The sequence below is a fragment of the Mytilus galloprovincialis genome, chromosome 8 (assembly GCF_965363235.1).
Source record: "Mytilus galloprovincialis chromosome 8, xbMytGall1.hap1.1, whole genome shotgun sequence".
Lineage (NCBI taxonomy): Eukaryota > Metazoa > Mollusca > Bivalvia > Mytilida > Mytilidae > Mytilus > Mytilus galloprovincialis.
This window is the reverse complement of record NC_134845.1, coordinates 38,184,248-38,253,294: the sequence shown is the minus strand read 5'-3', so window position 1 is coordinate 38,253,294 and position 69,047 is coordinate 38,184,248. Positions and strand designations below refer to the sequence as shown.

Below are 69,047 nucleotides of genomic sequence, written 5' to 3'. Positions count from 1 at the left end.
GCCTCAAAATAACAACAATTCAAACAGGAAAACTAAAAGCCTAGTTTATGTACTGTACAGTACAGTACAGTACAAAATAATGAACTAAAAGCAAATATGTAACACAGCAACATACAAAATCTACTGAATTACATGCTCCTGATTTGGGACAGGCAAATACTGAATGAAGTGGGGTTTAACATGTAAGCTGGTGTCCAACCCTCCCCTAATCATGTGAAAGTGGTGCATCAGAACAATACAAGAGCTGAACAAAACAATAAACCAACAACACATTAACATTAGCAAACTTGAACCTCTCAACTGCATGCTCCTGACTTGAGACAGGCACTTATAGAAAATTGCAGGGTTAAACACTCCCCTAACCTGAGACAGTGGTGTAACATGTATACAGTACAACAAACCATAAAAATTAATTGAAATGGGGTTAACTCTTTACTTACAAACTGTGTCAGATAGATACCAATAGAAATACTTATAAAAAGAGTCAATAATCATGATAATGATTAATTAATGTAAAAGGACTGTTACAAATGTAATGTATATTTGTGTAATTATATTGTGTATGCATAAACACACTTTCACTGAAATGGAAATACATTACCTTTTCAGTTTTTTTAATTAAAAAATCAATTTTGTACTATCTTTTATATTTTTGGGGGGTCTTAAGAGTGTGTACAAATGATGTTCAGTACATGTACATGATGTATGGGTAATAGAAGGTACATGTATGCAAATTTGTAGACTGTTTCATTTAATTGATAAACATGTATTTGATTAATAATCAGCAAGTGTAAAAGGGTACAAAATCACCAAAAGAAAATATAATGATAATAATCATAAACAAATGTTAGATGTTTTGGATAACTTATATCATGTATATAGATCATCAGTAAGATGTAAACTGATTCTTATATATCTTGACATGTGGTACATGTAGTTGAACTGAAATTATAATTTTGATGGTTATACAAATTATCACGAATCAATATGCTGTTAATTTTTTTTTCAATATTGATGTTTAGGAGGAGAAATTAATTCCTTAATATGTAAAAACCTGTACTAAAGCCTGCGTCACTGGAAACAGGTGATGGTAGGGACTCATTCTATGTTTTTCATTAATCATGTTAATGCCCTCTGGGGAAACTGTTCTTGACTTTCTTATAAATAATCTTTCCTGAGCAAGTTTGTTGGCCCATATTCATTTGTTAATTGACCATATTAACCAACCTTCATTGTGGTCTATGATAGTGGTGTTAAGGTTTTGAGATCAGCCTGGGTGTGCCTAGGTTACCACAAGTGACAACTTGCACCATGTGTACCATTCTGCAGTTGAAACAAATAATCATACACACACTTATACATGTATCTACATTCTGTATAAATTTAAACATGTTAATCTACATGTTTTTCTACATTAGACATGTTTGATATAAGATTATATGCATTGTGAGTTTGAACCCTGCTAGTGCGGGTGCACTTGACTCCAATCTTAATTGACTAAGATTGTCAGTTTTCCTATAGGAGGATGGTGGTTTTCTCCTGGCACTCCGGCTTCCTCCACCAATAAAAACTGATCGCCACGAAATAGCCTAAATGCAGTGCTTAAAAGTGGCGTTAAAACACCAAAAATAAAAAAAATAAATTTTTACAGAAAAACATCACCAATTCATTGTGCAATTACACATTCCTGTATGATGTCATTAACAGATAGAATGTGCGCCTGTATCGCTGCACCTATTAAATATTCAAGCATCATCAGGATCGTCTTTCTGCAGGATAGTCTAGAAAGAATTCTGTTCTGAAGGGACTTATTTATCACAATGTGCTTCACGACTAAAAGGAGGTTGACATTCAGAATTCTAATTAGATTTTTATTTCCTTAGTTTTTCATGCAGTATAGCCTTAGACTTTTTCACCTATTTACTCAACATAGGACCCTTGGTAGTAACAATGCCTACATTTTGGTCACATGGTGATGAAAGTCACAGGACAGATATAAGTAATGTCATGACCATATCTTTGAACTGGCATATTTGATTGCTCAGCTCAGATGATTGAAACCTCAATTTTAATGATTCATTGAAATTAAATATTTAAATCCTTTTTTCTTGTTTTGTACAGTTGAATGGCATCTTCAAAAGAGAACTTTGATAACTCAGTTTGTCCTGAGTCTTCAAATCAACCAATGAAAAGATGTCGTACTGAGTCAGGAGCTTCCTCTGACAACAACAGCGAACAAGTTAAGTACAAAGGGAACAAGAAAAAACGCAATTCAGAAGTGGAGAGTATGCACAGTGAAGCAGACTCAGAAAAAACTATTTTTTCATTGGGAACCCTGATAAAGAAAAACATTTCAGACTGGACGGCCATGGACCTATCACCTTTCAGAATGAACTTTGAAAAATGTGCAAATATAGAAAATGTGTTCTTCAATGGGCTTTCACATTTTGCAATGAAAAAGGAATGGTCTCCAAGAATTTTGAAATTAGGCTTCCGTAGCCCTGAAGACCAAGTCAAATGTGAATGTTTTCAATATGCAATTGATAATATCATTAACATTGACTGTAATAATATTGAAGAAATTGAATTCAGTGACCTTTCAAAAATAAGGCATATAATTGAGGACGCTCATTGGATTGCCGACTATGTAGGAACATCAGATGTTAGAGACAGGTAATAACATTAACAGGTAAAATAAAAAGTTATGTTTTATAAAGTGCACAGTGTAAATGATGTAGTGTGAGATAAAACAGTTAAGAATGGAAGAGATAGATTCCCTAAGTAAGGACGAAAAGTAAGCAGATTAAAATATTGAGATGAATTACTGTAAGCGGTTTATCATAAATGGCTTTAGTTATGGTCTGTGTTTAGGTCAAGTTTGAAGCCATTGACAAACTTGTACATTCAAATCATTCTATTCACAGTTAAAACATTGTTGTCAAAGATTTGCTTATAAATTTGTATATATATACATATTTTAAGAAGGTACATGTATATATATGCAGATGACTTTTTATATATATGACTGCAAAAATTAAAAAAATTTTGGTTGTATATCATGTATATATATTGGTATCACGTCGTCTGCATCGTCGTCAGCATCTTCTGAAGACGGATGATTTCAGGATAATAACTTTAGTATAAATAAATAGAAATCAAAAAAATTTTAACACAATGTTTGTAACCACAAAAGGGAGGTTGGGATTGATTTTGGGGGTTATGGTCCCAACAGTTTAGGGGCCAAAAACAAGTATTTATCTAGTTTCAGGACAATTTGTTGTGTATAAGTATTTTAATTGCTTTGATATTGTACCACAATGTTCATACCACAAAGTAGAAGGTTGGGATTTATTTAAAGGGTTATGGGGCAAACAGTCTAAAATTAAGGGCCAAAAAGGGGCCAAAAACAAGCATTTTTGTAGTTTCGGGACAATAACTTATGTATAACCATCATAACTGTATGGATCTCTCTGACATTGTACCATTAAGTTCCATATAACTAAGGGAGGGCTTTGATTTAGTTTGGGGTTAATATCCTGGAACATTTAAGAATAAGGGGCCAAAAAAGGGCCAAAAAGAAGCATTTTTCTAGATTACAGCTGCAGGCAATAACTTGGGTTTAAGTGAACAGATTTCTCTGAAATTGTGCTACAAGGTTTCTTACTACAAAGGAAAGACTGGAATTGAGTGTTGGGGTTCTTGCGCTAAGGTGGGAGGGGGGGGGGTTTCAATAAGTGAGGGGTAAAAAAAGGGGCCCAAATAAGCATTTTTGTAGTTTTCAGGCAATAACTTGTGTTTAAGTGTATAAATCTCACTAAAATTGTACCACAAGTTTCCATACTACAAAGGGATGGTTATGGGGGGTTATGGCTCAAATCATTAAGCAATTAGGGTTAAAAGGGAGACAACAAGGGTTTTTCTTGTTAAAGGACAATTTAAAAGCAGTGTAAGGGAGGTAATGCAATTACAATTTAAAGAATAATGTTATATATGTTTGATTACATATATGTAAGCCTTACACTGCTTGTTTTCAAAATATTTTCCATCTAACATGTCTAATGAAGACTAAAATTTTCCACTTTTCTGCTTCTTGCTGTTTTCTGTATTCTGTTAATTACATGTTTTTTTTCCTAGTCCATGCTTACATTTTGCTTTATATAAAAATACTGGTACTTGTTCATTGTTTCTATGTAAACATGTTTTGTTGATATTCAATGATATTATAATGTGTTTGACTAAGCTGTTACAAAAATGGTTAATAACTGTTTTATTTTATTTTGTTTTGTAGAATTTGCAGAGAGTTGTCTTCATGCCTTAAGATTTTCATATGGCAACTTTCATTTATGGTTGGAAGACAAAAAAATGACATATTGGAAGGAGTGTCAGATGGAATGTTTCAAGAACTTTTTGTGAATTTTGCAAGGATTTTTAACATGCATATTGTGTGAGTACTCAATATATATATATGTAAGCAATGATAAATACATGTTTAGCTACAAGAAAACAAACATATTTTTTTTCAAAACCTCAATAGTCAGAAAGTATGTCATACGACTAAAAGTGAACAATGGTGTAGTTTAAATTAGTTTTAAAACAAAACATTTGCCAACAGAAAATTCTGATAATATACATGTATTAAATGTAAACTTTGTCATGGCTGCATCAAATTCTGTCCAGATAACCAAATGGACTTTGTATATTATACAAGCACCAAACATTGTAGAAAATGGTATCCAGGTGACTGTACAACCTCCATTATACACTAGATTTTTCACCATGTACATGTCTCTAACTTTGTAGGAGCAGTTTAAGTGTTCCAAATTATCCATTGACAGTTTGTGGTAGAAGTTTAGTTGCCTGTCCAGATGCAATCTTATGCCATCCTACAGATAATGGTTTGGAGAAGATTTGTGCTGTTATAATGGTAAAATAAATGTGATGATTTTTTTTTGTGTAAAGATTGCTTTAAATGCAATCAAACCCTAAATGTAGCTATGGTATTGATTTGATATCTAAATCTTCCAAGAATTATCACTACTTTTGAGATACACAAAATATAGTGCATTAGTCATAAATTATACCATTCTAGACATCAAATCCCCTTACATTTCCAAAAATTTATCAATGGAATACATGCTCAGATATTCAAATTACAAATTGATGATATACTTGTGAAGAAAATTACATAAATTTTGCAAGGTGCAGCAATCTAATTGAATATTTGTTCTAAAAATATCAATGATGGCATTCAAGGCATCTTTAAAAACTGATGGTATCTTCCTTTGAAAAGAATTGTAGTTGAATGAACTACAAACAATGCTTTAAACAATGCAGTATTTAATTTTACTTTCCACAGATAAATTGTAGCAATCTTTACGCTTCAGTGCTTAAAAGCACTTTGACTCTATATTTTATTAAATGGTTTGACAGATGGCCATCTTCTTTTAATATACCAAATGAAAAAAAATTGGCATGGATGTAATTTAATAACACTTGCATAATTGATTGACCATATTTGAATTTGATAAGAAACAAAAACTATTAATTAATCATGTCCTGATAGAATAACATCATTTTAACTTCTATGAAAATATAATAAAGACAAGTTTGGAAATATTTTGTTTCCTTAACATTTATTGAAAAGTAATGGTTGCCTCTCATTTTCGTCTGAGGCATTAAGAAATTTTTGTTTGCACTTTAGGTGAAGCAATGCAATAAAGAGGAAGACCTTGAACAAGCTAGAAATTTAAGAGGTTTGCAGAGAACATCTTATTCCAGACAAATTGGATCTTCTTATGAAGGTCAACATGGTGGACAATTTCTGTGTACCTTACCATATTCAGTCTTTGGTAATAATGGAATGTATGGATTCATTGTACAAGGAACAGCTGTAAGTAGATATATTATTTATATTGTCAAAATATCCGTCATAAATATGGCTTTTTTTTGGATTGATTTGTATTGTTAAGAAAGCATATCATAAATAATAAAAAAATCTACTTCCAAATTTGTTAAAATAATGACAATCTTAGTATCAAAAATTCCAGTATTGATTGATCAGAATGGCAATCAAGTTTGATTTTCATTTAATAGCAGACTTTTGAAATCTTACGGTATGTCTTATATGTGAAATTAATTTTGATTTCGAGGGACCTATAAATATGTTTTGTCTTTTAATTTAAAATTTTGAATTCCCTAAGAGCAGGTTCTAGTTGTTCATATTTGGCAGAATATATGAGCTTACAATAAGAACATTTCCAGGAAAATTTTGATGTATCAAAACCAATATCTTCATGTCACAAACTCCTCCCAAGCATTTTCTCTTAAATGACCTCAGATCAACCTGAGCAGTTCAGTCATAAAGCGAAACGTAGAAACTTGCCTAGGATTGAGCAGTTATTTTTTTTTTAAGAACTTTTAAAATTGTCATATATAAATCGTGACTCATTCTTTTCTACTTCTGATTTGAATGAAGGTTTCTACTTATCAAAACCTTATCTGGGTTCAATTATCTTTAAGAATATGGATCCATTTTGCAAATGTTTTAGGCAAAAATCCAGCCTCATGATATGATAACTGACTTTGGCCATATTTCTTTCCGAAATTTCCTAAACAGGTTCTTTGAAATTTCGGAAAAATGAATCTGGATGAAAATTAATGTCTTTAATTTAATTTACTATTTTAAGATACAAGTTACTAAATAAGAAAATTGAAACGAGAGAAAAGTTTGACAGTATAAAATAAGTGAGTTTCTTGTGTTCTAAAGAATATAAATGAAACAAAAAAATTATGGTTTATTTTGCAGGTTACATTGACATCTTTTAAGCCAGAGGAGGGTTATTATGACAATTTGTGTAAAGGATGTTTACTCAATAAAGTAGCTACTGTAACACACAGTAGAACATATAATATTCTACGAAAAGATGATAGAAAAAAGCTTGTCCAAACATTTTTGGATATTGGAAAATTACTGAAATTTGTCACAGTTGAAGGATAATCTAAGGACCTAAATATCCAAGGATAGTCTACAAACCTCATGTCATCCAAGGAAAGCCAACAGACTTATTTTCATCCAAGGATAATTTACAGACCCAAGTATCTTTCAATGATAGTCAACATACCTAAATATCATCTTAGGAAAGTCTATAGACTTAAATATCATCTGATTGACTGTGTCAGACGCTCATGGGTAGCATGAAACAAAACTGTAGTTGTCATCATAAGTGTCTTCTGAAATTTTGTTATGAAATATGAATTCTATAAAACACTTTTTTTCCGTTGCATATTTTAATGAAGGAAATAAAATAAGACACAGAAATTGGAGAACTGGAACACAATTATTAAGACAATTGTTTTACTATATGAATTTCACTACTTGGAGATGAATTGAATAATGCACAAAATACTAGATTCTATAGTATACAATCTGTCTATCAAGGATTTATTATCACTGAAGTAAAATTTCATATTTGAGTCATCTTCCTTTTTTTATAATTGTAGATTTTAATCTTTGAGTTTAAAAAAATTTTATGAATAAGAAGTTAGAAAATAAAACATCATGCTGATAAAAAAAATAACAAAAGGACATTGTAACATATGTATGACTAATGCATAGACCTTTTACAAGTTCTACTAATGTTGCCATGGTGGCCCCAACACATTTTTCAAAATCATGGATCCGTAATTGTTAACACCAAAATATCCATACATTTCTCAAAGGTCTTGACAAGTTGTATATGCATTTTTGCCAAAGATTTCCAATCACTTAAAGGAAAGAAACAACCACAGAGATAATCATAAGACACCTACTGACAATGAACACTTAGTAAAACAACATAGAAGTAAAATAAGGGTTTGACTTAACTTTGACAATTCTTTACACTTAATTAATGAAATTAATTGTAATTCTAATATGACGTGCTTCTTTCGCTTTGTGAATAAACCCATGATTTATATTCAATAATTTTTTTTTGCTTCTTTACAAACAAAAAAGGGAAGTTAATGGAAGAGCCTACACAATGGCTCTACACTTATACACATCTGACATATAAATTACTATAATTGTCCTAATTAGAATCGAAATAATTGATGCAAGCTATACTTTATTGTAGTTTTAACATGGGTAGTCATTATATTCGTGTTACTTTAGCCCTCACTATTGCTCGGGCAAAAATAATCACGAATATAATGCCTACCCATGTTAAAACTACAATAAAGTATACTTTGCATCAATTATTTCTTAAAGAATTGTCAAAGTGAAGTCAATCACTTCATTAAAAAAGTAGACGTAATTTCTTCTGTTAAATCTTAATTGCACGGATATCAACAAAAAACATTTTCCAGAATCTTGACATGACAAAAAAAGCATTGTCATCAAATTAAGGAAAACAACGCATACACACACAATTTGTCATGTCAGGGCCTTTTATAACTGACTTTATTGTTTAAGAGTTTTGCTCATTGTTGAATGCCGTACAAGACCAACGGTTGCTTATATCCTCGTTATTTGGACTTTGGTGATTAGATCCCATACAACATCTTGTTTTATATTAACATTCTTATGGACTCGAAATAGTTATATTAACATGCAGCATCGTTTAGCAAAAATTTTGTTTATTTCCAACCATCGCCTTTTTATGCCCCACCTACGATAGTAGAGGGGCGTTATGTTTTCTGGTCTGTGCGCCCGTCCGTCCTTCCGTCCGTCCGTTCGTTCAGGTTAAAGTTTTTGGTCAAGGTAGATTTTGATGAAGTTGAAGTCCAATCGACTTCAAACTTAGTACACATGTTCCCTATGATATGATCTTTCTAATTTAATTGCCAAATTAGACTTTTACCCCAATTTAACGGTCCACTGAACATGAAAAATGATAGTGCAAGTTTCAGGTTAAAGTTTTTGGTCAAGGTAGTTTTTGATTTAGTTGAAATCCAATCAACTTGAAACTTTGTACACATGTTCCTTAGGTTATGAGCTTTCTAATTTAAATGCCAAATTATATTTTTTATCACAATTTCACGGTCCACTGAACATAAAAAATGATAATGGGAGTGGGGCATCCGTGTACTATGGACACATTCTTGTTTGTTTCAGGTTAATGAAAAGTAATGTAGTTCAGTTAAGCGATGCTAAACAGAAGTAATTAATAACATATTAAAAGGAGGTAAAGCTTCAGTAAAAATGCAACTACTACTATGATATGTTGAGGTTTCCTTTTGTCTGATTTGATCATGATTTACATTTCTATACATTTTATACAAAAAGTCATGTATTCTATTGCTAGGCCATCTCTTTAAAGTAAGCTGGCACATTGAGATTCGCTCTAAAAGTAAAACAATTTATTTTGAGTATTCAGTAGAACAAAGAATCTGTATTTTGAACCTGTCTTTTATACAATATTTGATCAATGACTGTCAATGCTTTGTACGCTTCCCAGTTTGTTTTATCCTGAAGTTTCTGTTGTAAGCTTTCTTCTGATGGTAAAGGTTGAAGCTACAAAAGAAAAAAATCAACGAGTCATCATTTGCCCTTTAATATACATCTGGAAAATAATGAGTGCGTCCGAAAGCGCTTTTCTGGATTCGCCTTTATCGAGAAACCTCCAACCAAATACCCCGAAAGTTGGGAGGCTAACATACTTGGACACTTCAGAAGGTTTATAACAGAAGGAACCTTAAAGGAATAGCTAAAGATACGCTTACTATCCTTAAATTAATCTAATATTATATAATCAATTCAACATCTGGATCAAAGTGATGTCATTTTGTCACATCTGTATAGTTAAGTTTTCATTTGTCAAAGTCATAACGATAGGAACTATGTGCATTTGAATACTGTCGATTAATTATCTATCGTGGAATACAAATTATTGTTGATTTCGTGGGTATTGGCAAATTTAATATTATCGGTACCAATTTTTCTGCACCAGATGCGCATTTCGACAATAAACGTCTCTTCAGTGATGTTGGAAGCCAAAATAAACCACATACGCAAATCGAAATATAATTTGTTGGATATATATACTATAAATTGCAAAAAAGACATATTTTCCACTTCAAATAACATTATCAACTACAAAAGTATGATTTCAATCACACTATCATACATACAGTTCGTCTTAATCGTTTGGCTCCTTCGTCATTAAGATGTTGTTGGAAATATTTCTTGTTAATCAGTATACATTCGGCACCATCTGATACTAATATAGTACTTGTTGTATTGCCTATCATCCCAAACGCCACCTGCTCCAATCCCTATAAAACCAAATGACATTTTTTCGTTAACATTTGTTACGACCATAAACTTGGACTAAATCATAACTTATAAAAGGAAAAGTAATATCTAAAATAATTTAAAATTGAGAATGGAAATGGGGAATGTGTCAAAGAGACAACAACCCGACCAAAAAAAAAACAACAGCAGAGGGTCACCAACAGGTCTTCAATGTAGCGAGAAATTCCCGCACCCGGAGGCGTTTGTTCTCTGCCCTTATCCGATTAACGATTAACATGTCAAATTGTTTCTATTATATTTGTAATACCACTAAGTGTATTGCATTCACGATTTAATTGAACGTTATAATATGCATACACCTTATCGCTGTTCCTACTTGAACTATTGGCTTCATAGATTAAACACGTTTCCATTGTGGCGTCTAATATTTTGTACAGTATTATGACATCAAAGTTTTACGGGAACCTGTGTGATGTCCAGTAATGGCGGACAAATAGCGATAAGGTGTATTAGCTAATACTATCAAGTCTTGCATCACTTTATGTCCATCAGTTGAAGCAGCCATCTGATCCTCCTTTCAAATATTTTCGACTTGAGTGAAAGTATTGATATCTCTAATACGCAATGCAATACATTATCCACACATTACAATTCTGATAAAGGATTATAAATGTTTTCAATTTTCTGTATAAAGAAAGGCAACTCTCGTTCCCTTGTTCATATTCGATTCCTGACTAAATCCATAGTTCCCGAAGGTATCAAACATGTCCAGTAGCTTGTACTTCAGAACAAACTTGTACTTGACGTTTTTGTTTATTTCTAATTAACAGATACAACTTACGAAAACGTCTTTTGGACCTAGGTTCTGTATTTGAACAAACAGTTTTTCTTCAACTATGTTCTCTTTGTCAACTTTCTTATCTAATTTTTCAAAAACTTTTGAATATCGCTGAAAGTGTAAAACAAAAGAATGTAATTGTACTATGTCTGCTTTGTTTTTAAATATTCTCTTCTGTATCTTTGTCCTTTTTCTGATATAAACAAATAACGAGACTAGTTTGGTCGCTTTGAGACTTCTATCCACAAAATAAAATATTAACAACTTATGTTTAAATGGGAACAACTAGTTCATGTTCGATCTTCAGCACCAACAAAGCACCCAGCGTTTAGTAAGTTATTTAACCAAGACTCCCAGGATGAAATTCAAATTCATAACAACAACAAAAACATCATTGTCCTGATTTTAGCTTATAGCTTTGAACAAAATGCAATAAATTTACACATCATTAAATGAAAATTATTCGAATATAGTGTCCTAAATACTGTCAAATATTGTCAGGGTCAACGTGAAGACGTACGCCTAATATTTCACTAAACCAAGGACAGGGGTGTGACATGCACCAATTGCTTTCATTTGCAAAAAGTGTCCGAAAAGAAAAGGTATATATTTCCTATGTATAAGAGTGGTTTTATAGGACGTTAAAATTCCATCTGATTTCCTTTTTGTTTTACTGTTATACCAAATATGAAAAGTGGAGGCAAAGTTTATAACCTTTAACACTTTAGAGTTACGATTTGAAAGATTATGACGAATTTTGAATTGAACAAATTACAATAAAGTGTCACCTTTCCACGTCGATCAAAATTGTTATGCAGTTTGTCATATAACATCTCTACTTCCTTTTTGTGTTCTTCCAGATTGAGATGAGCTGAAAAGGAGACGCAAAGGATACATGTTTTGTTTTAATTGAAAGGATACTTTTTGAACGAGTATATGCATACATTGAACATCTTTAACTTACTCTATATAGTATTTCCGGACCTACAGGTTATTTTCTTTTTCGCATTCTAATGAATTCTCAGTTGATCAATTTAGAAAACAGGCAAAGTGTTATGAAAAAATGTATTTGTCTGTACGTTTTAAGTTCTTCACGTTATTAGGTATTGGAGGCTTAAAAAACATCAGCTTTATACAGGTTTAATTATATAATTGCTATAAACTAATTCATCAAAAATAAGTTTTATTTCTGTATGGAAAATTGACCATGAGTCATCAGCAACAGAGAAACAGTATACCGTATCTAGTTTGAAATAAATGAGCCATTTTGATCTGAAAAGCTCTGAAAAATCTAGACAATGAAATATAAAGTCATTTTAAGCCTTTTCACTGCGGTAAATTCAGTACATACAGACTATTTGCTTGCAGATTACTGTGGCAAAGTTTACTTTAGATGCTTTTGGCTATAGTCTTAGGTATTTTTGTCATATAGCTCTTCAACGGTTTCGGTACTTATACTTACTCGGATTTCAAATGTTTGGCTTTGAGCGTTCCTGATATAGGTAAATCCAGAAAAGCATATAAATTATTAAACGTGTTGTTTTCAATTTTTTACTGAGCTTACAACATGAACATAATTGACAAACAACTTAAACTCTTAAAAAGACTGAACGGTTTGTAGTTACAGGCTTTTCATTTAAAAATGTAACTATTGAACTAGTATTTGAACTAAAACTCATTTACTTGACTTATATACTTACGACTGTCGCTGGTACTATGTAAAATATGTATAAGACTGTCTACAGTACATCGTCGTCGTTTCTTTTTCCGCGACGCCGAAGATAAGTGTGTGGTGTGTGATAACGAACTTTGTATTGACACAGAGGTATTACACGACGATATCGACCGTGGAGATATTAATGGGGGTAACTCTGAAAAGATGTAATATCAATATCAAAATATATTTCCATAATTTTTGTCAGATATACTTATCTTGTGCACTTTTAAAACTTAATATTTCTCATGCATCTTCTAAGTTGTTTGAATGTAAGTTCATTTATTATGTCATCAATTTTGTTCAAGAAACTGGATTAACTTATGCACCCCTAATAACATCTAACATGGTTTTCATTGTATGTAAATATTCGGTAATGTAATAAACTCGTAAAATTATTTAGAAAATTGAGATCTGTGGTGTTCTGTGATACTGATATTCCATAAAGGTGATATATAACTAAAATGCTAAGATGATCAGTAAGAGAAAATAAGGCTAATATAACATGTATAAATTGAAGCTGAGGGGTTTGAAACATCTTTACCATTAGAAAAAATTTTCTTGCTGTTAGCTACAAGTAACTGAGGGAAGTTTATTTATAGAATTGTAAATGCTATGCTATGCCTTGGTATCCATTCATGCTATACATTATTTATGAAACTCAATTATCAACAAACACATTCATCAATGTGTACATATACTGAAGCTCATATTTGTATTACATAATGTGATCGTTTATATCAATATTTTGTTAATATTCCTAGCATTTTATTAGTTTTATTCCAAGTTAATTATACTAGTCAACACAAGAAACAATACAAGGCAATACATTTCCCATATATAATTGAATTGGATATAATGTACCAAGGTAAATAATTGCCCAATTGGTCTAATATTTGCAGAGTGTTATTTTAATGTCAAAACCATTGATATAAAGCAAAAACGCGATTTTTTTGATTTTTCTCTCCCAAAAATTCAAAAATCGTTATTAGGACTTGAAACTTTAGAAATAATTCCTTCATGTTATGCTCTATGCTCATTTTAACATGGGTAGGCATTATATTTGTCGATATTTAACACTGAGCGTACTAAGCGAGGTGTAAAATGTGGTCAAATATAATGCCTACCCATGTTAAAAGGAGCATAGAGCATTACATGAAGGAATTATTTCGATTCTAATAGGACAAATACAGTATTTTTATAGGTCGAAGAGTACGAAATTACCGTAAAAATGTTTGGCTGTTCCCGTTTCCTCCTCGAGGAGTCTGTGCATTGCATTTCATATTTGATAAGTTTAAAAACTACGAGCAGGACAAATATATGTTGTTTCATAAAAATATATTATAAAAGTTTACGTTAGCTGCCTAAATGTATATATTTTAAAGGATAACGATGGAAATAACGTTAATTTAAACAATAAGTTTGTGCGCATGTGTCAAACATATGTTGTGCTCATTAGAACACGGCTTTGTTTACAACGCGAAATAAGGACGTCATATTAGAATTGAAACTTAAACATGGTCTGCTTATAACTTTGAATGCCTTTACAGATATTTGAATACTTCATTCTCATCTTCCAAATAAAGGGCCGACTTTTGTTATCATTTTCCGCAAACCAAATTTGACCCCGTGTTCAATATTACGATATTTTCTCACTTTCTAATTTGTACAGATTCTTTTAATCATGTGCATTTGCTTGCAAATGAATGTTTTTCATTGGATACTTTTATTTTTTCCCCTTATTTATCATATTTTATGATAAATTTGAATTCAAACTTTTGTATTGTTACTTTTATTGAATAGTATATTCTAAAAACTGTTCAAGTTAGCTACGAGGCAGATTTTAAATGAATATTTATGTGTTGTCATAATAATTGTGCATGTCCTGACTTGTTCGAATGTAAAAAATTATACCTTGTAATGCAGAGAAATTTATTTGAATGAAATAAGATGTATAACCGAAGAACTTACTTATAATATCGTGAGAATTTTTGATATCATGTTCAGATATAGGAATTGTAGGTCTGGTTGGATGTAGGCTCTTTAACACTCTGCAGTTGCCTGTTTTGATTATGTAAACCCATTCACTGTTATTGCTATCTTTACATAACAACACTCCTCGTCTAAAATAATAAAAATATAAAAGACAATATGTTAAGGAGGCAAAACAAGATTACATGTACATGGAAATATTCAAATAGATAAAAAAAAAATATAGCATTTTCTTTTCAATAGAAAAATTGTCTAGTTTTCTTATTAGCGATCATATCAATATGCAGTTGTCGGATACCGACTGTCATATTTGTTTGTCGTTTATTGTTTTGTCATTTATTTAATCGTTGGTTATCGTATTTGAGTGAGTCATAGCGGTGCCTTTTTCAACCGATTATATGTTTTCTTACATTTTTTATGAAGTGTGACCTTACAATGCTAATACTTACGTCATTCGAACTCCCATAGTCAGGTCTAGCTAGCGATAAATCCAGATGTAATCCACCATGTTTTACCATTTGTTTGACGTATTGAGCTTTTGATTTTGACATTTGATAAGACACTATTTTGAAATTTCCTTGAAGTAATTATTTTCCTTTTTTTACTACATCTCAATAATATTTAACTGCTACTGTACATGTAGTTGACTTTTCATTTTATCATAATTATGACTACGTAGAAGATTCCATTTCATTAGATCTTGAAGTGCATTTTTTCAACATTTTTGTTTATCAATGTGTTGGTATATATATATACGATTATTTTCAAAATTACACACTTCGCTGACTGGTATATTGATAGAAGATGAATATATAACAATAGATATGTATTAGAAGTCAATCTTACACTACAAAACATCCGTATCGACATAAATAACGATAGATCTTTCAAAACAACAATTATAACAACGAAAAAAGGAATATTATAAATAGCACGGAAAGACCCGTGTTAGTTTTAATTTTTTTCAACTGAGGATAACATGTTCTTGAGAATATAAAATGTTTGTACCTGAAAAATGTAAAGCAGCATATTTTTGGATCGTGATAAGGAAGACATTCTATTGGCCATCCATGCAGTATGTTAATGGATCTGAGGAAGCGTATATGTTCTGGTTCTTGATCTTTGGTAATTGGCATAAATATATCTATAAAGTCGTCTCTTCCAACAGCTAATAGTTCTACACTGTTTTTGCAGGTGACTGTTGCTGTTCGCTTTGATCCGTGCATTAAAGCTAACTCCTGTAATAATAAACAATTATCAATAATTGTCTATATGCAGTATCTAATTTGAAAATTATCTTTATTTGGGATCTCGTTTCATTGTACATTCCTCTCTCAGACTTTTAAATGTAACAACATTTTTTCTGGTTTATGCGGAACTCATTCTTGAAAGTATATCATTACAGATACCAGAATTACAGTTTTGTAAACAAGACGCGCGTATTGTCTACAAATCAAATCAATGACGCTTGAATTAACAAAAGTTTTTAAAAAGTCAAAATAAAGCACGAGGCTGACAAACATAGAGGACTCGACAGGTATTGTCAAAACAGCTAGATTAATCTATTGCTGAAATCTAGAACCCACTATTACACTCAGCAAATTCCTTTCTAGTACACAATATGAAAATAAGCAATAAGAAATAGTCCGTCAGTACTTGGTATCTTTCATTCTTATATCATCCATATAACAACTTCTTTGGAATAGTTAAGATGCGAATTAAATTTGATAGTAAAATTAATAGTTATAGAATGATCACATGAATGGTACTAATATTTACAATTCTTGAAAGTATCTGATTACCCCAAAACTGTTGCCTTTAGTCAGAACGGCTGCTGTCCGCACACTTTGTTCCGTATCCATAATAGTTACAATAGCTGAAACAATTGATAAGCTTGATTAATTGATTCGTTAAAAAAAACCAATTGATTAGCTTTAAAACATGTCCTTACTTTTATTGAACACCATATATACGACTGTGTGAGAAATCTTTGTTATATTTGTGACATTAACTTGATTATGCATATATTTTGATACGGAATATTTATTTGTAAAAAAAGAAACAGAATCATATTATTTTTACATTGTAATATTTTACACACATATATGATTAAAGACCCATTGGTGGCTTTCGGCTTTTTAATGCTTTTTGGTCAGGTTGTTGTCTCTTTGACACATTCACCCATTTCTATTTTCAATTTTATTTATGACTCACAAAAAGTGTTAGATTTAAAGTTATGTTCTGTTACTGCAATACTCGCTGATATTCAACAAGAAGCAAGCAAAATTAGATATCATTATAAAGGATTATCAATAATATGTATTGAAGAAGAAGTTACCTTCTTATTTTAGAAGAACGTAAATCGTTTTAGCAATTTGAACCTTTTCCCACACAATCATTTAACCCTCCGAACTTAAAAATCACAAAAGTTAAAAAGACGAAGTGACGACAAATTTAGAAAAGTAAATGCAGATATTTGTGTTAATAGAAAAACTAAATTCACTATCTTGATGTCTTTATGTTCTTAACAAAGAAATCTTTATTTTGATAAAATTTTGTTGACGTTTGTCAAGATCAACTCATCAAACAGAAAAGGATTTCAATAAACGGTATAAAAACTTTTATGGGATATTGTACTGAAAATACGGACAAAGTTCTTCGTTATCAAAAGCATTTATTTGATTAATATCAATAATTTCAAACAAATATAATCACATACTGCAACTACACTTTCTTGATATTAAACGTTTATCGATGTAGAATTTAATTAACATCATTTTGTTTTCATTTTTTTTTCGGCTTATCATTTTTATTACTAGTATCCCATAGGTATTTATCATATTTTTTTGTCTTTAACATTTATTGTCGATTATATTATAAACCTATAAAATCTGCTTACCCTTCCTAGGAACCTTAGATCAAACCCGTTTTTTGTTGGGTTCATGTTGTTGACATTTAGGTTTAAATTATTGTTTTGAAGTCGGTTAATTGTGTTTTAATGTTATGTTATGATATGTTCGGTCTTTTTGACTGTACGGATTGATTCTCTCTTGGGCATCTGGCGCCTTTACTTTAAGCACCTTGATATCCCCCTCTTTGGTATCATAGGTCAAATAATTACCTGTTCCTGAGATGATTAAGTAGAAGTTGTCTGCCATATGTCCTTGTCTAATAATTACACGCTTGTCTTCAAAGCTGTAAACAGTTATATGACAAAAATAACACTAAAATTATTTATTTTAAACGTGAAATTTCGGATGGTATCATTCAATATAGGAGACGCTTACGATTGGTGAATTCGGATATTCTGTTTTGGTCCTTATTGATTATAGAGCTCCTAACGTGGCATCCGTAGCTTTTCGATGTTTAGGCTTGTGAGATACTGATAAGGGAATCCAGCAAAGAGTCTCGGACGAACAAAAGCTATAAAGTGTTTTGGGGTGATTTTTTTTCTGCTGTTTTGTTTTAAAATTTGCCTTGTCGACGTACCCGATTTCCTCATTTATGCGCTAATATCATGCCATTTATTTTTTTATGATTTTATTTGTATCTTTTCGATCAATTTATGAGAATAGAACGTCTACTGTAACCTAAATTGTGCTATTCTTTTTCGGTAAATATAAAAACAATTCAAATTTTGGATATTAGTGAATAAAATATTAAATCTTTGGTCGAATCAGTCGCCATTTAACATTGATTTTTGTGTTTTATACGAGACTTTTAAATGACGTAAATAAAGGCAACAGTAGTATACCGCTGCTCAAAATTCATAAATAGATAGAGAAAAAAACAAATCTGGGTTACAAACTAAAACTGAGGGAAACGTATAAAATTAAAGAGAACTACAACACAACAGAGACACAACACCGAAACGTAACACACACAGAAACGAACTATAATGTAACAATGGCCATTTTCCTGACTTGGTACAGGGCATTTTATGAAAAAATGGTGGGTTGAACCTGGTTGTATGGCATGCCAAACCTCCCGCTTTAATGACAGTGTTTATTATAACATTAAAATGACAACATTACACGACAGGGTTACAATAGATAAACAGATCAATGGGAGAAAACATATGACAGAGAAACAAACGAATAATAGCCATCCAAAGGTAACAGGTTAAAAATATTTTTATACACCAGACGCGCGCTACGTCCACTAACGTTAAATCAAAACATTTTCTTTTTAAATATTCACTTTTAGTAAAGGATTTCAGACCTGTTGTTGTTTAACCTACTTCACCTTTAATTCGAATTTAAAACATTAAAACGAACAATCTAAATTCAATTTTTAATCAGAATCTGGACAAAATGACTTACTGTTCATACCATCCGACACGAACTAAAGATCTCTGCATGGTGATTGGAAATTCACTGAAGGCATTTACCGCCTGGTTCAACGCTAGAAGTGCAATTTTTAAGTGATCCTCTGTTCTTTCGTCAGGGTCCATTGACAACACTGTCTTTGCTTCGTTGCTGAGACATGCCTGCATAGAATCGTGATTTATACTAATAGTCGGAAATTTATTTATCTAATGTGAAACATACAATATTTATCTGTTCTCAGTTTCTTATTCAGCTTAAGAACTTTGAATATTAGTAAATGAATGTATTAGATAAGAAGTACTGAGGAAACTTCCTAAAATATGAATTATATTAACTTTATCATTGTTAAGGTGAGCATACTTTTTTTATTTGAATTCAAAGGCCACTTACTTCTCGTCTTGCTTTATAGTCTGCTGGATCGAAACTTAATCCATGCATCTCAAACTCACGACGAGTAGACATGAAGTCTTGTGCCCAGGAAAACAGTTTGCCTTCATTGCGAGAGTTTTGTCCATTGTTTATAACTGTAGCTTTTAGTAGAGTCTGTACATTTTTAACTGCCCTTCGGAACCTGACAAGAGGCTGAAATAAGTAAAAACATTATGATTAGTTAGGTTACATAGTATTCCCAAAACAGCGCATTTTGTTCAATTTCATAACTTTAGAGATTGGTGAAGTCGACGCACAGCTTCAAATTTTAAGGCAGAAATCAAATAATCATTTAAAGACCGAAAAGTCATCTCCTACTAATACATAGACAATCAAAACATTTGTTTTTTAAGTCACAGAATATTATACGAGTATACACGTTCGGATTGAAAAAATGGATTAGAATGTTTATTCCCTGATACCTAGGATCAAGTCCATTCCATTCAATAGATATTAGTTCTATTTCTTAAAAAATAAAAGTATTCAATGACGCTATCACACCAGATAGGGAAAAGGCGACAACAGTCCAAAAGGAAACTAAACATTGGTCAATGAAAATTTAATTAAAACATTAATTAAAAACAAGAATGTGTTCAAAGTACACGGATGCCACACCCGCAGCATTATCAGTTCCCATGTTCAATGGACCGTGAAATTGAGTAAAAAATCTAATTTGGCATTAAGATTAGAAATATCATACCATAGGGAACATGTGTACTAAGTTTCAAGTTGATTGGACTTCAACTTCATCAAAAACTATTTGACCACAAACTTTAACCTGACACTCCCACTTTCATTTTCTATCTTCAGTGGACCATACAATTGGGGTCAAAAGTGTAATTTGCTATAAAATTAGAAAGATCATATCATAAGCAACAAGTGTACTAAGTTTCAAGTTGATTGGACTTCAGCTTCATCAAAAACTACCTTGACCAAAAACTTTAACCTGAATCGAAACAGACGGACGAACGGACGCACGAACGGAAGAAAGAACGGACCGACGAACGAACGGACGTACAGACCAGAAAGCATAATGCCCATCTTCTATCGTAGGTGGTGCATAAAATGCTGACTACAATAAACGAGATACGCATGATGGGGCTGTAGCTTAAACAAATAAAACTTATTTGTTCCATAGATACTCGAACAACCAAATCATGATTTTTGTTAAACTGTATCTAAATCACACATTCTGCAGTAAATGTGCTACTATAGTCATCTTTTTAACCTAATTATGAAGTGTTTGGTTATCCTTTTTAATTCAAAGTTAAAGAAATTGTATTATACACTTATCATTTGGTAGAAAAACTCAGTTGCTTCAATGATATTGGGTTAAGTTAGCTCTATTTTTTATTGCGTACATACATCTATAAAGGTTTTTTTTCTGATCATATGCATCTTGATTGTTAAATGCTGCAATTGATAACATTGAAAAATATGAAAAGTCAATCACATTGGTAATTGTCCGCCTACCTGAATGACAATTATAGGAGCGGTTTCGGTTTCATCAATTAACGTCTCTGGGGTTGAAATCCTCCTATTAATTGGGTCATAGAAATATTTAGACGCTTTAAGCTTTGTCTTCCAATGTCTTCGTTTCCGAATAACAATTTCACCGTTGATAAGCAATGCTATAATTCCACTTTGTCTATATTGTTCAAACAAAGACATATGCGACGATTCATGATATTGTAGTTTTATGTCCGGTAAGAAAGACGACAAATTATGAAACACTATTGGTTTAGGAAATAACATTCCATCGCTTCTAAACCGTACCATTCGCACATTGTTGCAGATAGTATTGCCATTCTCCTTAAGTTTTGATGAACCCGAGTTTATAGGTTCTAGTGGCAATTGTTTTCGAATTGGCAGAAAAGATGTTCTCAAAGTACTTAGTTCTTCAAACTTCATTGCAATATCACGATATAAGACTATACAGAACTTCCGTCAGAAAAGATTTCACGTTTTTAAACAGTAGTTATTAAATCTTTTTTGGTGGAACATCATATCGCACCATTCAGTAACATCCATGATAATAACTTGTATATATACATGATATACATTTAAAGTCGAAGCGATTTCTCCTTATTCCGTATATTCTAAGGTTTATGGGAATAATCAGCTGGACTACTTAGCTGTAAATGAACAATGCCTACTTTGGCTGATCCGTCAATACTAAGACAGCACAAAGGACAACATCGTCCGTTATATAGAATAACAACTATCAATATTTATCAGGACGAAGTTATTTGAATTTGTTTACACTGTGAAATCAACAGAAACTGGAATTGAATTTAAATTTAAAGAAAAGGTTGTAATTAGATTTTATTATTATGAGTTTTCTTATTTGTTAAAAGGTTGTAGAAATTGATTTAACACCAGTTGAAATTCAGTAAATCGCTTGAATTTATATTGATCTAATATAAAAAATCTTTATTCAATTTGAACCTAAGTTGGAAAATATATAATTACCTTTATTGTTGTTTTGTGAAAAATTTGTATGAAAAATCACAGTTTTCAAAAGTTATAATCAGAGCACTGTGGAACAGAAATGTAAGTAATTCAATTGATTCATGGCCACAAAGATGACAATCTGTCTTCATACAGGTAAATTGTTTGTTCTTTTTAAACTTTAAACTCCAAAGCTATCGAGGTAATTCGAATTATGTACAAAGATTTTATTCGATATATTACGAAGGTGTTGATATTCAATAAACGATAAATATATTGTTTGTCAACGATCAAGTTCACATAAAGAAGGACATTAACGAAAGTAAATACTTGATGTTTACAACAATTCTTTACGATAATGAAATTGAATAGTTGAATAGTGGTAATTTAGAAATTAGAAGTGACTAATCTATTTTACCTGCCGCATAGATGCCACCTTTTTATTTATATATATAAAAAAATGACATCTAAAGATGAAAAAAATTGCAAATCTCACGCTTTAATCTACTGTTGAGATGCAACCTATATAATTATTTTATTTAACTTGTATTTACTTTGCTTCAATTAAGCTAAAATCGTGATATTTCTAAAAATCATACTACAAAACATCACATCCCCTAGAGTGTAAAGTTAAAATATTGGCTTAGTTCTATTCTCTATTGTAGATGCAAAATATAAAATTTCATTTCTGGTATCTATGAAGAGTTTATAGACATTTAGAGAGAGGCCCATAAGTACCCGAATAGTAGTTTTACCCCTAACCTGCATCATATAAATTAAGCTTTGAATGGTGTTGTTTACGCCACACTCTCGCCTTATACAAAAAGTTATAGTCAAAAATTTCTTTTCGTCCGATTGAAACAAGAAGTGATCATTTGCTGATAACCTTCCATACACCATTCCTGTAATTTTATCAAAATTTACCAAGTAGTTCAAAGAAGACTATGAAAAAGTTATTTTGCATAGTCTATAATGTACCAAGAATCCCGCTTCGATCGACATTAAATATTGGAGGTTGATCAATTTATCCACTAATCATTCCCCTCATGTTTTAAGACATTTCCTCTTGTAGTTTCAGATTAAAAGATTGATGAAGTTTGTCAAATAATCTGCCATGCTTTTTTTTATATCAGTCTCCAGTTAAATGAAGATGCATTTAAAAAGAAAGCCTTCCGTCAAAGTTTGGTGAATATAGAAATATAACTACTGTTATCATATATCTTTGTGAGCACGATATAAGATGATTCAAAGTGGGAGAAGACAGTATGACCAGGTGAGCTGGATAATGAATATAATTGCATTAATAAGTAATGAACATTTTTCCGTCTTATATAAAATGTTTAGAATATAGTATAACTATTTAACAAATGCTTTAAACCAAAAAAAAAAAAAAACAACGTAAATATGTAGTTTGGGGACTTTATAACATAAGATAAAAAAGTTGAAGTGGTTTCACTTGAAAAAAACATGCAAATAACCTTTAAACCAACACATATTTGTTTTAATTTACACCAATTATTTGATTTTATTCAACAGTCATATTCTTTAAAAAGTGGTTATGGAACCTGTTTGTCCACAACACAGAAATTGAACTATAATTGTGAAGATCGACCATGCTGTTCATTTGTGAAGAGGCTATATTTCACTTTCAATATTTTTGCTACGACCAGGTAAATTATCGCATAATTTTGGATTATCACCACTTGATCGAAGGCATAGCTGATGGGCTGCAAATTGACAAAAGAAACTGCACGATAGCCAGTGATCTTGTACTTGCATTTATATTACACTTACAATTATGCTACCGTATTGTTTATTCAAAAATAAATTATAAGTTAAATGTTAAAGCATCTAATTTCCAGTATTATATCACTTCTTTTTTCAATTAAATAAAACTCAAATAGCATAGCTCATATCGGTTACGATTGAAATTATTGCACAGTATTTACCTAACCATCAACATTCCTCTTATTGACAAAGTTTTAGCATTCATAGTGAATGATATTTTTAAATCAAACAAATAAAACGAGACTTAACTCTTATATACCATCTGATAACAATTACATCTGGACTATTTATTGGCTAGTATTCGTTCTATGGTACTATATCATTTAAGGTATTGTCAATTTTATGAACATGCACCGTCTTCATTTTTCCTTTCTTTTTATTTTGTTTCATATCTGTCGTTTTATTTTTATGTTTGAGAGTCTTATAATTGTATTGATTTCTTAATATTCATAATATGCAATAAAAGCCTGTTATATTTAGCTGCATACCTAGTAAGGTGCATTAGATTCCATACTTTGTTATTATTTATCACAACCGATTCTCTTTTTGCGTTCAAATTTTCAGCAAAAGTTGTTATCCACTCAAAGTCAAGTATACTTCCAGTCATATTCGGTAAACATCAGATGCAAGTTTTGAATTAACTATTTCTGAACATGTTTTGCAGACAATACATGGTGCGATTTAGTAAATAATCCCCTCGAAATTGCTTGATCATTATTTTAAAGTTTTATATGTTTTTACATTAATTTAATCTCAATAGCGAATGCTATTTTAGAGAAAGTGATCGATATTTGGTCCAAAAAAGCTTTATTAAAGGAAATTTATCTATATATGTAGTATCTAATCTAGTTTATATAACGGCGGACAAAAATGGTGGGCTACTCCGGTAATAACATGAAATCAGAGATGCAGATTGGAATGCAAATTATGATGCTTGAAAAAAGTATAGATCAGGTATTTTACCGAGGCAAGTGTAAGATTCTATCCAACAATTTCCAAGGCCTAAATAGACATGTCAATATTTTTTTATCGAGATAATCACATTGTAAGAAACTAAGGCTCCTTATACCTCAGACAATGTTGGTCTTAGATGAATTTCTCTTTTCTTTAACGGTCACATATAGAAAATCAGACATTTGTATGTTATTGGATTTCAAGTGCTTGGGGATGGTTGCGCGTTCATGATCGAGAAAAAAACAACAAGGAGCTTCAAACTCACAAAATTTTAAAAGTACTATTTCTTTGTATCGACATTGCTAACTTGTATACTGCAGGTTGGTTTTTTTAATCAGCGAAGAAAGACAAGTCTATGAGATTGATAAAAATTGATGATCAATTGCAACTTTAAAATACAATGATGACCCGACGTAACCAACTGTAAAAAAGTAGGAAAACTTTGGTTACAATATTCTCATTTTTAAATGGAATAAATGTATTTGTCCTTCAACCGCTAAGAGCTGAATGCTGTTAAACATATGGTAGCTGTCTGAGAGAACAACGATAAAGAGGAAAATGATCAACAGCTTATTAAACAAGAAAGATTCATCGTCATCGATCAGCAATCTGATGACGAAAACAATTTGCTGTGTTATGAATGAAACTCTTGAGGAAACCGTTATATTTTGTAGCGTCGAACGAATAAATGATTGATGACTTTAAAAAGTGAATTTAAATGCATCTTATAGCATTTCCTTGCCAATTTGATAATTGGTTTAATCACGACTTGTTTATAAAACAAACAAGTAGCAATTCAATAAGCGAAAAAATAGATAAAACATCAAAAGTTAATTTCTATCAGATTCACTGGACCGTGAATGATATCACATGTTATTAAAACGCCTAATTCTATACAAAGCAAATTATCTACTTTTTGTATAGGAAAACTGTTTTGTCAATATTATGCTGGGTTGGTGGTTGTGATAAGAGAATTCGAATTGCGATATTAAAGCAAATAAAATGCATGGGTAATTAAATCAGATATATAAATCAAACCGGTTTAACAAGATGCACCGACAGTTGAACATGAAATACTGCTTTTTGAGAAAATTCAATGTTGGTTTATGAAAACAAATTTATTCTTCGGCTTGATGGTGCATGCACATGCACAGTACCAAATCTTAATGCAGTTTACGTAGGATTGCGATAATAATAAGGTTATCTGACAAGAAAAATGTATTCTGCCTTCTGACATAATTAAAGTATAAAAATTTCCTTTATTTCTTTTGTGTGTGTACACTGTATGGTTTATTTGAATTGTGTAATCGTTATTTACTTATTTTAACTTTTTTCAAACTTAGTTCTATATTTCTATATGTCGTTTGTGTTGTACATAATGCTTGAAATATTTGTCACTGAACCTTAGACAAAAAACAATCAATCAACCAATCCACTTATAATACTCTAATCATTCAGTTGTGAAAAAGATGCATGTCTATGTAAACAAAGCAAGCAAAAAATTATACTTATTAGTAAATTAGATAAAGGCTAGCGTAGTCATATTTTAGGCTATAAGTTACATTCCGATACTTAAAAGTATTATATATCAAGCAAAACATTATATAAAAAGTCAACAGTAGTATACCACTGTTCAATAAGTAATGGATTTAACTGAAACAAACTTCCATGTCACAAATCAAAACTAAGGGAAACAAAAAAACTATAAGAGGAGAAAAAGGAACAACAGAAACATCGAACTGATACAAAAACAAACGCCAACATACGTGTACACAAGCATATAAAATGTCTGTATAAAACTGGATTGTGAATATAGTTTGTGCATGGCACTTAGGATCTGAGAATGAATTTTGTTATTTTTAATGTTCTTTGCGTATTGCTATTGGTCAACTAAGAAGAGAATACCTTGCTATCTGATTGCTTCCTTGCCAATTGTACAATAAGTAGACACAAAATCTCACAAAATCATTTCAGAATTTACACTTAAAAAAAAAGATTATTATCAAAAATAATATATACAAGATGTGACAAAATTATATTCTATGAGGAATTGCATAAGCCGAAAGGTACCTAAATATTCTGAACCAAACGGGATTCTTTACAGAACAGCCAAAATAAAATGTCTGCAATTTTGTAAGGATATCATACGTTCAGGTTTGACACAATTATTTGATTTACAAAAAGAAATTACACTAAGAACGATTCATATTTTATAAGTTTATACTAAATATCGCGATTAAAGTTTTCTTTTTACGCTTTAAAAAAGTAAAAATAACAAATGCGTACCTCCCAATGATGACCAGAAGTTTCCAATTCAGCATCCATTTTGTAATTATGAGAGGGAATAACAAAGGCATCGAATACAGCTTTCAATTGTATCACCTTCATTTTATAAATAATCAAGATATTCAGAAAAGTGTAAATTTATCAATTTATCATTAAATGTTTCCATTTGAATTGATGAGTAATGATATAACCCTCTAATCCTTTTCAAATCAATTGTTCGACGCGATGATACATTGAACAAAAGGCCGTATACGTGGTACAACCCTGTCACTCACGTCTATGGGTTATTGTGTATTGCAAGTTTGATAAATAAATGTCACACATCCTTATTAAAGATACATAACTAGACAACAATGTGACATTTGTTTGTTTAATGAGATCAAAGAGAGGTAAACCTCTTTGTGTGTCATTCTAAAATTTTCTAAAAAGAACATTTAATTTGAATATTAATATTTTGAATTTTTGATTAAAATGTTGATACTAGGATAATCCCTGGTCGTGCTATAACTTATAGAATTGCACTACAAGACAGGTTTATTTAATAAACAAAGGTAATCATGGATTAAAATGACATTGTTGTTCATGTCATTGATCAAATGATTTCGTGAACATTTACTTGCTTTCAATATCCAGTTAAAATAATCTAGTCTGTATGAAAAGTTTGCTTCGAAAGTTATAAAATATCAACATTAGGCCTTCAAAGTTAGCCACGTTTTTATACCACGTAGCGATAAGGCAAACCAATATAACTTGAATCAAGATCTCCATTGCAGACAAAAAAAGGCAGAATGTTAGTAGCTATATAGCACTTTTTTCTGAGTTCCTATTTCCATTATTTTAGGCCGAACTTAGCAGACACTATTGTATTTATATGCTTATCTATCGTGTCAATATAAAACATGGAGATGCAGTTATTTTATCAAGAGATCAAATTAATCGTTCACTTTCCCGCCATATATTTTGATTAACCCTTTATCATTGACACTAACAACAGCCCCAATCCCTTTTTGAGAGTAATCAAAAACAGTTACTAACATTTCTGACGCTTTTTTTGTAATAGGGACAATGGTCGGGTTGTTGTCTCTTTGGCACATTCCCCATTTCCATTCTCAATTTTACTGTTGAGTCAAAAGTTCCTTTAATAATTGTTATTTCATGCACAAGAATGTATATTTAAGAATGTTAAAACAAATTCTTTGCACACTCGTGTTTGTTCCTTTATTGTTTCATAGATTTTATGTGTATGGTCATAGGAAATCGTACCACGTTATTTCAAATTTTTAAATTTAAGTTACAAAACCAATGATATGATTTCATAGGCACAAAACTTGTTTCGTCAGGTATCTAGTGACCAAAAGTTTAGAATTGCAAAAATTACAACGTTTGACAACATAAAAACACAATAAGATCAGCCACTATTGTCTATGTGATACTTCGGGTCTTATAACTGTATAAGTTTTCATGTAATTTCAGCATCATTTCTTAAGGTATGACCCGATTTATTGTGATTATAATGACTATATGATGTTTCCCTATAATTGATCTCCTGTTGAATCTACAGATAGCTGATGTCAGTTCAGTTTTATTATTAGACTCTTTTTATGTTTTTACCTTACGTCAGTAGTGCCCTTTTTCTAGTTTTAACATGGGAAATTGATTACAAGATCTAAGGATATAGTATGCATGTAACATGCACGTTTACATATTTTTAAGTACATCGTTGCATGCCGATTAATGATAAAAAAAATCTCAAAATGTTATTTAAAGCAAAAAAATCCTTATCTTCATCAATAACTGAAATAAGGCTACGAATTTAGATTTTACTTGCATATTTTCTTGTAACGTTGTATAAATAACATCCGTACCCACATATATATAGATTCTTACATTGATGCGAGTGGACTATCGGATTTATCCAATCGAGATAGTTAAATAATCAATTTTAAAGTCCGAGCCTCGGCGAGGACCTACAAATTTATAATTTAACTATCGAGATCGGATAAATCCGATAATCCACGAGTAACTATGTAAGAATCTGTTTCTCTAATGATTAAAAAATACATTTTCTTTTTTTGTTAACCGAAAATCACCTTCGAGTGCCTTTCACATTGCACGAAGTTGTCAATTTCATTAACACCTGTTAGCATATTTTGATTCATCCAGCTAGCTGAGAAGGTCATGATCCTTAAAATCATCCAATGATCTTCTGAGATCACCGGTAACCACACGTTGATCAAATTTTTTTATACAATAGGTTCGAAAAGAAATAAATTTCAATAGAATTAGAGAAATTATTATATCATGTTTTTTATTCCTTCTTTTGGGAAGAAAAGATACAAAAGTAGGCATTGTTGTTTTTAAGAAGAGATCAGTGACCCTTCGTTTTGCATTGCATTTTTGGTTAACTTTTCAAGATTATAATGGACTAGATGTTCGAACTTATTCACTGTCCCCTAGACAAAAATGTGTACTAGTTCAGTGATAATAATCGCCATACTAAACTCCGAAATATATAAATGAACAAAATTTAAAAAAAATAAAAAAACATTCACGACTAACAAAGGCCAGAGGCTCCTGACTTGGAACAGGCGCCAACATGCGACGGGGTTAAACATGTTTTTTGAAATCTCAACCACCCTCTTATACCTCTAGCCAATGTAAAAAAACACAACAATACGCACAGTAAAACTCAGTTTAAAAAACAGCCCGAGTCTGATGTCAGAAAAGGTAATAAAAGAAACTAAACAAAATAACAATGATACATAAATTAACAAAGAACTACTAGAAGTTACTGATATGCCTAAATTAAACTGATTGCAAGATTATATCTTCATCATATGCATATCAAGCACAATCCCTCCCGTTAGGGGTTTAGTATCATACCATCATGCAATATATGATACTTGTAACAGGAGAAACAAACATAACATATATATATTTTCGAAAGTTTCAACACAGCACACCAACACACAACTCCACCCAACATATGTACATTTATCGTACCGCGGGTAAAATATCACGTTGTGATTGGTTTAGCACCGTCACGTGGTAACCCCCTATGAAACCGTAGGGGTAGTAAATTTCATAGGGGGTTCATGACGTCACGTCCTACTGTTAATGGTAACGTCGTCTATTGAAGTTGTATATCATTGTTTATTTTTCTACAAAACGCAGCAGAAAAAGTCTTGCGTGCGATAAATTCGTTATACGGTTCACTACTGACCCCCTACGAATCCATAGAGGGTGAGTAAAATCCTCTATGGATCCATAGGGGTCAGAAGCAAACCATATAATTTATAATATTCATTTGTTTTAGTAGAGATTATGTTCTAAATTATAATCCTGGTACCTTTGATAACTATTTACACCACTGGGTCGATGCCACTGCTGGTGGACGTTTCGTCACCGAGAGTATCACCAGCCCAGTAGTCAACACTTCGGTGTTGACATGAATATCAATAATGTGGTCATTTTTTTTTATAAATTTCCTGTTTACAAAAGTTAAAATTTTTTGGAATTTTGGATCCTCAATGCTCTTCAACTTTGTACTTGTTTGGCTTTATAAATATTGTGATATGAGCGTCACTGATGAGTCTTATGTAGACGAAACGCGCGTCTGGCGTTCTAAATTATAATCCTGGTACCTTTGATAACTATTATGTCAATGAGAGAGCCACCAATGACCATCAATAAAAGACAGACGAAAAGAAATTTGAAACTCAATATAAACTAAATAATTGAAGTGTATGACAGTAACAAATAAGATACCGATGTCAAGGAGAGGTGGTAGAAACTGAGTCGAAGAGCGGCAGAAGTTTCCTATCGAATATTCTAACTCATTAAGCGAAAATAAACTGACAACACCATGGCAAAAAATCGAAAAGCGACGATAGAAAAACTACAAAACTCGAAAAATGACGAGAATCAAATTAAAGACTTACTCTTCCTGATGATATTCTCTTTGCAGTCCTTTTGGTTGGTTTTGGTAATCTATTAACCACCATTACACGTTTGTATACACTGTTCCATTTTGCTAATCTATTCGAAGTATAAGTATCATCTCTGCTATTTATAATCAGTCCCGAACTTTTAATACTTGGTAAATTTCCCTTTTTATTCCCTTTGATACTTCGACCACTTTTAATTTCCCTACAATGTATGTCATTCACCGATTTCACCGGTTTCAGTGAGAAAGAATCCACTTCTAATTTAGACATTACAGATGTATGTTTTCGTAGTGGCACACGGTTATAGTAGGTTTCCCTGGTCTCATATTTATGATGATTTCTATTCATTCTTATATGCGCGTTTATACCTCATCAATTATTTACTTGAACAATCTTACAATGAAATTGTATAGAGTTACAGAACATTTAATCCGTCAAATTACAGGAATAATTCGATTTGTCTCATCCAAAGTCTTAAAAGAGATGGTTTGATTGTCAGTTCACAGGTAAGTCGTAGAATCTTGCTGTTATCCAGTCATGATTTTCCTTTAACGAAAATTCAATAAGCAATAATTTGCTTTGCATTGGTAATCTTGATTAAGATAAATCTAAATGGCCAGATGTATGCTGCAATAATTAATTTCTGTCAATAAAATCACTTTACCTCTTTAATGAAATTAATAATCAAAACTTGCAATCGACATGAATTTAATGAAGTCCCGTTTCCGTATCTACGGAAATTTAATAAATTGCGTATTCTGTTATTACCATTGTGTTGTTTAACTTGAGAGATAGCAGAGTGGTAAATTATCACAAAAGGCGAGGTGAATGTCACTTACGTACGGAAAACAATAACTCGAACTAAAGCACTAAATTTCATCCGAAATATAACAAATATCTACCATATTTTATCTCACAATAATTGTTTACAAAAATGCGTATTGTCAAAATCTTAACGTATTGAAAGTATACTTTAAAGATTTATAATTTTTAATTGAAATTTCATTTTCATAAATCCCAATCCTTTAACCAATGTTATCTGGTTTGTAATAAATCGACATTAGATTTCAGCAAGGGTTATTGTAAATACAGGTTGTATCAACAGGTTAATTACGGCTACTTAACACTGACTTACTGTTCCACGGACGGGTATAATAATCTTTTGATGTTAAAGGTGATTTATTTTCCGTTTGAATTCAATTTATAACCATTTTATATGCACATAAACGTATATTTTATCGATAAATGGCACTTTTAACCATTATTATTGTCATTTATAGCTAATTGACAATTTTACATTATGAATTCTAACTTTATGATAAAGCATATCTTGTATGCTTTAATACAAATGAAATAGTTTCTACAATATATCATAGGCTAAAATGTATAATACATCTTTGTAATTTTAGTAAACAAGTTGAGAACAAACGTCGGCTATGTCAGTATATTTTGAATATTAAATAGTAAACTTGTAATTGAGACAAACTCTTCAAATAGTCCCAACAGATGTCTCATGCGAATTCATACAAATTTTAATGTACGATAACAAAAGTTTGTATTTCTATGTAAACTAATGCAATGGAAAATATTTCAAAACGCTTTCAATTAATATTTTCCTCTCAAGATTCTTCGTCAAATACGTTTGTTTGTTCTGCAGATCGCTAAATGTGCTTAGCATTCATTTAATTTGAAAAGATGTTTTACAAAACATTCAAAAATTTGGTATCAAATTCATTTTTACTTGATAATTTAGTTCATAACGTCTAATTTGAAAAATACATAAATATTTACATTTCATTGCATACATTGAAAATGTGATGCTCCCAAAGATTCCGATTGAATCTTCAGTGCGCCTGATGAAAATGTAAACATTGCTTACTTTGTAGGCAAGCTCAGATTTTTCAAACATTTCTTAAAATTGTTTCATTTGTATGCATTGAGTCAAATTATAATGGAGATGACATGCTTTGTATTGGACATTTCAACATTATACAAATGCAACAGGTCTTAGATGTAATTGCCTCATGTTATTAGATGACAATGTAACCATACCATAACTTGAAGAGCCAAACAAGACAAATATATACCAACGAAAATAATATCTGTCATCAACATATGCACAAGAAACATGAAACATGTAGCTTTCTAAAAAAAGAAATAAGACTAAACAGCGAACTTCTAACACATTGGGACATGTAAAATAAGAAAGAAAAAATCTTCTAGTACAACAAATAAAACGTCAGTTTGCGATAAAAAAAATATTTGGTCAAAGAGAGCTATATGATATAAAAAACAATAATAAATACTCCAAACACCCGCAGTGTAAATATATACTGCTTCGTATGCAGTAACCATTGAATCATTAAATTTCCGAAGCCAGTTAGCAACGAATTGATTATGAAGAAAACCGTGTGAAAAGGGGTAAAACGACGATCAGTTAAGGATAAAATTAAACTTAGCATACTAAAATTAAGATTTATAAAAAAAACTTTGTCGATTTGTCATTAGTTTTACACTGTTATATTTTTATATGACCAATTTAACAATTATACTGCTTCCTCTATTTAACCATTTCTGAAAAGAACTGTCAGGTTGTTTGCACATGATTAAATAAATGTTATGTGTGATTATTTCCAACATGTTTGTTGCATTTGCGCCATATCTATCCAACTGCAGTATCTGCACCGGACATGCCAACATGCATTGTAATAATTGCAATCTGTGCCTACACTTCTCTATAGTTTGTATTTGTTGCTATTTCGTGGCATGAACTATATAGAGATTTATTATCCTAAACGATGTCAGAACAAATTAAAAGAAGTTTAAATAAACGAAGATGGATTGCATGTGTCAATGCGACACACACACACACAATTAAACAGACATAAATACTAAGCCATTATACAAATATTAGACGAGAAAAAATATTTTGACAGTATACAACACATTAATTGTTTTAAATTCCAATTTTGTTTGATTAAATTATCAAGATCATGTATGTATTTTAGATGCGAGAAATTATGTAATTGAAGATGAATCAAATAACTGACTCAATAAAGTCTCAATTTGAAATCATGTGGTATGCATTGAAACCCTGGTTTCTCTCTTATAAATGGATGCGGCACCGTCGAAGGCAATGACACCTGTAACCAACGCCAACATGATTGCCATGAAGGTCAACCACGCCAATCTGGCATGTATTGATTTCTGTGTTGTACCTCTGTGCCTCTGTCCTATTCATAACACTGTGTTTTGGGGGGAGTGTGTTCTCTTGAAATAGCACATTCATGTATTCTTATGGTTTGATTCAGATTTGCATTACTCCAGATCTGCACTATATGGCGATGCAACATTTTTAAACGATTCTAGTGGGGGTATCGATTGAAAGAATTGTTACAAAAAAAACAACAAAAAAAAAAACACTTTAAAACAAAATTCAAGGGTTTCAAATTTCGCTGTAAGAAATTCGTGCGACTTCATTTATCAGGTATGTTAATAACCTCGTTTTGGTCAGCTGTCATTGGTAGTTTATAACAATAAAGAAGTATTGAAAGCATGAATGGAAGTTCTATGATAATCAATCGTGATTTGGTAAAACAATTAAATGTGAGTTCGCGTTTATAAAGTCTGTCAGTATATGTGATCATGGTGATCAAATTAATATCTTATCGTGTGAATTTCTATAAACATGAATTGAATTAATTAGGGTCGGAAAACATAAGTCATGATATTGTTTTATCCAACTTATAGGCTCAAAATTCTACAATCAAATAAATTAGATGTTGCTCAGATACTGAGTTCTATCTACTGTTTTAAGGAAAAATCTAATATCCCACTTTTTGGCAAAACTTTTAGGAATTTGGTCCGTAATGCTCTTCAACTTCGCACTTTTTTTTGCCTTTTTCACTTTTTTGGATTCGAGCGTCACTGATGAGTCTTTTGTAGAGGAAACGCGCGTCTGGCGTGTATACATAATTTAGTCCTGATATCTATGATGAGTTTATTTATTATATTTGTGACAGACAGAATCTGACACCGGTTAAAACTTAATCATTTTACATTTTGTTCAAAGATAATACCCCTCAGATATTTTTTTGTGTTGACCAATCCGCATCGCATTTAACTTTAAAAAGGAGGGACAAAAGATACCATAGGGACAAGCAAACTCATAAATCGAAAATAAGCTGACAACGTCTGGCTAAATGTCTGTTCCCCAAATGCGATTTTTTTCCTTTCACATAACAAATTGTTTCTGTTTTATGCCTAGCTATTCTTAGCAATAAAATGCAATGTGCTTCATCACTTTTTTTATCTTAATTATTTATTTGCCGTTTGTTTATCTCACTTTGGTTTAAACAAACACTTCATTTATTCTATTGAAGATAATTTACCAGAAACGACTGCTTTATAATCAGTAATTTCTTTTATTATGTCGATATCCAATATATTTGTAATTGTTTATTAGATATTGGTGTTATGAAAAAGGTCACTAAAGAGTTATTATGCTATTCAAACGGAAGTTCCAGTATAAATTTCCCGGTTTTTTTTTTCTTATTCATTTTATCAGATTTTTTTGGTTCATTCAAATATGTATACAAATTGAAAGTCAAGCATAACAATAATCTAATGTTTAAATTTATGAAAAATATAAAAATGACCGAAGGGTAGAGCATTAGGTTTTCAGGAATTAAATTGTGTGCAAATTATTTGTTTAAATTCCAACAATTAATTTTATTAAACTCTTTGGATAACAATGTAATTTTTTTACATAAGCAAGAACTACACGATGATGTTTGTTTGCGTAAATCTAAACTTCCTCTAAAATCTGGCCCTTAAGAGCAATCGACAGCAAAACAGCAAAACAGTACGAACGTATAAAAAAGTACAAACATGCTACTTTGGCAACACATTTTATATACCAGTGATGTGAAATAAAAGTTTATAGCAACGGCAAAATATACCTCATGTTTTACTAGTCTAAACTAGATATGGACAATATCCCCTCCTTTTCTGCTCTACGGAGATGGATTGCATGTGTCAATGGGACATGTACACACACACACACACACACACACACACACACAATAATAAAAGTTTAGATAGATAAGGGATACTAGTTGGACAGTATAACACTTTAATTTTTTAAAATTCCAATATTTGTTTGATCATATAAGCAAGATAAAGTATGTATGGTATTATGTAAACTAAAATTGGTAGAGTCATAAAGAATTTTCTAATCCATATGAAAGTAATATTTTTTTAAAAGATTGTCATTTGAATTTTGCCATGATTAGGGACTTTCCGATTTGATTTTCCTTTGAGTTCAGTATTTTTGTGATTTTACTTTTTTAAAAATGCAACATGTTTTTGTTTCTTAGTTAGACAGACTTCCATACAAGATTAACCAAGCATTTTGGGATTTGTATATTATAAAAGTATAAAAGAATATTAACCAAAGGAACCATATATAAACGTGGGTGTGTATTTTAAGTTTAAAAGGAGACCTATGTCGATCTATTGTACAACATTTATGAATATAAAACAATATTTAGGTAATGGCAAAGAAACAAGATGATCAAATTAATAACCTATCGTATCAATAGAATCAAATAGGGTTAGAAAACATACGTCATGATTTTTTTTTTAAATTCTACTTAGGCTCAACACCATACTGATTGTATTTCTACTGTTGTTAAGAGAAACTTCTAGTACCCTACTTTTATTATATTTATGACATATGGGACCTGACACTTGTTTTAAACTAGATTATTTTGACTGTTTTGTTTATTGTGTCTGTTTGGTTTACGCACCAATGTAAATATAACGGAATTTGACGAGACTGTCATCAAAGTGAGAGGGTTAGCGCTATAGAAACAGGTTTAATCCACCATTTTCTACATTTGAAAATGCCTGTACCAAGTCAGGAATATGACAGTTCTTGTCCATTCGTTTTTGATGCGTTTTGTTATTTGATTTTGCCATGTGATTATGGACTTTCCGAATTGATTTTCCTCTAAGTTCAGTATTTTTGTGATCTTACTTTTTAGTTATTAATTAATTATTTATTTTGTGTTGACCAATCTGCACCTCATGTGCATGTTCCTCTAATGCGATTTTACACTTCACATATCCAATAGTTTCTGTTTTGTGCCGACTTATTATTCTCAACAATCAAATGAAACATGCTTTCAACCACTTTTTTATCTTCGTTATTTGCTTGCCTTTAGTTTATCTCATTATAGTTTAAGCGATTTCATTGTTTATTTCATTGAGATAATTTACCAATTTACAATATCTAATATATTTGTAAGTGCTTATTATTAGATATTGGTGTTATAAAAAAGGTCACTGAAAAGTTATTATGTTTTTCAAAATGGTGTTTTAGTATCATATTTCCTCAGTTTTTTCCAAAAGCAACATTTTTCTTTGGACCTACAAAACTTTCTACAACAGAAAGTCTGACTAAACAATATTCCAACGATATTCAAATGTTCTAAAAGGGTCAAATCTAATTGAATAGGTGGCAAATATACATTTCTAAATGCTCACCGTCAGGATCATTTTGGTCTAAATGTAATTTTTGATATATAAGCTAGAAGAACACATTCAATGATGTTTTTGTTCATCTAGAATTTATAGAGTTGCGCTGAATCTGTAACTAAGTAACACCGACAGCAAAACAGTATACAAATTTAAAGTCATACTTTCGACACACAATTTATTTACCAGGAATGTGAAACAAAAGTTAAATAAGAACAGCAATATATTCATCACGTTTTATTAGAACAAACGATACAACCTATTAATCATAGTATTAAATGCACAAAGAAAAGAATTGAACATTGATGCGGCTTTATATTCAGAAAGACAATCTAAGAATACTCGTAAAAATGAAGATTGCTTTTCCTTCATGTGAAGCTGCACCGACTTATCGGAATGTCAGTCATTTCGGGGAGAAGGTTATCTTGCAAATAACAAGTAATGTTTGTATTTTTAGAGTGATCACATTGAAATATTTATATCAAAGTAACATGCTATGCTTATACGTATCAAATAGGCTAATTTATTTCGACATTTTTCCCAAACATGAATATATCATGTTTATGTAGTTTTAGTTGTGGTAGTGATAGTGGTTTTCGGGTGGAGTCGGTCACGTGTACACGCAAGATGATGATATGTGGATGTTTCACTAGCGGCTATCCTGTCTGAATATTGCGGACTGGAAAAACCTATTTTTCAGACCGTGTCTGTTTGTCATTTGGCCTTCATTTTACTCCGACTGCGTTGTTGTTGCTGGTACGGAGTATCAGTTCGCGTTGCTAGCATGGCTTTTTGTATTGCCTCTTTCGATTCCGAATTGATGACGGGCGATGTGTTTGGTGGTGTGCGCAGTAGGTCTGGGTTGTTGATGTCAAACCCTTCACCGAAGTCGATCCTAGGGCGCTTGCCTCTGGCATTTGTAGAGGTGTAGAATACCAGGCGATAGCAGGCCTTTTGGAGGTTGTAAGGACTGGTGACAATATCCTTATGGACTACAACCCTAACTGGTTCCCCTTTGTACTTTGTTTGTGTAAGTTCTTGACCAACTATGGTGTCTCGGTTTGCATGATGTGGTCTACGCTGGTGGTTTGTTGATTTGGAGTAGCAGGTACAACGGCTGTTTTGTTGGCCATCCACTAGGCTTAATGGTTAGTGTTGCGTCTCCTGGTAGATGGTGGCTTGTTGTTGCTCTTCAGGGCCGGAATAGGTTTCCAAATGAGCTGAACCGATACTAGGTCAGAACTGGCGGTGAATTTCCATTCCGGCTCTTTTCCATCCAACTTCATTGTTACCAATAAGGCTCTCAGTTCATTAGGTAGTTCCATAATGTCTGTCAATGATGTTTACGATTTTAAGTTCAACACACCTCCTCCATTGCCTTTTTTATACCATATATGGTAACAGTAAAACATGCAAATGAAAAATGAATAATCTTGTTTCCTTCATCATGACTTGATACAAGGAAATAAACCAACGTCTTTAAAGAAAAGAATTTTGGTCAAAACGTCACCCTTCCATTGAAAGCTTGCTAAGGCTGCCAACATGTAGATGTGATACTAGCACTAATGATAAAAACATTACTTATAAGACCGTATCTTGCCCAATAATGGATTTTTATACATTGTGACTTGGACGGAAAGTTGTCTCATTGGCACTCATACTACATCTCCCTATATCTATGAATTCCAAGCAGCGACTAATTGTTATTAATGCCAACAAGACCACACTCCATCAGTTTTATAATAATAGTAAAAATATTCAAACTGTCTACCGACATAGATTAAATTTAAAATCAAATATATGCCTTTTAGTCCCCCCCCCACCCAGGTGCATTGATTAGGTCGATACAGTCAATGACATCTTGCACCAATATGTTGTACTATTTGAGATAGGTACAAATTCAGATAGAGGTAGTCTAAGTCCTTTGATATCTAATAGTGCATAGCTTTTATAGGTTTAAAAAGATGATAAAATTCTAAAGAATCTAAATTAATGATGATTATTTGCTTATTTATGTTGCAAGATAAGAATATATCCACTTTGGGAAATATCCACTTTGGGAAATATCCACTTCGGGAAATATCCACTTTGAATTTATCCAATTTGGTATATATCCACCTTGGGTGGGGTGGGTGGATGGGGGAGGGGAGGGGAGGCTGAAAGGTGGAAACTTCTACATCTGGTGTTAAGGTTGACTGTTCTTGATTGAAAGTTTCACGTTTTATGCTTCGAAGAGATTGATCTTTAAAACAATGCGGCTAAATAGCTAAAGGAACCAATGGACTAAGCGAAGCCATGTAGAATCCACTTGAAATGACAGTCGTTAGATTTTGCTTTTAAAAAAAAGGAACTTTTTCTATTACACAAAAAGGCAAAAATAAAAAAAAATATAAATTCATATTTTTTTAAACATAACAATATTAATCTTGAAAACATAATATGTAATAGCATTAATTTGAAGATAGATAGTTGTGTCATAATTAAAAATTAATGGCCAATTTCCGTGTTAAACTTGAAGTTTTATAATTTAAATATTTTATCATCTTCAATAACTTAATTATTTATTATATACCTGCTCTTCGAAATATTGATTAGAAATATATCAGTTAAGATATTAGACAAATTTATTACACAATTAGATGCAAATGTGAACATATAGGGACAAGCACGTAAAGTTTTTGTCCATATTTTTACGATTTTTTTTTATCATCTTGAAATTGTATATTTTATAGATAAGATGCCAATAAAACTCTAACCTGACAATTATGAATGATGATAACTTAAAACATTCTCTCGAAAGAAATGTAGGCATATAAGTTCCAATAAACATTAAATAGGAGGATGAGAAAACAACAAAAATAATCTTTTTCGGAACAATGAGTTTTAAGAAATTGTGACCATACGAATTTCTAACGATAGAGTAAACTAAAGAAGACATATGATATTTATAGTTTAGTATGTTTAGTATAAGATAAATTCTAGCCGTGTGACTGTTCTGATGATATTAAACTCAATATTTAAACGACCTTTTACCTATTTCTCACAGAACCACTAGATAATATATTTGCGAAAGGGTTATTATTTTTATGATTTTTGATGAAATTTCTTTACTCTGGCTTACAGGAACAGTACGGTTGAATGGTGGCAAGTTACATGCAATATGGAATACTAAGTCATAAGGGGTTTAACTTTAATGAGCATACAAGCTTGTATACTCTTGCTTTGAAAGAGTTATTATTTTATGACTTCCATTACTTATATACATTTACTGGTCGAGTACAAAATCATTATAAAAATATGGATTGATTTCGTGATGCACATATGAGACCACTCGAGTTCCGATATCTAAATTTTAATCAGATTAGTACAGTTATAGTATGGTAATTTTGCATGCATGAGTAACATTCTAGATAAATACTCTATATATCGCACTGGATCGCTTCAGTGTAATTTGCATTAGCACGCAACCTTATCTGTTTTTCTAAATCAAGAACTTATTTTCCTCAAAATTTGTTATAATAAAAAATCTAGTTACTAATACTTTAACGACTTGTTTTGTTTTAAAACAATGTATCCATATACCAGAAATACTTGCTGGTTTATCTGTCTGTCTGTCACGAAAATAATAGTGAACATGTTTGTTAAAATCCGTTTAGGCAAGTACAAAAAATATTTTATTTAACCTAAAATCATTACAACATGGAAAATGCATTAGCTGCTATTAAATTATATTACCAACAATCGTCTGGAAAATCTGTGCCCAACAATTTTGTCATACCATAAATGCGAAAAATCGATTGCCTGTTTTATAAACGTATTTAGAATAAACTACTAAATGATTTGTTAATAGACAATAAAATGAGATTACCAAAATAAAAATCTATATCATTAAAAAACTGAACTTTTCTTGTCTTGTTTTTTATAAAACCAATGCAATTGTCACATATTGTACAAACAAAACAGAACGTAAGCTTAGTGGAAAATAATATAAGCAGGAAGCACTTTTAAAAATCCAAAAGGAAATATTTTGGGACCATTTTTATGTGTACTGCTACATGTACTTGCGACTTCCGTAATTGTGACTTCTGATAAAATATATTCTCATCGTGGTCCTTATTGAATATAAAGTAATGCATCCTTAAGTTCTCCTTTATGCTCTCATTCAAGACCCCAATGATTGACTTGGGTATAGAAACATTGTCACGTGAAATCATGTCTATCATTAAAATCTATGCTCAAGAGAGACATCTGTGTGAATGTGTGGGGTGTAAACAGTAAGTAGCGAAGGGAGAATGATGCATTTTCTGAGAGTGAAAGAATCTTACAACTCTTTGAAGGGTCAGTAGGTAACCTGTTGTACAACAAAACTTCTACACTTACTAGAAAGAACTCTGCTTTACAATGGTTGTACAAAATTCTGGACCTTAAGCATGGTTGACTTAATTTGCAAAACATACATAATTGCTGTACCAAATGAAATTCCTATTCCTGAATATGCAAGAAATAATTGCCACTCGACGTTACACACTTAATGATCAATCAAACAAAACACTCAATTGAATGTATCAACACTGGAACCAAGAATAAAAGCTCATATATACGTAAATCATATACATGCCGGTATTTAAAATTGTATGTCAAACCAATGAAATTGTAATTGAAATATTACCTCAAAAAGAATTCCCGCCTTTTCTTTTTCAACGTCACCCTCTGAACGAATTGATAATAGACGTCCACTATGTCTCTTCCTACCCAATCCATAAGATGTAGATCTATGTGAAGTATATATATTTCTTCTGCTTTTTAGTTTTTCTAAATTGTCCGCATACTTAATGTAAGAAGACGTTTTACTCCGGATGAACTTTTTATTCATTTTCCTGCTTTGGAATCGAACCCAAAATGATAGTCCTTTTCAGTCTCCGTACAGTTTCCGTTCCGGAACTATTTTACTTTATGAGGATCGGAGCTGGAACTGCCGGGGGAGTTGGAGTCCTTTTACGTTCTTATAAACTAACGTGCGAGACTTGAAACCATGGAACTACGAAGATCTTGACATTAAAACATGACCGAGATTACCTGGTCTATGTATATATGCGTGCATAAAATAAATATTGAAAGATTCGGTAGCACCGGTTTCCATTCTATTACATTAACTTCAAAAAGACTGTCTTTTAGATATGCATCCGTCTATTTACTTTTATAGAATAAATCAATTTTGTCAATTAAAACATCAGATGCGGAGATTGATTAACCGTAATTGACTTATTGTAAAGTCAAATCTATATTTTGTAATATTGCGACAATATCTTGTTAGGTTGTTAGGTTGTAATGTACCTTGTGCTTAGGTAATATATTCAATCTATAAAACATGCAATAAAAAATAATTGTGTGGTTTTCCTCACAGTTTATTGGTGATAAAACAATAATATAGTAACTTCTTCTTTATATTAATAAACTACTACTAATAAATCATCGGTATTTCATTCAGTTATTTGAAGTTTATTCTAACAAGAACTACCTTTATGAGTGGACTTATTAATTAAATAGCTTGCCAATCCTTCTTGACTTTTGTCTTCTCTATTCTTTATGTTCTTTCTTCTTTTTTATTAATTCAAGAAGAATAATTACATTTACATAAGGACCCAATGCAATTTTCAATAAACAAATGACAAAGTTTTAAAGGTTAAATTTACCATTTTGACCGATTGGGCTTTAATTTCTGTTATGTATTTTATTGGTATGCCTTCATCTGACCGTGTGAAGCCCGATGATGTCACTCGTAGAAGAAAATATTGTTTTTTTTTTAATTTTTTTTATATAGGCATCAATGTTTTTCCTATACTTATGTCAAAGTTTCAAAACTTCATGACATTAATTGTTTAGACATTTATGGATTGTTAAAGATCTTACATGCGACCACGAGATGTATATTTGATATTGGTGACGTCATTGGTTGCTTTGTAGTATCCTCATATTTTTCATATTTTTTCAGAGTGAAATGTGTTAAACATCATTAGATTCAACAATATCATCATTTATAGTTCATATTTTGTATGTGTAATATAAATTAACCTGAGAAGCCATAAAACTTCAAATTACTGTCCCATTAAAATATAATTTAAAAATTTGTAGATATCATTTTACATTGCTTAATTTATAATTCATGATGAAAATTATACATGACATGTACATTCGTTCCCATTATTGCTGTGTGTTTACCATGCATGAAAGTTTTAGTTATATATTATTCTCTGTATTCTAAAATCGAATATGAATAAAGTGTAAAGTAGCGTAAACTTCAATATGACTGAAAACCAGAGGTTTAGGGATCGAGAAAGGGGTTTCAATGATGTCCAAAACTTATAAAACACGTCAATAGGCACACATCGAATGAATTATCTAAAGAAAATAGGAGATCTATGAACATTTCTATGATTAAAAAGATACAATTATTTTTGCCTTGAGATAAGTATAAGTTAACGGCGGTTAATAATAATGTCGTCAGCAAGTTAGATATATGGATTATAAAGGAAATATTCTACACACTCTGAAAAAGCTCTTAAGAATTAGTCGTCCATTTGAATGATGGCAGAGTATAAAAGTAAAACAGATTTGTAGGATTTTACAGGTACCTGCATAGTTGGCACATCATTAACGTTTTCTTCCGGAAACAATGTTGTAAGAATTCTTGGTCTGGTTTTGTAACTTTTAGATCTTCGTAGATCATTTTCTGATTTCCTTCTAAAAATAAACGAATATATACATGCCTGAAACACATTTTTATTCAACAATGAAGTAAACACTAACATAATATTTCAATGAAAAGATCTACCGTAACGGCAAATGTTTCTGACTTCTTTTCTTAGTGGCTAGACCAAAATGACACCACAAACTACTTGCTAAAATAAATTCAATCATTACTAAAAAAATCCTGCAGTTTATATTACTACCATTTACACAAGACATCGTTCTTTGAATGCATGGTAGACCTGTGGCTTAAATGTGTATATAAACCTGCTATTTAGTGGTGTTGTGGACTTTAGAGGAATTGTGGAGTTTAACGGTGCCACACTGCTACCTTTCTTTCTTTCTGTGTTTGTAACTGAGTATTCATGTAGGATTTGTTTTACTGCTAGCGACAATGATATAACCAAATGCCTAGAATTGGATTGATATAGCTGTTTTACAGCTGGGACAAATCAACACTTTAACACATTTTTAAATATGTGGCTAATGAACCTGAGCGATTCCAGAGAGCATGTTGGTCTGATCCTTTCCTCCACTTTTAGGCAGTAAATATTATATACATTTTTTTTCTACTGCTTCCTTCAACTAGTTTTATGATGGTTCCTTTCCATTTCAACCCTTGATGCATCAAGTTATGTACAAGAGAAAGGGAAACCACAGACTCAAGTAGTCAGCATCTCCTAAATTGTAAGAAAGCTCTTTTTGTCGCATGCACAATCAACTCGTCATGACGGAAAAATACTGTATAGAATGACATTAAACATAAATCATTTTGTAACAAAAAAACAAAAAACACAAAAAACATAATGTTGTTAAATTAAATTGTTCATTTATATATTAATAAGTAAGATTGAATACAAAATGTTACCTTCTTCTTGGAGTCTTTGTGTTCTCTCTACTTAGTTTTGGTAGAAAGTTTGTATCGGTCCTACATTTTTCTAGTCTAGGTGTAACATTTTCAAAAATGCACAATGACAGTCGAAGTCTAGAATGATAACCAGATTCTTTCATAATCCGCTTGAAGTTTCCGGTAGAGTTTGGATCCATACTTCATATATTTTCTAAAGATACATATAAAAAGATGTTGTGTGATTACCTATGAGACAAATATCCAAATGACACAGTGGTAAGCAACTTAAGGTCACTGTGTTGTGTCTCTTGATTATTAAAATATATTGAACCATTGTATGTAAATTGCGTTTTTAAATATGTTTTAATTAAAGAATTTTCAACACAATTGCATCTTTATTATGCTCCACTCATTCATTTAAAAATATTATAGTGATAGAAATATAGTTTTCATAAATTTTTGGTAATGATATATGAAAGGTTAGCGTGATTGATATTTAAACATTTTGAATATAATAAAGCATACATTGTTCATATAACATTGTTTTGTGATGAAAAAAAAAACAAAACATGCACTCAATGAAACCCAATAAGAAATCATTTTTCAGATGGTTTTACTTTAGTAACATGTTTAAATCCGCTAAATCCTTAATTTGCCTCTCTGTCAGTAGCCTGTAAGTCTGTGCTGTCGTTGGTTGAGTACAGAATTTGGATACAATTATGTTCATTTTCACAGGACATTCAATGTTAGATTTTTATACCATTTACTCCATATAAAAAAGAAGGTGGTGTATGATTGACAATGACACACCTCTCCACATGAGACCAAATGACACAGAAATTAGCAGATATAGGTCACCGAACTCAAAAATGTGAAACAATTCAAACGGGAAAACTAACGGCCTAATTAATGTACAAAAGAAATGAACGGAAAACAAATATGTAACACAGCAACAAACGACAACCACTGAATTACAGGCGCCTGACTTGGGGACAGGCACATACATACAAACCATCCAACCCTCCCCTAATATGTGACAGTATTGAAACAGTACAACATAAAAGCGAACTATAAAAACCTAAACTCACAAGCTGCATATAAATGCATAGAACAAAAACACATGGACGAGACTACACTGCTTTGCTTGCCTCACCAGTTACACAAATAGAAACTTGTATAATCAGTGCAAACATTGAAACATTGAAAAACAGACCAATATTGTAGTTCTGTACTCAAACGCAAGTGGATGTTTTTTTGTATTTTATACTTGTTGTTCGTTAATTGGTCTGTAATATTAATCAGGTCTTTGGCCATTATAATTTTTGTACTACTTTCTGATTGAGATTGAATAACTGTTTGCATTAACGGTTATGCTTTAGTGGATCTTAATATGAATAAATAAGATGCGATGAAGTATACGTTGATGAGACATTACCGAACGATACAACCATGGAAGTATTATATTGACTTTCATTTTAATTCCATGATACAATGCACCAAACGACAGCTAGAGGGCAACACATTCAGCATTCTAAAACTAGGTGTTGGCATGCGGGTTATGTTTTCTCATATATTTTATGATGGTATAATAATAAACCCCTAACAGGAGTGATTGTGCTTGAAACTCATATGATGAAAACATAATCTTTTAATAAGTTTAATTGAACGCTTTAGCTGGCAGTAACTGCTAGTAGTCTTTTGTTAATTTATGTATCATTGTCATTTTGTTTAGTTTCTTTTGTTACCTATCGACATTGGAATCGGACTTCTTTAAACTGAGTTTTACTGTGCATATTGCTGTGTGTTTTTTCTACATTGGCTAGAGGTATTGGTGACACATTACATATCTGCATTATATTTTGATATTGGCTCTCGACGCATATGGCATTTACTGACCCCCGTATATATCGTATAGGTCATTAGCATACTATGCATGTCTACACATTCTGAACAACCAATCCGACGTATAAGTACCCATCTTGGTATACCCTTGTTTATCTATTGAGGTTGCAATGCACAGTTTTATCCTTTAAGACATATTACATATCTGCATTATGTTTTCGCTCTCAACGAATCAACGAATATGGAATTTACTGACCCCCGTATATATCGTATAGGTCACTAGCATACTATGTAACTAATATTGGGCTGCCAGGGAAATATCAGTTGGATGTCAAACAATTTCCCTTTAAATAATTATAATTTACCTGAATTGTCGTTTTTGATATCTGCGCATCTTACTATTGCTGAGTTTTGTTTACTATGTTTGTTTTGTGCCTGTATTGCATTGACCAAAATTAGGTTGTGTTTTTTTTTTTTGCAATAAAGAATTAAAAAAAATATATCCAATAGATTTTTAATTGTCACATCGTTATCTGCTACTTTTTTTATATAAAATATCTAAAACAACACAGAATGCTCACAACTAACTTCGAGCTCACAAATCATACTTAAAATGATGCCCCTTCCTAGAACCCTAACTATTCCTTTAGGCACCCCGATACATATTCATCCTGACCTTAAATTGCATTTGATCATCAAAAATAAAACAAGAACAACATGTTTTGAATATTTTATATTTAAATGGCACTTTATTTATTATATGTAAATATGAATGATATGAATATTAGTTTCGATTTTTATATGCGTATTTTACAATCTTGCATTTAAAACACTACTGTAAAAATAAATGCAATATACAAAAATGCTATAATTTTCTTCATGCATTTTATAAGTCTCCACTTCAAATAACTGTTTCACTTATCTCCCCTCCTCCATGATCATATTTCACACTTGATTTGTCAATAAAATTAACTGCGCTTGCTGTAATGTTGTAGCTTACTTGTTTGCCAGACGATGTGCTGAAAAATAAAGTTTTTTAGTGTGCAAGAGACCAAAGTTTATGCAGCTTAATTCCATTAACATAATTAAAAAACATCGAGACAAAAGATCCAAACATATCCCTGAACATCCAACTTTACTGAATATTGTTTTGTGGCGAGCCTCTGTATTTTAATTTGAGAATTACATCAAAAGTTCATGTAGAAGTCCTGTGATGACAGAATTCAAATGGGGAAATTTCGGACTTATCCTGTCATTTTGACATCATCTGAAAAGTGAAAACCTATCAAGTTTAATTAAGAATATAAGGTATTTTTTAAGATATTTCCATACTGTACATTTGACCCGTAGTCAATCGAGAACTAGATCCTCAAACAATTCTTTATGCAGTTGCATGTTACAGTAAAACAACAGCTACTTAAACATCCAAATAAAGACCTAACATATTTTGATAGACTGCAAGTCCGAATGATACTGAATTTGCCGTAATTAAATAATCTGGCAAACCCCTGAATGCCTGAACATGACTTTTAAAATATTTTGTTGTTCATTCTCTAAAGAGCTTTATAGATAAATAAAAAAGACAGCTTCAGTTCAATTTTTATTCACTAATGTATCAACACACAATAACAGAGAGGCGAACAATATCAAAGGATCAATCTAGTAGAAGAAAACGAACTGACAATGCCAATTAAATAATTTACAAAACACAACCTAAAAACGGAGCAACATGAACACCACCAAAACCAAAGAGTTATGTCCGTAGAAATAAACTCATTTTACTCAAAATGAGAAACCCGTTACAGATTGATAATTCACTCTAATATAATCCTAAACATCATCAAACTTATAAACCACTGATGAAGTATTTTTTTTAATCCTGAAACTATGTAAAGTATATCAGTAGCAATATATTCCATTGGTAAATATATAAACGTATATCACCGCATGATTTTTATGTGCAATTAAAAGCCAGACAACATATTGAATTATGATCACCGATTTACACAAATGGTATCTGACATATTTTTTCGTATGTTATTAGAGCGCAACTGATGGACATCATGTTTCAAAAAAAAAATATGGAACTTCGAGGAAATCCCTTATCAAATGGCAACATTTAAAGTTAAAACACATCAAACGAATGGATAACAACTGTCATATTCCTGACATGGTACTATTAGTTACATAGTGCTTGTGACCTAATACGGTATATATGGGGTCACTAAATTCAATATTGGATGAGAGCGAAGCTCGAATCCCCATATGGAATTTACTGACCCCATATATACCGTATTAGGTCACTAGTACACTATGTAACGAATTTATCTTACCGACTATCTTAACGTGTGAAATTTATGAGCAAGTCTTCAATACTGTTAGCATTAAGAAACTACTTCCATTGATCTTACAAAAACAGATACCAACAATAACTACTTGTTAGGTCTAAATGTGTTTTATGATTTTTTTCAATTTGAATCATCGATTTCTTCGTCTGTTGAAACCTTTACGTTTTTTTCTCAGTACCGTTTTGTTTTTATAAAGTGACGTAACACCACTACTAACCGTGTATGAGATAAGCCCCGCTTCCCTACTAACCTAATATCAAATATACACGGTCTCCACGAGGGCGCTTTTAACCTAGAAATGCATAGGACGTTATATAACAAAAGATATGCATGATATGTGTGATGAACTTTAAAACAATTTTAAGTTTGAGATGGACCCATAATTTATGAGGAAAATGTCTTTAGTTTTATTTTCTATCATGTTTGGGTACTTGATTTTTCCATTTGATACATGACGTTCCGTTCTTCATCTCTTTGGAGTTTTGTACTTTTGCTATTTTACTTTTGTGTTGTTCAAGTTATATGATTAACGTAAAACCAATGTCTTATGTCTTTAATAACGTTTGCGTGTACAACTTTTGTCTCTGTAACTCTATTATTTTTTAGATACATCTTTCTACGCTTTCTTGAATTTATTCAATAATTTTCCTTCTTTGTAAATCTCAATTCTTCTTTTTAAGGATTATTGCAAACAGGTAGTGCCTACGAATGTATCAAGAAATAAACAACAAAAATAACCACATGTTATTCCCTTTACCCATTTGCAAGTTCACACATACATAACTAGTTTTCATTACATTTTTTTCTGATTTGAAGTTTTGTTGATTTGTATTCTATATGTACATATAGTTATTTGTATTGTAGCTAATATATATTACGTACGTGTGCTGATTTCTGCAATCTACATTTCCATTTTTGTCATTGTCCTCTGAATCAAAATTGTCTCCCACTGTAGGCCTAAATTTCAAAACACTTTAAAATTAATATGTTTTTGGTAAATGTTATAGACGAAGAAAACAAACATTGATGCACAATTGCAAGTTTGGATATTTGTGTTCACAACTTTGAAAATCTTGAGATTTTATTTGATTAAAATTACCCAGAAACATACGAAGTCAGATATGCACGCAGTTTTCCATTCACAAACATTTTATAGACTTAATATTTTCTACGTTTTATTTATCATACTTAAGTGTAAAACTAGTATTATTTTTATATAGTATGTAGATCTGTAATTCAACCTTGGAGAGCTATTACTTGTCCTCAACAGCTGATGCATGGTTGTCGTTACTTCTTCTTTCAAACGGTTTCTGTCACTATCAATCTGTTGCAGATCTTTTTTAAGAAGCTCGTTTTCTTTTTTCAGCTCAAGAACCGACATGTCTTGATTCAAGGCAGAAGATACCCTGAAAAATTCATAAAAATTACATATATTTACTTATAAATCTGTATAAATATCTCTTTTTTAAGAGTATGCAAATAGTTAACCATTTCGATATACGGTTTTCAACTTAATGAAATGACACTTGTATTTGTCCTTTTATTCAGTTTAAAGTATTGAACACTCCAAGTTTCGATGGTTCATGTTTCTCAGTCTTCAGTCTTCTTTAAAGTGTTTTTTAAAACTGTTGGCTTTTTTCTTACTGCTTTGTTTGTTCATGGTTTTATCAGCTTGTATTCGACTACTGTTTCTTATTCAGACTGAGTATATCTCCGAATAAATGTACTGTCGAATTTTTTCGATTGGAACTTGTCAAGGTAAAATTTCAAACTGAAATTCGGAATTACATAAAGTAAAACATGGTATTTATGATTCACAGAACGTGCCGTTATAATCTGGGCCTCATTGCAATAGCAATCACTATAATGTGACATCAGTTTCAAACATGATATTGATTTAAGTCCGAATATTATCATTGAGAACATTAGGAACGGCAGTATCAAGAAAAAGGATGCATGTCATATGGCATATTTACCTTCAGAAAAACAAATGGTCATACATTGGCTTACCAATGCGAACTAAAACAAAATATAACGTGTGTGTACCTTGAGCTTGTGGAGTGCCATTCTGTAAAAAGAATTTTTGCATTCCTCATTTTCTGCCGCAGACTTTCGTTCTCAGCCTGAAGATCGATGAGATGTGATTTCAGCATGTATAATTCCTTTTCTGTCCTCTCAACTCTTTAATAGAATATTCAAATATGACTTATTGTACAAAAGTAAATTAACAAAATTACCAAACTCCATGGAACATAAATTCAAAACCGAAAGTCACTTATCAAACTGTCATTTTCCTGACAAAACGAACATGTAAAGTTTTCGTTTAGATTTAAGAATTCTCAATTAAGTCAATATTGTAAAACAAACTTACTGTTGTATATGTTTGCAGTAGTTGCATATGAACTGAACTTTATGTTCAAATTTTAATCATTTGTGTGTAGACAAAACTATCCATCAAACAGAGCTATGGAGAGACACAAGTAGTTGACCAGTGTTCAAATCTCATAAATCCATGATCAAGATACAAACCAATCAAATTAGAAAAACCGAATAAAAACTAATGAATTTCAAAATTTCAAAAGACTGGGGTGTGTCGACAGAATAAGGACGGCTGTTGAAATCTAAAAATATAATCTAACTGACGTTTTCATTTGTTGCTTGACCGTTAGATTATGACTGTGTCACAGATGATCACGGATATGTTCCAGTTGTAACAACAATCCCGTTCTCTTTTCATCGATTGTAACAACCAAATGAGTCATTATACCGGATTTGTACGTCAATGAGCAACAATTAAGGTGAAACATTCGTTCACTCAAAGCTTGAGTTTGGGGTTCGAATTGCTCAATCCAAGGTTTTCAGTGGAATAGTTCATACATATAACAAGTGTACCCACAGAGAGCAAGAAAGTATAGAACACTAGCCCCGCATAAACAGATATTTATAAAGAAGGTGCATTTAGTGTGTATCGACTTGCTCACATAAAATCTGTCTGTGTTACCATTGTGCTCTACACTAGTTATGTCTAGATATTTATAAAATTAGTCTGTGTTTGCTGAAACGTAATTAAGAACTACATCTTTTTAATGGCATCATAGTCTAATGACGTTATCAAATGATTAAATGGTTTTTATTCAACATATTCTTCAAAACAAGTGTTTACTTTTTGAACACATTTCAATTTATGTATCTAACGAAGTTATGACTAAAAAATGTTTTAACGATACTAACCTTAGTTCAAAATCTTGTTTTGCGGAATGAAATTGGTGCTGTGCCTGAACAATTGTAGCTTTAATTTCTTTAATTTTACTTAGACGAGATTCTTTTAATTGTTTCTGAAGCATTGATATTTCGTTCTTCAATTCTTCTATTTCTTCACGCATCGTTTTGTCACACCACCGCCTTTAAAAGTTACTTATAAATATAGTAAATTTACTTCAGAACTACTGAAATTTAAAAACTTTTTTATCATCGCCGAAGAACCAACAGAGACTTAACTGAAGGAGAATAATGAAATTAAAACGCCGTTGTGTTGATTTTGCTCAAATCACACCCTACAAATTCATGAACTGTTGTCTCGTGTGCACCCCGTAAGATTTCTGCTCATCCTTCGGGAGAATATGAGATAACCCCCTGTTTTGGGTTGGGTTTGTGTTGCTCAATCTTAGATATATATGTTGTGTTTTCTAAGCTGTTGTTTGTCTTTTTATTTTTATGGCGTCGTCAGTTTATTTTTGACTTATTAATTTGAATGTACCCTTAGTACCTTTTGCCTATCTTTTTTTTTTCTCTTTTATTGACTATTCAATATAAAATAGAATGTGAAGAATATATACTAAATTGATTAGTAATCTAAACATAGTTAAGATGTTTTCTTTAACCTAATAAAGTAATAACTAAATATATTGTATATCTTTTTCGAATTATAGAATATTTTAAATGGCTTAATAAAAATTACATTAAAAAACAGTAAACGGTTTTAAACTGTCACAAAATACGTATAAATTGTTTCAGCTCAGATGTCGCGATATAGACGTCTTTTTGAAAATTAAAAGATAGGCTTATTAGTTTGAATTACAGTAATTCCACATTTATAAACAGTATAGCAAGATACAGTGTAACATTAATAGTACCAACTTTACTACACCAGATGCGTATTTCGACAAATAATGTCTCTTTAATGATGCTCGAAGTATCTGAAAAATCAGAACTTATACAAATATTAAAGAGTTGATCAAACAAAAAAGGACCTAAAGTATAGCCAAATCCGGACATCATAGCTTTGTATTTAGTCTTGCATGTTGCATACATTTTCTAAACCTAAAGAAATCAGTAACTTTTGACATGGTATTTTTTGGGTCTGAGTTAATCGTATACTTACTGCTCATTTTCCATAGTTATTAGTGCCTGTGCAATGAAATTCATGCTTTCTGTAAATTCTCTCATTTTCACGTTTCCGTAAGATGAATACCCAAATTCATTATCAAATGCACTGCATCCGTCTGTATTATTTGCACATAAGCATAATCGAGCAGCCATTGCAAGCATAAAATGATTTTCTTCTTGCAATTCTCTGCAAGAAAATATGAATTACATAAAATCGATACAGCTTTATGAAAACGATTGAGCACTTCTGTGTTGAAATGAATTATCATTGATATGGTCATAATTATAAGTTAACTGTTTACAAAGCTTTAAATTGTTGGAATACTAAAGCTTTTCTACCTCGGGAATAGATTACCTTAGCTGTATTTGGCAAACATTTAAGGACTTTTTAGGCCTCGATGCTTTTCAACTTCACACTTTATTTGGCCTTTCTAACTTTGTTTGATTCGAACGTCACTGATGAGTCTTTTGTAGACAAAACACGCGTCTGACACAAATACAAAATTTCAATCCTGGTATCTATGATGAGTTTTTTTTCTATACATACAAGAAATAGAGAAATTCTGTACTACTGAAATTTGCAGATTTCATTAAATAAGAGATTTTACATGATCAACACGTTGTTGAGGTGGATCTTCATGAGAACCTGATATCACTCCTAGTTGTTTTGTTTTGTTTGTTTTTAGTATTGATTAAATTTGAAGTGCTGTTCTTCATTCTTTTTAATTTTTCACTGCATGTGTTGTATATAATGGTAACAGTCTTGTCTTTCCTTTGTCATTTGTCTCAATTACAAATGTTCTTATACGGTCAAGTTTCAGGGTAAGGAAATTTACAAGACCGAGGGTTTATAAATTTCGAAATGTCTTAATAATAGGATTAGATATCAGACAATTACCAATTCCTATTGTATGAAACAGGCACACTTTATATAACTTAAACGCGCGTCTGACTTAAATATAAAACTTAATCCTTGTATCTATGATGAGTTTATTTAATAGGAGTAATAAGACGGGTATTGCATATGGAGCAGCGCACCCTTTCGGGGTATCTGATATCACTCCACAGTTATTTTGGCAGGGTATGTGCTGCTCAGTCTTTAGTATTTTGTTCTATGTTGTTTTTGTGTACTGTTGTTTGTCTTTTTATCGTTTATCGTTTTTAAGCCATGACATAGTTAGTTTGTTTTAAATCAAAAAATGCATCCTTACTTTCTATGATTGTGACGTACACGCTATAGTTTGATGCTATTAAAATATCTATATTGCGTACAATAAGTTATATTCTAGATCAAACAGAAAGTTGACGATACAATTTATATATGAGAATAAAAGGTACTTGATTTTGACTTGATCCCTCTTCCACTGGTAATACAGTTCATTGCAATTGTTGCAGTCATAACTTTCGTCATCCTGGTTTTTCCTTAAAAAGAGGTGTTATAATAATAGCAAAAGCAACATAGTTTAAGGTTTCCATATCTACAGTATTCCATGGTTACAGCATGTACATACGTGCACCGCATATCTTTTATTATACGTCATCAAAACCTATTGGGAACATTGCTAACAAAATGCCCACAGCGACAGTGTTCAACCTACAACTTTCCTATTTACACTAGCTTCCAATTGTTACTGTTATTGGTCATCGTGTTGGTATCTTGTACGTGCTAGTTTTAATTATATGGGTGTAAGTTTTACGACAAAGGTCAAGATAAACAGAAGAGGGTCTTTTGCAGGTAAAACTGGCTGAAACCTACAACATTTTGGACATGTAATAAGTCAGGATATACCTAAACGTATTAAATAGGATTAATTCGAATCATTGTATTAGTTGTGTCTTTCGGGTGTTCGTGTAATGATAGTCTTTTGTTTGTGTTGACAGACAAGAAGAATGTGGCAGGATTAAGTATGTCTGGAGCGCTACACTTTTCACATATAACAGTGGTATTAAAACAAAACTTAAGATCAAACGATTAAAATAAGATGAAAGGGACTTGATGTATCAAATTGGTACTATAAAGTACCCAACAAATAACAAAAACAAAAAATACACAAATTTTAGCTCAAAAAGTGCGATCATTAAATTGAAATATGAGGATGTAGGACCATAAGTGTTTAAAACTATACAGCAATATATTTTGGGTTGGTACTGAACAGTTTTTTAAAACACATTTAAACGAGGAATGTGCACACTGAAATCTGCATGCTACCTTTATGTCAGTTTTGAAAATAATATTTTACTTAAACACTTAGAAAAACTGCTTACCCTTCCGGAGCACCTGAGATCACCCCTAGTTTTTGGTGGGGTTCGTGTTGTTTCTTCTTTAGTTTTATATGTTGTGTCATGTGTACTATTGTTTGTCTGTTTGTCCTTTTAATTTTTAGCCATGGCGTTGTCAGTTTATTTTCAATTTATGAGTTTGACTGTCCCTCTGGTATCTTTCGTCCCTCTTTTAGACGAGTTTAACAGTATATCAGTTAACAATTTAACCACTATAGATTACTTACGATGATTCTACTGTCGGTGAAAATATAACAACCTTCCCAGTTCTTGGGTCACACTTTGCATGGATATTGTGTTTGAACTCAGTTGGTCCCGATATATTCATTTCTTTTACATCTGTCATTAGGGATTTAGATTTACAAAGAACAACATCTCCAATGTGTGGGTCGAAGGTTGCATGTATGTTGTGCTGGAACTTGGTTGGTTTCGAGATATTCATATTTAACTCTTTTCATTGAATGACATGGGCATAACCTGAAATGTTTCTGTTTTTTTAAATGATATTAAACACTAGAAGTAAGCGTTTAAGTATATGTTAACTAGGACCGACTGGGTTATTATACCAATAACTCAGAAACTGCAAAAAAAGTAACTGTAATGCCTTTTTGTAAAGTCTATGAGTCAGTAGTTGGGTTTATATCAATACTAACGGTTTAATTTTTCTATACTGGTGAACTATCAGTACTTGCAACTATAAACATAGATTTACATCCCTATTGAAACTTTGTGTATGCTAAATTGTGTAATGATTTTATATTTGGAATAAGATTTCAACTAAAACAAAAGTGATTGCGAATGATTGCTGTGGCAAACATTACATGGTTTATAAAAAAAAAGTGCAAACAAAACCTATCAATACAGTTGAATTTACTTCACATTTTGACAGATTATCAGTCTGTTTTATTACAGTATACTTCACGTTAGAAGAGCAATTATGAATATACAATGAGATTCGTCACTATCGACGACTCGCACCAACATGTAATTGCACATGTTTCTGTCAATAGGGAGGTAGAATATTCATATTTATGTACAGTTGACCTTCCCTTAGACAGAAAAAAGTAAAATCACAAAAATACTGAACTCCGAGGAAAATTCAAACCGAAAAGTCCCTTAACACGTGGATGTGCTTGTGCTTGAACCGTAATTAACTTCAAGGGAATTATGATAGTGTTTATAATTTGATTCTAGAACTCCTACGTCTCTTCTTTTAAAACATACTGATAAAAGTTGTCTAAATATTTGGCACTACAAGATGAAATAACAAAAATTCCGAGCTCCGGGAAATATTCAGAACGGAAAGTCGGTAGTCAAATGGAAATATCAAAAGATAATAAATGATAAAGCCATATTCCTGACATAGTACAGGAATTTTCTTATGTTGAAAATGACGGATTAAAATTGGTGTTATAGCGAGCTAAACCTCTCACTCTCACTTGCATGACATTTCATCATATTGACAACGATGTGTGAAAAAAAACAAATAGACATAATAGGTAAAAATGTAAAAAATACGGATGAACATGCAGGAAAATCCAAATCCATCGAAATTGATTTATATGATTATATTTGACCTACATTGATAAAACAGGTATATATATATAACATCCTTGTTTTTCAGTTTGGGTTGTTTTCACCAAAATAATCATAATATATGGATTAGGGTGAAATATCAATAGAGTATATTCTAATGTTGTCTTAATCTGTTCGTTCTTACCATATATACGTCTAACTTCCGCAGATCTGTATTGACCTACATAACTTTCACCATGTAAAACCACACTTCCCCAACGATAAAAATATGACAAAGTCATATGAAAGGGTTTTGTTGTTGAGTCATTATTTATATCATTTAAATGCTATCTCAATACGATCGGAAATAAATGAACATTATCTGCATACATGTGTATGCTGTTTTGTAGATGCAAAATTATGTGTAGAATAAACAGACTTTGCAATTATGTCTGTGTTTGAAATATTGGTTGTATAATATTTCTTAATCGTTTATTTTCCTCTTGAATAATCGCAAAAATAAAGGCACACAATGATTTTTATATGTTCATCTATATAAAATTATAATAGCTGCATTGATTTTAATAAACACGTTTAGTGATTTATGCAAATATATGCATTTAATATTGCGCGGAATGTTAGTTTTCTTCATCAACGTAAATAAGATGCTGAGAACTTGACAGATATTTTTTTTTTTTTATATATACCTTTATTTAACAATTATAATGGCTATGGTCAACCATATGTATGATTGTTTGTTGACCAACGTTACGGTAATAAATTTCCTTACTAATAATATGTTTTCTTCCTTAAGAAGTGAAAAGATAGTAAAATATAGACTTCTCTTTAAAGGTATTCATTTTTCGTTTGTATGATATTAATAATTAATAAAAAGGGATATACTGTCTATGAACGTTATAGTTTTATTACTAAAACATTGTACCATAACAATATGTACGAGTCTTTTATAGACGAAGCACGCCTGGCGCATATACAAATTTTCAATCCTCGTATCTATGATGAGTTTATTTATATCATTAGCTATTTATACATTTTAATAAATGTTCAAACAAATACATCCATGGATTTTCCATGAAAATGTAAAGTAGCGGTAAAAAAAGATTTCTGTAAACCCAGCTGTCTTTTGATATATAAGTAATGAAGCAAACATATTAAGTAGTTGTGCCCTTCAATTGTGTCGTTTGCTTAATAGAGTTGGAAAATTTAACTGTCTTACTAATATTGGAAAACGATTGGAATTGAAATATTCAGAGGTTATTATCAATTTTCTGATTTATTTATTTAAACGGAAGATACAAGTACTGACATGTATGACGATGTCATTGACATTGCTCTAAACATTATCGTCATGCAACGCTATTCTTTACCTAGCTGTATGAAAATGACTTGAAAGTACGTCGGAAATACCAGCAGCAATATAGATCAATTGCTACAAAAAAATGAAAGCAACACTAAGTTTTTATAAGTTTTATGCGAAGAATATATCTTATGTCATATCCTATATTTCTGTCATTTGTAAAATGTATGTTGGTGGTATATCTTTTTTTTATATTCGTCCCGATATAGAACATGCCATGTTGTCTTTGTTGAAACTGTATGTTTTACAAATTAAACATGACTGTTAGAATTTTGTTCAATTTATGTAATATGCAATATTTCAACACATTTTGGTCGCAGTTATTATACAGAGTGGTTTTTACGGAAGCATTTATAAGGTCAATTGAAAACTTAAAGAAAGAAAAAGCAATACTTTTCTTGATCCGCATTGATACATCGAACATGACACCACCAACATGTTTGACTTATTGATCAACAACACACTGGACGTCAAGCAACCAACAATCAATCAATCAATTGATCAACAACATAGATGTTAAGTCTTGTAGATTGATATTTCAACAAACAGACGTTATTCTTTGATCGTCCCTACTTGCCAATTTGATTTGAGATACATTATGCAAAGTTTTTTATTTCTCTTTTTAATATATTTAGGATTATATCTTTTCACTCAATTATCCCTATTTCAGTAATCTCACATAGGTCAAAACACTTCAAACTGTAATCTACGACTAATATGAAAGATGATTGGCGTTCAGAAGCTGTATGGTGTATATTTGCGATTTTGACGCATGTTTTCTTTTTAGTGTCATATTTTATTATGTCTTAATGAAGGTCCGCGTTTTATTAGTACCCGAATTTCAGGGAATCTTCAGGCAGATAAACAGGATATTGGTATTTGTTTACAAAATTATAATAAAACATCGGATAACGTTAATTTCATTATTTTAGTGAAATTATATTGTTAAAAAGAACAAGATTATCTGAATAACAAAGTTCATCCGAAATTGAGAAGATTTATAGTTAATGTAATTTCTCACTTTTGGTTTGTGACTCGAATTTGTTTCAGTTAACTCGATTTATGACTATTGAACAGCGGTAAATTACTATTGCCTTATCCTATAAACTGTTATCAATTTCTATATGTTTTTAGTTTACGTTTGTTTTTTTAGGAAATTATGGAATGATTATATATTAGCCAGGTTTATCTTTATTATCATTCATATAAGACAGTAATAATTAGAAAGATGAATAGTGCCAGATAACATAAGTACATGTGTATTGCAATGGCATTTACATGTAAGTTAAATAAATACATATAATAGTTGAGCTGCAATAAAACCAGGCTTATGGTCATTTATGAAGGATTTTATTTTGTCTCAGCTGTTCAGTTGGTTGTTGTAGTCGGGTGTTTTAAATCTTTAATGTTTTATTGACTTACCGTTTCTTGAATTGTTCGATATTATTGTTAATCAATTATTTCCATTTTTTCAACAGTGACATTCCATCAGCACTATCGTATAGCGTATATGTATTTCAATTGATACGCTACTGTTTCATGTTTACCCTAATAAGACTTAATTGTCATGTAGCATGTGTAAGTGATCCTGACACAAAACATCACACCACGAGGAGTTGCATTGGACACATCATAATTTTTCCGGTTTCCGACCACATATCAAGTCACAAGCGCAATATCTTTCTGATTTGTAATTTTGCCGGCTGTGTCCTATTCGTGATTGTGTCAGTTTTACTGAGTGTGTATTAGCAATGCGGGGCTGCATACAAAACAGGAGACACTTACCCTGTCGACGAAACTGGTCTCGCTCTTCTATAGTTAATGCAATTCCATCATTTTTTGTTTGTTACATTGATTTATTTTTCTGGTTGATGTTTTCGATTTAAACTTTAGAAAACTTCTGTAGACTTTTTCTAGTGCTATTATCATTTACTTCCTTGTTATCAGACATACAAAAGAGAGGAAGAATATACCAAAGAATCATTCAAACTCGTCAGTCGAAAAGCTCTGACAATCCAATGAACAACAAAAAGAAAAATACCAAAAGACATCATCAATAACATAGAAAACTAGATAATGAACACCACGAACCCCTACAAAAACCTGTGATGATCCCAGGTGCTCCGGAAGGGAAAACAGATTCTGCTTTATCTCTACATGGATATATTTAACTCATGGGTGTTATTTTGTAACTTAAAAATTCAAATATGAGAGCCACTGAAATATTAAATGGCACATATATAGCTGTGCTTGATTCGCATAATTACTATACAAATATTCTTGATAACAAACGTATTCTGATGTTAGTCCCCGAGGGTATCACCAGCACAGGAGGCAGTACTTTGGTACTGGCATGAAAATACGGATTTTCTGATATTAAAATTTGCTCTTACATATGATTAGAAGTTATTTAAAGTTCAGGAATATATCATCCTAATGCAAAGCTCTGATTCCTTTCCCGACTTTGGCTTTACATTTTTGTCCTTTTTGGTAATGTGCGTTTACATTTGTCATTTCGGGGCCTTTTATAGCTGACTACGCGGTATGTGCTTAGCTCAATGACCTATACTTGTTAATTTCTTTGTCATTTGGTCTCTTGTCGAGAGTTGTCTCATTAGCAATATCATACCACAGCTTCTTTTTTTTATCTACGGTTTCTTTGATTTTTAAAAGAACTTGGTTCTTGAGAATCACGGAAGAGGTATTAAGTGTTGAAATGCGCATCTGGTGCATTAATATAAGTACCGTTAATGTTAGTCTGCTCAATCCTTTCAATACTTGAAAACTGGATCAAAAAAGGGTCATGGTTATTAAGATCGTAGCTTACGCCTCACGTTCAGGTGTATGCTCAATATTGTCGGGGAAATTGCACGGGCTTCAGCAGTGCATAAGCTTATACATATATAGGTCTTACATCCCTGTATGTCGAGTAGTTAGCAAAAATGTTTGTTACACAAAATTATGTACCATTCATAAAAAAAACACGTAATGATTAATACTTTATTATATAAACTCACAATACGTGTTGAGCAATCCAGTCATTCTTGATTTTGTTTTCTTTATGAAAACTGCTTCATTCACATCGTATAAATACACCTTACAGGATAAATACATACATGTTTTAAATAGATAGTTCGAATGTAATTTAATGAGATTTGTTATGCTAATATCATAAAAATAGTATTGAATCTTTCATAGAAAACTTTTGGCTGTCATTACAGAATTTTACCATTAACAAAATGGAATGCAAATTCATCATTTTGTGGGTCTGACTTTGCTATACATTCATATCCGTACTATTAAACTTGCATCATCCATTAACTTTATAACAAATGTTATTGCTTGCAATTTCAATTTCTGGAACAAGATTTTTCAATACACTGGGTTAGTAAATTTTAGTTTTATCTGTTTGTTTGAGAAGTATGTACTTTTCTAATGGACCACTGAAGAGATTTTTGATAACATACCGAAGGTCAATAGTGAAATAAAGCAAGAGACAATGCACATAAAGGGTAATAAATGTGATACATAAACAAATATGTACATCAAAAATGCATACACATATAACTGGTACTAAACAAATCGCATGGATTGTGAGCATTGAAAATAATACTGATGAGTGAAAAATTGATAACCATGAACTAAGCAATTCCTTTTCATGTGATTTTATGATATCTCTTTCAACAGCAGTATTATAGGTAGTGGCCATGTTTCTACAGATGATTAAGTTATTTTTCTGTGGTCTATACCATGATAAACTTGTGTATATATAAATAGCAAAACAGTGATAATTTGAGAATTGAAAAACCGGTATACGAATGACTCCTTGAATACCAATGCTGGCGATTGCCAACATATATAGGAATACAATGCAATGATTTATAATTCTTACATATTGACATGTAAAAAGACTAATTGGGAGTCCCCCAGTGAAAAGATATTCGCCAACTTTTCTTAAAGAACAAATTATTATTATCAAAATAATAAGACAGCAAATAACATACGGAGAAGATGATAAGGGTATGACTAAGACAACAGCAACAGGGAATCTGAAAAGGTTGTTCCTTATGCCAAGATGTATCAACTGAACTATACGCTTAGGGACGTTTTTAAGAGTCATTTCATGGAAAGTGAGAACTCGTTTAGACATATCTTCTTCTAATGTAATGCAAATTATCCATAAGTACTGCATAATGAAAGCTGACATTAGCACTGAGTCATCTTTTACAGCTTCGTATGCTAGAACTATTAGTGATATTATAAACATAAGATTACGTACTATTGCAGGTATGTTTAGCCATTCGTGAGGTTGCCTTATATACTGTAAACATAATTTTAATCCATTCATATCCTTTTTTGGTAGCAACGGTAATCCAAAGCTTAGTATAAGAAGTACAGTGAAAACGAAATACATTGGCAAAAACAACTCTCCTATCGTATTGAATGACATCAAAAACATTGATATCAGTGGATGAAGACTTACCCATTTTTCTCTACCTGATCTTTGCATTTCATTGAATTTTGTTGCAGTTAAATGTTTTATAGCATTTGCATATACTTTTAACTTTTCGGACGACGTTTTTGTTCTGCATTTCGGAAAATCGTAAATAAAGGAAGATTTCCAAACTTGTATCTCCCCTTGAAACTCTTGATTCAGTGAGAAAAATTCAATTATTTTTAATAAAGCATTTCGTCGTTTTTTAATGTCTGTCAGTCTTCTGTAATTTTCATATTCTGCCAAAAGACCCTCGTTAATTGATGAGACTACAATTTTCCTCTCACGAAAATATCTCAAGGCACCTAACAAGTTCACAAAAAATGCCATACAACTTTCATCTGATGAATAGCAAAATGTTATTTTGTAAATCACATTCATATAGTCTAAGAGTTCTGCCGTCGAAATATCTATATCACAAATGTACCTCAAGTTTTCTACATGGCGTTCTTCGGTTATTGGTCTCACCAGAGGTTTGCGTTTTGTACCATCTATTACCATTTCCGCTGTGTGATAAAAATTGTATTTGTGAATGTTATATTCAATGCTTGAAGTCCATGGACTAAATACAATCGACGTATGGGAGCATATATCAGAACCACGGAGCTGATAGAGAGAATATCTTCTTTTTAATTTAACATCTAAATTAATGTCCATGTGACTCCCAGACACAGTGTACAGGAAATCATCGAACATATCATCCATTGATGAACCTGAAACATTTTGTACAATGTGGCGTATTTTAAATTATATTCAATTTTAATGATTTTTGTACATGTTTGCACAATAAAAGAAATTCTAAAGATCTATTTTACAAAAGAATAACGTTCCAACAGAATGCACCATTGTTTATAAAAAAAAAACTTAGTTCTAATTGAATATATTTTAATTTTATTACCTTAATAGTTCTAAAATAAATTGTATTATACGGCTTGCAAACCTGATATATTGTCGCCATTGTGTGCAACCTTTGTATGCCGTATTAATGCTTCCAGTGACATGGGTGGTAAAAATTTACATCCGCTTTCACCGCAAATAGTACCTCCTTTCCAGTCTGTTAAATCATGCATCTCAAGTTCATTGTGTATTTTGTATAAGTACGATTCCTTACTTTGCTGTATTGACCTTGCATTAATTTTTGTACCAGATCCTGTAAGTTTGTCTGCTAATGTAGGATCTACATTTCTCAGAGGAACTCCAACTAGGACAAGAAACCAAGTTGCAAAATCCTGACAGTTCCAACAGTAGACCCAATATCTACCAAAGTTTAAAATAATGTCAACTGCACACTGCATCACCTGTCTTAAAGTTGTGCTTTTCTTGTATGCTCCAAAATATTGAACATGATCTAGAAAATTCTCAAAATTATTTTCCCGAATGTGATCAAATTTTAATTGTATTTCACCTTTTGTTGAATGATTTGTATATTGATGCTGACAATAAGACTGAAAATTTCGAAATGCATGACCACAACACTCGTAATGAATATTTTCTCCTTCTGGACCGACGTGTTCCAAAAAATGGTGGTTGGTCAGTTTCGAAAAAAAGGAGGTTTGAAAGTTACATTCCTCATTCGGACATTTGAAGTTCTTTTTAACAGAACATACGTCTTCGTCAACTATAAGTTCAAGTTTAAAAGCGCACTTGTCTTTATCTTCCAGTTTTAAAATCACTGCATGGTGACCGCCACCTAAATTATTGGCCGCTGCTTGTACAGGGTTTGATATTTTTGTGTCAATTACCGGAAATTTCTTTATTCCAAAAGTTACTGTAATGGGGTCATCTAGATGCATTCCTAGTGCCTGCAGGTCTCCGGTGGTATTTTTCCAAAACTTTGCGATATTATCAGGACATGCTTTAGGTGCATTGGTAAGGCTGTTGACTGTTTCCGTCGTTTGAGTTATCTAGAAATATTTTAACTAATGCATTTTCATGTTGTTGAATTTTACATTTCAATGATATGTATTTGTTCATAATGTTCGTATTAAAATCAATTATAAAACAATATACTTATACAAATGTTTTCTGGTTATTGAATGCCATGTGCAATTGAAATTAAAATGAAACCACAGCGTATGTCGGATTGTTTTGTTAATAAAGTAAAACTACATGCAGGGCTACATTGTCTCTAAATATTTCTAGTCAATTCCTAAACAATTAGCAAATTTACACAGACTTATATTTGACGAATATCCCAAGACTCGATAATTGCATTTTGAATGGGACTGCAATTTTATACAATAACATACACAATTTTTATCCTACATTTCGATGCACATTTGTTTGACTATCGAAACAGAATTTATGTAAACAAGCTGTAGAAAAGTTTTTGTTTCTTTACCTGTTTTTAATACATTTTTACAATCTCCTTTGCTTAGCGAAATAGCTCAGAGACGTAATGCATGATGTTTTTGTGTTTACTCACTACATACTGTTTCATTTTATTCACATATTATTTTATCGACACGGTTATATGATATATATTTACGTATCAAATTTCAGGTTTAAAATACAAAATCACACGTTAAAACATAAATCGATCAACCAAAACTACTGTATAATTTGTATTATAAGGGCTTTGAATATTTAACCAAAATACTTTGAAATTGTATCATTTGATACTATTGTAACAATAATTGCATATACCACAACAGTAATGTCAGCGTCATCGATGCTCATGTTATCCCGTGTATATTTACAACATTATATGATAAAATTGAGAATGGAAATGGGGAATGTGCCATAGAGACAACAACCCGACCATAGAAAAAAACAACAGCAGAAGGTCACCAACAGGTCATCAATGTAGCGAGAAATTCCCGCACCCGGAGGCGTCCTTCAGCTGGCCCCTAAACAATTATATACTAGTTCAGTGATAATGAACGCCATACTAATTTCCAAATTGTACACAAGAAACTAAAATTAAAATAATACAAGACTAACAAAGGCCAGAGGCTCCTGACTTGGGACAGGCGCAAAAATGCGGCGGGGTTAAACATGTTTGTGATATCTCAACCCTCTCCCTATATGAACATGCTAAAATCACAATAAATTATAATGATCGATATTCTAAAATGTTCGAAGTATCAACATATTTTGTCTGCTATGTCTTATTATTCAAGTAATACATGTTATAATATGTTCAGTGTTATTTACCTGATCCATGGTTTATTTTCCAATGAAAATGTAGATACAAATGACTGTGTTCTATAAATAAATCGTTTGGTGCATGCACCAACACGCTGGACTGTGATATCAATGGTTTGCTGTTTCTCTATTATAACTTTTGAGGGCGGGAAGTACAATGATTTTCCTGTCTTTTATTGTTATTTTTGTTCCTTTTTTTGTTTAGCTTATAAGATTATTATTATTATTATAAATGTATATGATAAAAATACATATCATATTTTGAGTTATTATAATCAATACTTGTTAGGACCCCTTTTTGGCCCAAAAATATAGCAGTTTTACAAAATTGTTAAAATGTAAACTTTTAGTTATTTATTGGACAGTAGAATGCTTCTGCTACATACATATGGGCTGTTTTTGACAATACAATGTACATATATCGGGTATTAGCACCATTAAGTCATGCTAAATTACTGAAATCTTCACAATTCCAGCATTTTAGTTAAATTTTAGCTGGTTTTCGTGTAAAACGAAGGTGGCCGCATTCGTGTACATCCTTAATATTGAAATATAAGTTGTATTTTATGATAATACATAACATATATAAAGGTTGAGGATGAACACGGATGCGGCCACTTTCATTTTTGATAAAGACCATCTGAAAAGTGACATTTTTAGGCATATTTGGTAGGTTTTTCCTGTTTGAGCTTGAATCGGATCGTTTTTAATGACTAAATCAGTTAAAATCTTTCACATAAACTAATTGATTCAAATGAAGTAGACACTAAGTGTTTAAAAAGTGGTCAAAATCTTTCGTTAGATGAACCTGATATTTGAGGTCAAAATCGGTCCTTACCGGACCTACTCCTTTATTGCAATAAGATCCTAGACTAAATCGGACTCTTTTATCTCTGTGTTGTAGTGAAATGACTTTTTCATTTATGTTGTCACATCATTTCTACAATTTCATAAGCAAGCAGTATACGGCCTAAGTACCTATATGTGTACATGGTGTAGGAGTGTAGTTTTATCATTTTACTTTTAGTTTTCATTTTTAAACTTGTTTGACCTGCGAGGTGTACGAGAGAGAACGTATCTCATTGCACAGATTCAGTTATCCAGGTAACTTTTCGATTATGGATCTACAACTTACAATTCGATTATTTGTAACATTTTCCTCACAAGTTACTGGCAGTCACTGGAGTTATCAAAAAAAAGTAAAGATGCCCACTAAGACGTTGAATCTTATAAATGATGCCATATCCGCTAGATTGCATATGAAGTTTCTATGTATTGTTATGTTGACATGAATTGTCATTGATATGGTCACAATTATACATCAAATTTTTAACTATAGCTGAAAAGGTTTTCTGCCATTCAAAAATACTACCGTAACTGTATTTGGCGAAACCTTTCAGAATGGTGGTCCAATATGGTGTAACTCTGTACATTATTTTGTCTTCTTTTTTTTTTAACTTTTTTTTAAAAACTTTTTTGATTCGACCGTCGCTGATCATTTTTGTAGACTATGCAATATCTGTACATTTTTTTTAGGTTTTGTGAATGAACAGTGGTACGTCATTTGATTGACTGATTCGATCCACATACTTATTCTTATACAGGTAAACACGATGATTAACATATAATTTTAATCTATATTATAAATCTCAACAGACCTAGAAAAAAACAATTACAAGAGTTCGCTTTCTATTTGTATACTATTTAGTATTTATGTTAATATCGCTTATATGACAATCGAAGGTCTTCGGAGGTCAACTCGATAGTTCATTAAAAGGCGTCAAGACTACAATACACACGACACGAAGCTACATGTTGTCGGCTCCATGCCCTGTTAATTCTTTATTTTAGACTTTGAAAACAAATGCTTTATATGGTTATAAATTAAATATGAGAATGTGAGTTAAATCGGTGACCATGAATTTGACTGTTAGTGTCACTTCAAGTCATTTTGTTTTTAAACTTGAATGTAAAAAATACCAATTGGTGGTTCGGGAAAAACGTATTTACCTACTGTTTCCAAAGAATTAATAATTGTTATAACAAACACAAAAGAACACATAAAAAAGGTTATATGTGCTGACGACAGTAGTCAACCCATTGTAACAAGGTATATTAAAATTGTATTCCTACTAAGTGGACATTTTGAATGGATAAAAGTAAGTCGTTTAAGTAAACTTCTTTCTGATGTTTTACTGATCGTGCATACGTGCTGCATAATAAATGCTGACATCAGCTCTATCTATCAATCACAACCTGAAAGGTTAGAACTATCAGAGAAACCACAAAAGGATCATTGCGTATTGTTGATAGTATTTTTAGCCATTCGCCTGGTTGTGTTATAAAATTAAAACATTCTGACAATCTGTTCAAATCTGGTTTTGTTATATAAATTTTTAACAATCGAACGATTCATTCAAACCTTGTCGTTGTTACAACGGTAATCTATTAAATGACATTAAGACATTGCTGAGTGGATGCAGACATACCCATTTTTGTCGTATTTTAGCTTTTCAGTGAGTTATGTTGCAGTTGCTAGCATATGGAATACAGCTTGGGTC

General features: G+C 31.6%; 3 protein-coding genes and 1 long non-coding RNA gene across 12 annotated transcripts in view; 1 reads left to right on the top strand and 3 right to left on the bottom strand.

Moving 5' to 3' along the window:
- The window catches only part of LOC143041873 (uncharacterized), a 9,402-nt gene extending 1,929 nt beyond the window's left edge, over positions 1–7,473 (top strand). For both annotated transcript variants that reach the window (XM_076214006.1, XM_076214007.1), the window contains exons 2-6: positions 2,122–2,673; positions 4,289–4,444; positions 4,801–4,924; positions 5,702–5,890; positions 6,806–7,473. In XM_076214006.1, coding sequence (XP_076070121.1) covers positions 2,126–2,673; positions 4,289–4,444; positions 4,801–4,924; positions 5,702–5,890; positions 6,806–6,997 — 1,209 coding nt within the window. In that variant the 5' untranslated portion in view covers positions 2,122–2,125 and the 3' untranslated portion in view covers positions 6,998–7,473. The remainder of the gene's footprint in view (positions 1–2,121; positions 2,674–4,288; positions 4,445–4,800; positions 4,925–5,701; positions 5,891–6,805) is intronic.
- Positions 7,474–9,321: 1,848 nt separating this feature from the next.
- LOC143041872 (uncharacterized) lies at positions 9,322–45,287 on the bottom strand. 6 transcript variants are annotated; one of them, XM_076214001.1, is made up of 13 exons: positions 45,114–45,287; positions 44,131–44,239; positions 19,494–19,685; positions 19,098–19,264; positions 17,897–17,970; positions 16,578–16,651; positions 15,784–16,013; positions 14,755–14,906; positions 12,770–12,940; positions 11,858–11,940; positions 11,073–11,180; positions 10,108–10,251; positions 9,322–9,490 (listed from the first exon to the last, which is right to left on the bottom strand). In XM_076214001.1, the coding sequence occupies exons 1-13, from the start codon at positions 45,254–45,256 to the stop codon at positions 9,350–9,352; spliced, it is 1,788 nt and encodes a 595-aa protein (XP_076070116.1). In that variant the 5' UTR covers positions 45,257–45,287; the 3' UTR covers positions 9,322–9,349. The 6 variants fall into 6 exon arrangements, with proteins under 6 accessions (XP_076070116.1, XP_076070117.1, XP_076070115.1 ...); XM_076214002.1 differs by lacking the exons at positions 44,131–44,239; positions 45,114–45,287 and adding an exon at positions 42,168–42,633; XM_076214000.1 differs by lacking the exons at positions 44,131–44,239; positions 45,114–45,287 and adding an exon at positions 30,953–31,672.
- Positions 45,288–47,652: 2,365 nt separating this feature from the next.
- On the bottom strand, positions 47,653–60,417 carry LOC143041870 (uncharacterized). Of its 2 annotated transcripts, none has more exons than XM_076213998.1 (9): positions 60,267–60,417; positions 56,179–56,428; positions 55,010–55,093; positions 53,667–53,858; positions 52,517–52,687; positions 51,332–51,466; positions 50,527–50,691; positions 50,168–50,242; positions 47,653–47,956 (listed from the first exon to the last, which is right to left on the bottom strand). In XM_076213998.1, exons 2-9 carry the CDS (start codon positions 56,391–56,393, stop codon positions 47,839–47,841), a joined length of 1,155 nt encoding a protein of 384 aa, XP_076070113.1. In that variant the 5' UTR covers positions 56,394–56,428; positions 60,267–60,417; the 3' UTR covers positions 47,653–47,838. The 2 variants fall into 2 exon arrangements, with proteins under 2 accessions (XP_076070113.1, XP_076070112.1); XM_076213997.1 differs by lacking the exon at positions 60,267–60,417 and adding an exon at positions 57,672–57,794.
- Positions 60,418–61,830: 1,413 nt separating this feature from the next.
- On the bottom strand, positions 61,831–66,597 carry LOC143041869 (uncharacterized). Of its 2 annotated transcripts, none has more exons than XR_012967823.1 (2): positions 66,496–66,597; positions 61,831–65,243 (listed from the first exon to the last, which is right to left on the bottom strand). It is a non-coding gene; the product is annotated as an uncharacterized LOC143041869 (long non-coding RNA). The 2 variants fall into 2 exon arrangements; XR_012967824.1 differs by lacking the exon at positions 66,496–66,597 and adding an exon at positions 65,681–65,755.
- Between the last annotated feature and the right edge of the window lie 2,450 nt (positions 66,598–69,047).

Bases quoted from the DNA above. Each gene is read 5' to 3' on its own strand.
- LOC143041872 (XM_076213999.1), bottom strand. From the start codon at position 21,443: ATGAAGTTTGAAGAACTAAGTACTTTGAGAACATCTTTTCTGCCAATT. The intron at 16,014-16,577 runs GTAATCAGATAC...TTATTATTACAG, and splicing joins CTAAAGGCAACAGTTTTGGG to GAGTTAGCTTTAATGCACGG. The intron at 12,941-14,754 runs GTAAGTTCTTCG...ACATCTTTTCAG, and splicing joins AAATTCTCACGATATTATAA to AGTTACCCCCATTAATATCT.
- LOC143041870 (XM_076213998.1), bottom strand. From the start codon at position 56,393: ATGAATATCTCGAAACCAACCAAGTTCCAGCACAACATACATGCAACC. The intron at 55,094-56,178 runs GTAAGTAATCTA...CCTCTTTTTAAG, and splicing joins TCACCGACAGTAGAATCATC to GAAAAACCAGGATGACGAAA. The intron at 53,859-55,009 runs GTACCTTTTATT...ATTTTCTTGCAG, and splicing joins AGGGATCAAGTCAAAATCAA to AGAATTGCAAGAAGAAAATC.